Here is a 72,089-nt window from a genome sequence, read left to right on the forward strand (position 1 = left end):
ACCTAACAGAGATGGATCTACTTTATATTTAGTTTTTTGGAAGGTGCTCGTCTTCACGAGAGTACTTGGCCCCTCAATCTAAGGTTTGGGAGAAGCTCTAAAGTAACCATAACTGTAAATTTGGCCAAACTTTTATGTTACTCATTGAGATACTAGGTTTCATCTCCAGTGATCGGTGCTTATCAGACAGGGTCATTTCCCTCTGTTTGTTGATTGATCAACTTAGCATATTTTTTATATTTTTTAGGCACCCGCGTGTTATCATTTAAGACTTTAACAAATATCACGATAAAATTTATTGATAAAAATTAATGGTCACCATGGCTACATCCGGCCCTTGTCATCAATCTAGATGATTGTTGGGACTTCCTCCACTCATTGTGGAAGATCCACTAAGATCCAGTGAACTATATTCCCCATCCTCGGGGAATCAGTCTCCCAGATCTCACACAAAATCTATTTGGACAACTGATGATTCAAGTTTGCCAGAGGATTTCTTCACAGAAGGATTTCTTCCTCACTTTAGCCCTCCGCTCATGAATCCATTGGACCCACTCTTGATTCCAGCGGCACTTGTACTCCCTATTTCTATAGGTGGAACATTTCCATAGATCCCGTCGATGACTAACGAGTCCTGGAACTTTGTGGACACTTTTGGTCCTCCACTACTTCTCCAGTCAACAATCACCACAACATCATCGATGGTGAACCCTATTGTCCCATTTGTCCTAGGTACAACCACTCACATGATACCCTCTTTGAGTGGAACCTAGCCGATGCTGGGTTCCACCCCTTTAGTGTCAAACTGCATACCTTTGACAAGTACTACATACAGTGCTCCCTATAACGCTCAATATAGTAGTATGGGTACAGTTCCCATCCACCAACAATATGGTCGGTTGCCATTATATAGTTCAAACCCCCAGATTCAAGTATCTGGGGGTATTCCCAATATGCACATGCTGATAGGGAACGTAACAATTCCCCCTCCATTCTCAGGCATGCATGGTCAGTCGCTAATTGACATGAGCGTTCCTTATGTTAATCAAGGACAAATGGTTAGTTCTGTGATGGGCGAGAATCCTCAAGGAGGTCCCAACCAATCCATGGGGGCACCCTACTCACAAATTCAAATGAGTCAAGGGGGCATCGCTTCTCCTGGGGCAATTCTATACCCCAGTATCAAAATCACCATGAAAATCCACACTACAGCACCATACCTCAAGGCATGCTATACCAAGCAGCCCATGTATAATATTGGGACTCAAACGATGGGAGGAGAGTAAGGCTCCTTAAGTCAAATGTCATCACCTTGGTCCAAGTTAGAGGCACCACACTCTCTACCTTTCTTAGCAATGTTGGATATACTTGACATGTACAAACTTACAAATGACCCCATCTATCATAACTTACAATGGTCGCTGATCCCACAAAAGATACCAATGGACATCCTGAAGCTCGAAGGAAATCAAGGGGAGGATCTGGGCACCCATATCACCACCTACCATATTTGGTGTGTTTCAAACTCTATGGTGGATGATAGTGTTTGGTTATGTCTTCTTCCCCGCACCCTCACTGGCAACGCAGCTAAATGGCACATTGAGTTACCATGCGCGTCAGTAAACACCTTCAATGCTTTAGCGATGGAATTCATAAAGAACTTCCAGCTACCCATCCACTATGACACTGGGACAGAGCTCCTCACTTCATTACATCAGGATACTGCCACCCACATCTTCAATCATATAAATGAATGGAGACGTAAGGAGAGGTTAGTCAAAGCTCCCCTCCTAGACTATCTCTTAGCGGACTGGTTCTGCAAGTCCTTACTCTCGCAAATCGCTAAAGATGTTGCTTTAGGAGGTGCAGTCAAAGAAGATCAATCCATACGTCGTGCCCAACACTTAGATCTGATATATTTGCAGTCTAGCACACTTTACGATGTAATCCCCAATGCCCCTCATAACTCCAATGTCTCCGCTACTCAGCACCTCGGAGCGCACGCCAACGAGATTGTTGGCACAACCTCTGGGGCCGTTGTAAAACAACTCAGTGGTCACATTGCCCAGATGCAAGTGGACCCCTCTACCAAATCTACTCTTCTTCCTACCACCATGATAAACTCTATGCAGTCTACACAAAAACCTGGTGGTAAGAACAAGAAGAATAATAAAAATATCGCTCCTTCTAAGGATTAGTAAACAAAGAAGCCAAACCTAAAACAAAAGGTCGTTGCACCTCCTAACAATGAAAAGGATAAGCTTGCCAGATTTCCCTGCAAAATCTATGCTAAAGATCACATGACCTATCACTGTCTGTGTCTTCAGGAATGCATAGAATACATTGCTTAAAAGGATACTAGCCAGACCCCCGCTGTCCTCAAAAATCCTTTTCCCACTCAGAAATAGTAAAACCTTATTGCAAACCAACCCTAACACCCGCAAGGGGGCAATGATGGTTCGTAACATCCTTCAGCTCGTGAAGGATCTTCTACCGTTTACACATTTGAAATGGTAGATCTACAAACACGAGCCAAATCTTATGGAGCTCCTGTTGCTTATGCAAAGGAACCTTCCTCAAGTCAAAACCCACTGTTGCCCAATGATTTTCATATCGAAAGGCCGGTTGCTAACCTTGTAATTCACCCACCAAAAGGGGCACTTTGACGCACAACACACAATACATCTACACATGCCACCCAAAACTACAACATTGTAGAAGACTTGGCACAAGCGCCATCGGCTATGTCAGAGCTCAAAGTATTACAAGCATGCCCAGCACAAAGGAAAGCTTTGCTTTCAGCTATTAGTGGTATCGACCCATAGGATTCTATGCTTGCAATTTTTGACATGGAAAAGTGTAAACCTCCCCTTTCTCAATAGCTTGCATTTCAAAAATTTTTCGAAAGGTAAAAGTATACAGAGAACTGTCATTGATGAACGTGCTTCTATCTGCATCATGTCAACTTCATGTTGGCTCACCCTGGGTTCTCCAACCCTATCCCCACCATCAAACTCCCTTAAAGCTTTCGACAGCCACAATTTCATCCCAAAAGGTTACCTAGCTAGCTACCCCATCACTTTGTATGGGAAAACAATAACAGTGGACATAGAAGTCATAGATAAAAAACTGGACTATAATCTCTTGCTGGGTCACAGTTTGACATATGCCATGATGGCCATCGTATCTACTATCTTTCGCATCATCCTATTTCGATTGGATGGAAAGGTAGTTACAGTAGATCAGTTATCTTTCTACATCCCTAATTATTGCCCATTACGAAGTGGCTCCGTACCCTTAGTAGGTGGTGTACCTCACTCTTACGTCAGTCTCAGTATCGGTCTATTGAAGGCTTCTTCCCTCATGGGTTGTTTTCCTCTTCAGCTACCCAATGTTTCATAGACATTCAACATGCTTTCATCTATTCCTCATGAACAGTCTGATCCATGGATCCTACCGGCTCCTTTAGACCTTGACACGTATAGAGAAAAAATGTCATTGTCACCAGCTGAATTGGCCTACCAATCCATTCAATTTTCATCCGCATCTTCGGTCACGTTGGTCACGGCCAACAGTACCACTGCCCCTCCCATAAACACTCATTCTTTCGATCTACTCGATCAATTCCTACCTATGGACAAAGCTATTCGAGAAATCATGAGTTTAGAAGAGCGACCTTGGGTGGATTGGCACCATCATGTTTCGATATCTTATTTGGACATAATACCTCTTCAAATCCTGTCCGCTGACATACTAGAAATTGTTTCCTCACCCTATTCAACCATCCAAACTTTGGAGCCAGAAGGAAACATGGGTGATAATTCAAAGGCATTTCACATCGATTTTTTGGTTAAGGCAAGCATCGTGGAAAACAACCAGATTGGAGTTAATTGCAATATTGAGGAAATTGCAAGCTTCACCTTCCTATTTAAGCAATTATGTGATGTATTTTCCTGGTCCTATGAGGAAATCCTTGACATAGATCCATCTATCATCAAGCATGAGATCAAGCTTTATGACAATGCAAAACCCATCGGGTATCAGATCCCTTCCATACAAATAGCCGTTGAACTCTTGCTCGGCACTAATGCCGAAGAAGAATGCTTACTATACCTTAATCAGCTGGACGAAACCTGTCGAGATGCCGAATTGGCACTCGAGGCTCACAAGAGCCTGGTAAAATCCCAATATGACAAAAAGGTTAAGCTTCGTTCTTACCAAGAGGGAGACCTTGTTTTGATATATGATAAAAAACATGACCTCTTGGGGGCAGGCACACTTCAACCGTTATGGCTAGGTCCCTATGTCTTCAAGAAAGTCCTCTCAAAAGGGGCATATGAACTGTAGGACTGGGAAGAAGTCCCACTTATGGAGCCCAGAAATGGGCTCTATCTGAAAAGTATTATGCCTAGTATTGCACTAGGCATGTGCTTTGTAATTTTATGTATTCATAAGTTTTGCTTCCCTTTTTGGTGTGATTAGATTGTTTTGATATTTATTGGAGTACTTGTCTCATACATTCTTCTTGTAATGCAGATGTCTTCGTTACCCTTAGCATACGTATGACATGTGAATGGTGCTTGTCATCACACACGACATATTTCATCAGCTGCTTGGGTCATATACACACTTGAGTCGGAACTATTTTGTTCCGGGGGAGTCTTTCTTGGTACCACTACCAACAATATTGCTGATTACATGTTCGTAATTTTACTTCTCACAGAAGTATCATCAAGGGACATCTCCAATCTGGTGGTCAGGTTAAACTCCTAGCTAGTCGTTATGCCATTGACAAATTTTTATCACATTCGTAATCCAACCTTGTTACGTCATTATGTAAGGGTATGACTCCTGGAACGTCAATTTGAAATAATCACATATGAACACATTCTTTGAGAATTTAATGTGGTTTCTGATTCATTAGCTAAATATGTATTAGATTAGCATCTATCTCATTCTTTATAGAAGCATGCACGAAAAGTAAAAATTTACTGAGTTAAAATTTTTACAAAAACATTTAAAAAAAAAATTACACCATCAAAATACCAAAATGTATGTATATATATATATATCAAAATCCAGTCTTTTACATCGAAATATTCCAAAACTTGGATGATTTAAGTACAAAATGGCTACTAAGCCTAGCTACAAACACACATTAGCTACACCAAAACACCTACAAAAAAGGGCCTATTGCTCGTGAAATGCTAAAATTTCTCTAGCTATCCTCCAAAGAGGAACAAGAAACCACTCAGGTACACCGATTGTGTGCCACTGCATATGAGCAGGAATCTCCCTCACAGGAAGGGGGGGAGGACACCCATGGTCAAGCCTTCGAGATTCCTTAGAACCTCACAAAGACTGTCGGAATTGCCCCCTCCAGTAGGTAGTTGGCCTCCTCGTCGCATATGGCAGGGTTCGCCTGTAGGTCGTAATGGTGCCACATCTGTGTTAAGCATAAAACATCATGTCAGTTCTTATTTCACGTATAAAAACATTACATAAACATTCAAAGCTAAAAAATACTTGAAGTACTGTCAAAAATCATTCTCACCTTGAGGGACCTAGTTGGCCTCGGGCGGTAACATCAAGTCCAGGTCACCGGTAAAATCCATGCCCTCATAAGCATAGTCATCAATCATCACAATTTGACCACGAAGCCACTGGAAGAAATCTTCCTCAAAGAAATGTCGGATCGATCCTCCTCCTGTGCGAGGATCAAGTGATGACCAATGACCCTGCCTCGGTTCCCTCGGATCAAGGGGACCTAAGCTCATCCGTGGGCGCATAACAGGTACCCTCTCAAGAAAGAATGAAACTATGATAGTACCATACCCAAAACTGTGTTGGGTATGAGTCTTGCATGCCATTAACTCTGCCTTCAACTGGCGAATCACTACTTCACACCAGTTGAACATCTATGGTTGGACACAGTCAACTGCAAGCAACAGTTGGGCCTTTGTCGCAACATGGGGACACTTTGACCCCGCCAACCACACAATCAACCATAAAATTACCCTCACAGACCTGGACGTTATCCTCTCTATGGGGACTCTGTTGCTGACTAGTCCACTCTCAGGGATATAGTAGGATTGCACCAGCTCTAGGGTAGATCGTGGATCTAGCCTACCACCAGTGAGGTTTACCTGTGCCCCATGGCACAACAAGCTAGTCAAAAAATATATGTCTTCACGGCCAATCACCAGCACCTGATCTCTAATCTTGAACACTTACTCGTGTTCATCCCAGCGCTGGATAATCCATCTCAATAAATCCTCCTGCCCTTTCATCAGATCCAGCTTTGCATACTTCAGTAAATTGCAGCGGTACAATTCAAGTATGCATGCTAGATCATTTTGCATCAGCAATTCCTGGCTATCATGGGCCCATTCTCTCCATAGGCTAGTCATTATGGTCTGAAACCTGCACAAAATAACCCTAAAAATAGTCAAAATGGGGCAAAACAGCTTCAGGAATCTTTGCATGAGGTTTTTAATCGTGCCCTTCAGCTCTAACGCTAACCCTAGTGATACACAAGGAGCATTAATGCCCTCCAGTATCTCGTACAGAGCATTTAACACTCCCTACATCCCATCTGGAGGGCATTAGGGCGCAAATAGGGCTTTAGGGCACCTCAGATCTACAAAATTCCACCCCTAAAACTGTCAAGAAAGGTTAAGAAACGCATAGAGCAAGGTTTTAACCACTACCTGGGACTAACGGCACGTCGAATGGCCGCCCAGATCTCCTGCAATGGTTCGTAGAAAATCTACTCCTCTTTAGCTCCAAAATGCTTTCATAAATCTCAAATAGTGAAAATGGTGAATGTAAAAACTCAAAAATTTCCTTATATTTATTTTTGGAGACATGATTTTTGAAATCATTAGAGAGGAAGTAGTCCATTCTCCATGATTTTTTTATCATGCATGAACCCATATGATAGGAATTGCTACCTTTTATACTTTTTCCGCTTTTGATGAAAGTACCTTCAGGAATGAAAAGCAGTAAAAGATGCATGCAATACTCAAAGAGCACTTTTTTTATGGGATATTTTCTTTCTCTTAAAAAATTGAAAATCCCCATGTTTGTCATCGTTGGGCTCATTAAACATATGCAAAAATGGTCTGAGAAACTCTTTTTTGCTCTTTTTCTAGCTCATTAAACTGAAAAATACCATTAGAGCATTCTTTTTAGGCACTTTTTTCTCACTCATTAAATTGAAAAAATCCTGAGTTTTGTCTTTAGGCTTGTTAAAAAATTATAAAGATGACCCGAGCATTCTTTTAGGTACTTTTCTCACTCGTTAAACTGAAAATTCCCGCGTTTTTTTCACCAAGATCATTAAAAATATACGGCAACAACAAGAGCACTTGCTTTTTTGGGACCATTTCTTGCTCTTAAAATCAAAAAATCCCTGAGTTTTTCCCCTCCTTTGGGCTCATTAAATCTACAAAGAAGGAAGGAGCAATTCATTTACCTCTTTTTCCTCACTCACTAAACTGAAAAAGATACTTCAAGTTTTCTCCATTTGACTCATTAAAATTTGATGAAGGTATTGAGTTTGTTGTCACGTGACTCATTAAAAATTCACGACGAAAATTTAGTTTAGTCTGTCTCCTCGTACTCGTAACAAAATGAGGTCAACATCTATTGAACATAGGTTTCTCTTTATCCAGATTCAATAGATTAACTCACGGAAAAGTAACTGATCCAGGTATATTATTAACCTTTTGCCGCACCTAGTTAACCACTATCACAAAAGGACCACCAAGGAGTCATTCTTTACAATCTTTTCAGACTCTCTAAATATGAAAAGACCATCGAGTTGTCTAGTCTGGACTCATTAAACTACACAAACAAGGTATAGAGTCACTCATTTTTACAATCCTTTTCAGACTCTCAAATCATGAAAAGATCGATGAGTTTGCCTATCCAGACTCATTAAACTAATCAGATAGGGTGTAGAGTCACTCTTTTTGTGGTCCTTTTCAGAATCTTAAAATATGAAAAGATTGACGAGTCTACCCATCTGTGTTGGCTGGATAAATCGTTCTTGTGGATAAGACCGATCTCCCTAGTATCACAAGATAATCTAGCAATAAATAGACAAACAAATCTATCTTTCTCTAGACATATGAAATTTACAAATAAAAACTATAGAGGTGTTACGATCCTACCTTAGATCCAACGCTTGTTCGTTGTAGTCATCCCTCGATTGTCTGAAAGAGTTATCTTCAAAGACCTACAATCACAAAAAAAACAAACATCAGATAACACCTGCATAGCAAATATAGTAAATCATGTCTATTATGGTGATCAAGGAATCCATAAAACAAACCATTAATGAACAACTTATTGAGAAAAACAAACTTATTTGTATTAACTTTGAAGTAGAAGAACCTTACAACCTTTTTAGCCTTGATGAACAAGCTCCTCCTGGGGTCCGAAACAAGAATTTCCTTTACTTTGACAAGCCTTGCACCCCTCCAAATGAGATCTTAGAGGTATGTAATCTCTCCTCATAAAAACTCAACTAAGAAGACTAAGTTCCAGTAGCATTTCACCTCAAAAATATTCAGTTTTCAACCTCCCAAGTAACCAGCCCAATGCTTCATTTTATAGTGCAAAGGAGGAGGTTACAGGTCCACCTATGAAGGGGTAGATTCCTCTTTCAAAGGGATAAGCTCCTCACATCAAGGGGTTAGCTCCTTAAGGTATGGGATGCATGAACCTTAAGAGAGCGAACTTGCCACCTCAAGATTCCTTCCAAAAGCTTCTAAAAATGACTGAAAGTGATTTTTTTAGAATATAATCACGCCTTTTAACTTTTATAGGGGTCCACACCCATAACACAGAGACAGAGCGGTCAGGTACGCAAGGGACATGACCATTAGGTGCGGGACCGCAGGTAAGACTAAGAGAAAGTGTGGAACCAGAATTTTAGAGACTTTTAGGGATTTTCTCTTAGTTTCAATGCTTGATATGAGGAACTAAGGCTTAAGACTTGCAAAGGAGGAAAGTATGAGTGATAATGGACTCACACAGATTGCATAATGCCAAGGTGACAATTTTTAGTGCAACAAATTGCCCCCTAAAGTGCGAAGTCTATAATAGATGAAGATGAAGTCTTTGATGTATGAAGAGTGAAGTACTTTATCATTTCAAGGATCATCCTATAGACACCCCAGTCGGAACCTGTAAAAATATTCAATGCAAAATATATAAATGTAGACATATCATCGTTGAGGTAGGCATTCCCATACTCAGATCAAAACTGACTAGAAAACTAATTAAAATGTTCTAATACAAGAATGATTTTGTAGTACATCAAGAGTATAGACATGTGTAGACACAGTATGGATGCAACCATCTGTTTATGAATAGTCCACTGTATAATGAATAACAAAATTCCTTGCAACCTAGATGGTAGAAAGTAGATCCAGGGTCTTCACTTCCGCTTCTCGAACTAGTACGATTCTATCCATGTGAATGAATGTGTCGAAGTCGAACATGGTAGAAACCACTTGATTGCCAGTCAATGATGTGAACTGTTAACGAGTGTGAGAGAAACCACTAGTAATGTTAATGGCTCTCAAAGTACCCAGTATAATCCATGAAATGTGAATAAAAGAGCTGAGGTCGAACATGTCATGGAATCATTCGATCGAAGGTCAATGATTCAACCTATTGTCGAAGGCGAGAGAACTGCCATTAGGGCATGTAGCTTTCAAGGTACTAATGACTTCTAGAACAACTTCCTAGATAATGAGCTGAAGTTGATAGAAAGTGATCCGTCGTAGGGAAGCCCACAACGTGAAATCATAGATCAAGTTTTGAAGAAATATATTTGCAAGGACTGACTCAGGGATGGTAAAAAATGGATGACAGATATTTTGCAAATGAATGGTTTATTTGAACTGACCTCTTGAACACATAACGACACTGCAGATGGTTTGGTGACAATTTACCCAAAGCTAATACCTATAAACCGGCTAAAGACTTTCAATATGGTTTGATTAACTATTTTGCAAAGGATTTCCCAACCCAGGTGAACGAAAGTGTCATGTTCAAGAGTGGTTAATTGCTTTTCTAAAACACAAAGTGTAACAAACAGGTTCATTTTTCTCTCTTTTCCCCCACCATTTCTAGCAAGTACCTCTTTACTTTTGACAAGCTTGAGGAGGATAACATTTGCTTGTTTATAAGCTCATCCTTCAGATGAGTTCAACTTAGTTTAAAATTCGAACCCTAAGAAGGAGTGGTTCATTCCTGTTTAAAATTGAACACGTACTTTATTGTTAAATTTTAACGAGTCCAGTATAGGAAAAACTCGGTGTTTTTCAATTTTAGGGAGTTAGAAGAAAAACTTAGGAAAACTCCATGGGGGTACTTTTTCATAAAATAATCCCTCAAGTCCAAAAAAGGATAAAATAATACAAGAGGGATGACATTTCCAATACTTTAATGAGTTGGAAAGGACAAGCGCTCGACAATATTTTCATATTTAATGAGTCTGAAAAGGGTTTAAAGAGGACTCTAGTCTCGTCATGGTGACAAGTCCATTGTTGTCGGGGTTTAATGAGTCCGACATAGGTAAAACTCGAAGTCTTTTTCATGTTTAGAGAGTTTGAAAAAGACACGGAAAAGAAAACTCTAGAGGGGTCCTTTTTCGTAAATTTGTGTCCCTCGAGCCCAAAAAAATATAAAATAATACTTGAGAGAATTGCTTGACCATTACGATCAAGGAATAATTCTCATAATTAGTGGCTCCGAGCTAAAAAAGTAAAAAATTGATCGAAGACACGTTGTTTCATAACCAGTATTGAACTTGAAACAACAAAATTCTGGCAATCATTTCATGTTTATACGGTTAGAAAAGAGTTGTAAGTGGACTGCCTTTTTATTCTATTTAATGAGTTAAAATAGGAAAAACTCGGAAATTTTTTCATATTTTACGAGTCATAAAAGAGCTTAAATAAGACTCGTCCTGGAGGAACGAGTGGTATAAAGGGTAGCAACTAGTTCCAACAATGGTGGAACTGCTCAAAACATGTAATGGTTAAGAGGCTGGCTAACAAAACCACCCATCGCTAGGGTCCCTCAGGAAAGGAAAAACAACCAAGTGAAAGCATATGATCAGCCAAAGAGATGGTGGCAATGGAATGAAACAACCAAGGCTCATCTAACAGAATTTAGCGGATAAAAGCAACAATCATGAGATGTAAATCGAGTATGGGTTCATTTTTACGCAAGCTTGAATCACAGAGAACTCTGCTTGGATTCAGTTTCAGGTTTACACAAGCTTGAAACGAAAAACTATGCTTGCTATAAGTCGCATGCCCCCAGCATAATGACTCAAATCAAGGTACATGCCCCCCAAGTTTCATTGCATTCAACGAGGTGGATGGAATGGAAATTCACTTTCAAGATCTTGGAAAGACTCGACTTGGATTTTACGAGATCTAAATCAAAGACTCGATTTGGAAAAGGGATTTGTTTCATTTTTTAATGAGGTTGACACAGGAAAAGAACTTTCCTCATAACCCTTGTTTCATTTTTTAAACGAGCTTGACACAAGACAAGGAACTATGCTCCTAACTCCTTGTTTCATTTTTTAATGAGCTTGACACAAGGCAAGGAACTATGCTCCACAATCCCAGTTTCATTTTTTTACGAGGTTGACAAAGGAACAAACTATCCTCGAGATGGGTCAAGAATCAGAAAATGACTGTAAAGCCTGATATGCAATTTCAAAGGGATTCAAAGGCATCGCGCCATCAAATGAATCCACCTTAGAATCAAAATGTACGGTCCAAGGATCATCAAAAGCAATAGTGTTCGATGAAATCATATGAATAGTTGCAATAGAAGGCGATACGTTAGGAGGAGGGAAGGAAAATGTTCCCAGTAAACTAGAATCTTTAATCAAACCTACAACAACATCCTTATAAGGGATAGTTGTTTTACCAATGTGCTGAACACTATCTGTAGAGGCTAGGTAAGATGAGAAATAAGTCAGCTGGTCTATTGTAACAATCTTTCTGTGATAAGGAAACTTTATAAGCTGAAAGATCGATGAAACAATAGCAGCCATAGCATAAGACCAATTGTGACCCAGGAGAAGGTTGTAATCTAGAAGGGCATCAACCACTTCCACATCTAGATTTATGGTTTTTCCTTCAACCCCTATAGGTAAATCCTGCAAAATACCAAAAGGATGGAACCTTCGGCCATCAAAAGCCTTTAGAATTGTCAGAGACTGATTGAGTGTAGGAGAACCAAGCAATCTCCAACACTGGATCGACATAATACATGTAGAAGCTCCTTCATCAATCACAGTCCGAAAGCAAGGCCTGTTTTTGACTAACATTGGAATCTGGAAAGCCATTTGATGAGGAAGGAAAGGTGTACTATTCTCTAAATCGAGGATTATTAGGTTTGAATCCTGTATATTGATAGCTCCTATAGTAGACAATAGTAATTTACGTTGTGCTGGGCATGATTGCAACACTTCCAAAGCTGACATTGCTGAAGGGGCAATGGCTAAATCTTCAACAATGTTATAATTCTGAGCAGCTCTCGCATGTGGATTGAAAGCTGATTTCCGAAATATACCTTTAGCAGATGGTTTGATTACTAAGTCAGGGTTGGGTTTCTCTGTATGTAGTGGATCAAAACCAGGAGGAGGTGTCATTGATGTATTTGAACTAGAAGGTTCTACTTCTTTACCATCAACAGGATTTTTACTACCATAATCTTGCAATTGCGTTGCAATCCTGACATGAGACATCATCATAATGGGTTCTTCTGAGGTATTCGAGGAAGAAGCAACCACCTTACTACCTTGAGTAGGAAAAGCATCCTTCAAGATAGCAGGTGTTTGAGAACCTTTAACGAATTAAAAAAATTCTGCTCGATGTGGGCATTCTTTAGTAAAATGATCCTTGTCACAAATGAAACAAGGATAGCGAGGTTTTTGTTTTTCATCAGTAGATTCATTTTTATTTGTTTTATCTTTTGAATTTTGATTGTTTTTGTTCTTCCCCTTCTCTTTACTACTAGATTTGGTCATAGATGAATCTACGACATGGAATTTGACAGAAACTTCAGTGGAAGAATATCCTTTTGGGGAATCAGGTAAAGTTATTGTAGGAGAAGAATTCTTTGAAGAATTCTTCTTGCTTTTAATACTAACTGAACCAATCATACTCTTAGCAGCATGAGACCCTGAAGGAGCTGTAGTTTTTGGAAGTTCAAGGATTTTTTTGTGTAAATTACCTGACTCCGTATAAACGAGGTCAAGGTACTGAGCCTAAGAAATGACTTTCTCTTCAGTGACAACTCCTGCCTTAGCTACATCTTCAGTGATTTTAGGTAACAATGATTTAACAAAGCATTCTGCTAAAAATTGATCCAGAATGAAAACTTTCACTAAACACTTTCTACGTCACCATTCATGAATATGATCAGAAATATATGTGGACGTGGATTGTTTTAGTGAAGTTAACAGTTCCGTGCCATTTTCATATCTGACAGGCAATTGAAAATGAGTTAAGAAAGAAGTGGCTAGTTGACCAAAATTATAAAAAGAGCCTCGTGGTAACTCAATGTACCATTTGGTGGCAAGACCAATGAGAGTTCTTTGAAAAAGACGCAAACGAATTGAATCATCAATGATTGAATTAGATGCACACCAGAGGTGATAATTCATGACTTGAATTAACGGATCCTCCCCTGACTTACCCTCAAATTTCAGGATATCACTGGGCAACTTATTAGGCATTGGCGGCTAATACGGAAGATAGTAAATTAGATCATTCTTAAGGCGCAACAAATTAGGTAAATCCAAAGTTGCAATAAATGGCAACTGACGGTTAGGGTCGTGAAAACCTTGAGTAACAAGACCAACCCCAGGAGGAGGATATCCAGGATAACTTGGAATCAGATTTGCATTAGGAATGTTGTAACATCCTGGAAAACCAGGATTCACCAGACCAAACTGGGGTTGTTGAGGCTATTGATAAGTATAGCTAGGATACAGTTGATTTTGATAAACTGGGTTTTGTACAGTAGAACTGAATTGATACTATCCCTGGTACGGTTGATAAGTTAATACAGTAGTTGCAGCAGCAGTTTCAGGCAGAGTCTGAGGTGGTGGGAGTCAGTTGTATTTTGAGGTGGTGGGAGTCAGTTGTTTGCATGGCATTTTGGAAAACAACTTAATGCATAACTAAATTATTTTTGGTAGTTGGGATGTTTTCAAGCATCTCATTATCATTCAATAATTATTCAATTATCCTAATTCCTTGGTTTCTCAATGGTTGTTGCTAGATACTAGTTGATAAGTTAGTTTAAATAGCTTCTAAACCCATAACATAATAAACTTGTGTTAAATACGAGGTGGGATTTCTATTGCCATTGCTCCATGCTTTCCTTGAGCAGGTATGTATTTTGAAAAGGGATATGGTTGGTTAGAATTTCAAGTGTTAGGCCTTAGGGGTTTGTGGAAGAATCTTAATGGTAGTTTCAATAGTTAAAGCTACAATAGTTTCGGAATTCCTAGCTGTTTTTTCTAAAATCTCAAGAAGGGTAGTGGCATAAGTCAATGCACTATAGATGTAGATAATGGGAACAATACCTTAGGTTGTATAGGTTCTGGGATGCAAGAGAATAGTTAGGGAGGATGATGGATATTGTATTCATCCTAGTACTTATTTCAAACAATTATGTGATCGTAATTAGTTGTACATGAGATTTTAACTTGGTGGAGTTGTACCCCCATCTTAGGGGTGTACCATCCTTTAAATATTTAGAGTAATTATATTTATGGCTAGATGAAACATTTCAGTTCAACAACTAATTAGTGAGTTACATAACACAAGAAATAGTACTATGTGTCTAAATCCTTATTGATGTGTTATTTCTTATTTATTCATGGTGTTTTTATGTTGTACATATTCTTCCATTTTTTAACTTGTTCATAGCATGGTTTCATGAATATTATAATTGCAACAAGCCCAAGTTATAATACAAGGGTACTATAAATAAACGAATTTAGTATGGTGATGTTCATAGAAACCTGGTACTATTAACCTATTCATTTATGCATAGCATGGTTTCGTGCATAATATATTTGCAACAAGCCCAAGTTATAATACAAGGGTACCATAAATAAAGGAATTTAGTATGGTGATTTTCTCTGAAAGAATATTACCCCCAGTATTAAATTTTTTTTTAGTGTCATTTGATAATAGTGGGCATAACTATTATATAACAAACCCATGTATTAATTTGTTAAGAAATCAACATACATAAAATCCATTATACTTTCAATGGGAAGTGAAGATACAATATTTCTATTTCCACCATTGATGGATAAACTATTCATGTAGAAAGTCAATGTGCTGTATTAGTCCATTCATGTATTCAGTTGTCGGATTTTGATGGATAACAAGCCAACTTTTTAGTTGATGGGTAGTCAATGGGAAGTTTAGAAAGTGCAATAATTCTAAGTGAGTTGACTAATGGAAAAAGTGTGGTAACCATCGTAGAGATGATTGGTGATATCCCCAAGCTAGATGGTGGAGAGATGTTAAACTTTACATTTTGAACAACCACATGCAATACAAGTGTCATGAAATAGATCTAGCCCTCAATGATCTACCATTAGCCATAGATGGTTCCTTGAAGATGACACATTACAAGTGATGGGTTAAAGTGGCTCTCCACTCCCCTTTTTTGTTTAGCATCTATTTGTAGGATCTTTCACCTTATATGAGCTTGTCATATTTTTGGACTAATGGAATGTCCTAGCCATCCATACTCAATCTTGAATTATCATCTAAGTAATTCAATTCCTAATTATTAAAATAAACATTCAAAAGGATCCTAAGTTCAATCAGATAATCATAATATAAATAAAATGTATATATACTACAAATATAAAGGGTTAACTTGAAAAACTTCAAATAATGTGAAATGAGCTAGAATATGAAAAATTGATCATTCAATATGTTCACATTTTTTTCCCCTAAATAATCCAAAAGCACAATGAATGTATGTTTACATTTTTAAAAAGAATTTTTGGAATCATGTAACATTCTAACTTCAAGAAGAACTTCAGATGTACTTTCTAGAAACTATTTCACAAAATTTATTTATACTACACAAGTGCACCAAATTATGATAAACAAAGGCTAACATCTACAAGAAACTTTGTAATGGAGAACCTCAAAAAAATTAATTATAAAGATTTACATTTTTGTTTTCTTTAAATGTTTTTTAAAGGAGCATATTTATGTCAAAATATCACATTATTACACTTATGTCTACACGTGACACTATGAAAAACTCGGAAAAAGAAATTTTCACACACGTAATCCTTCATTATGTAAAAGTTAGTTTATAAAGTAAAAATCCTATCACATATTCCATTCTTCCATACCAAGCTGCATAGGAGACTTGTGCAAGAGAGACTTAAGAACGAAGACTTTGGGGTGGAAGAATTTTTTAAAGAACTAAATTCAAAAAAGATTTTTGTAAGTCACATACGAATACGTAGATATTAAATTTAAAATGTATGACTTTATAACTTACCGAGTTCAACTATTTCAATATATAATAAATAAATTTGTAGATATTAAATTCAAAAAATAATGAATGATAATTGGGAAAACAAAATCTTATAATTTAATTCAACAATTATTTGGTGACAGACTTTTTTATTATTTAATTTTATATAATGATTTTTTTTTTATTTATACATAATGAATTTCATAATTTATTATTTTATTTATTATTATTAAATATTAAATGTTAGGTTGTTTATTAAATATATAAATTAATAATAAATATATTAATATATTTCTTTCAATTTTACAACATATTAATTAATTAATTAATTATATATATATATATATATATATATATATATATATTATAAAAATAAATACTAATATAAAAATATTGAATGGTATAAAAATTAATTAAAATTTCTACCTAAAAAAAATTCATTTACATAGCCACCAGAATGGACACTCCAACATCACTCCATTATTATATTCATTTGAACATGTAATGTGTATATATATACAAGTACACTCGTGTGTAAAACCTGTAATAAAAGCATGGTAACAGCAAGCAAGTCACACCTTTCACTTATCATTACACTAACCTAAGGTGCACACATAGTTATACCGACCAATGGTTTATGTAGAAATATGCATTGGTGATTTCATGACATAAAATATACACAATGGTTCCATACATATATGTAAGCATAGGTGTATTTCATAAATAGAATGCAATGTTGTGTATTTTTAATATGAATTTCATGGGGCTTTTAACATATAAAATATGTACAAGGGGTAATTAAACTAGGTCATATGTAATGATACTTAATGTTGGTATTTTTAGGCACCAGTACATTGTGTATGAGTGTGTCACAAATATTATATTTATAGGTAATATTTATTTAAGTATATTTAGCAAGGAAAAAATTTAGTTATAATGAGGATCAACATTAAAATACGTGATTAATATGAGAAATATGAACATCTTTAAAATGATATTAAATATAAAAAATACTAATGGTAAAAAAAAAACGATTTAATTAAAAAATAGTAAAAAATAATAAATAATAAATTTATTTAATTCAATTTTTAATATTGAAATTTTTATATTTATTATAAAATTACAAATAATGTTGTTAATAAGGGAATTTTTTTTTTTTAATAAAAAGAATTATTATCAACATATATATTATATGAACATCATATTTTTTAAACAAATATTTATACATGATTTTTCAATATTTTAAATATTTAATTGATTGGAATTAGGAAGAGAGGATGGAACATCTCAATATTTATTTATTTTTCAACTGTTTTTGGATGTGGGTCTTATTATTTTTTAGATAGATCGTAACTACAACAATCTAGTGGAGACTTTCGAGAAATGGAGAACTGACATATTCAACAACCTTGTAGTGAATCGAGAATGGATTCTTATTCTTGACTGTCTTGTGGGTGGCTTGAAAATGGAGAAACATGAGGATCTTTAAACAAAATAAATATGACGAAGGCATGATCTAACAAACTCAAGAAAAATATTCATGAGATCCCCTCTCCCAACAACTCTTCGCCTTCAATATAGACTCCCCACCACAAGGTTTTATGAATTTGAGTTTTCATGGTGCTTCAAAAGGAAATCTTGGTCAAGTCAATTATGGAGAATTTTTTCGTGAATGCGAAGGATGAACCTTGAAGTCATATGTTGCAAATTGTGGCTCCAAAATCAATAATGTTGCAGAGTCCCTAGCCTTAGAAAGAGGCATGACAATAGTGGTCAATGAAGGCTATTCAAAACTAGAGGTGGAAGGTGACTCCCAATCAGTCATCCCAACTATAAATAGCATCATCAATGAGACACCTATAGAAAAACTATCCAAGAGCTAACGAACCAAAAATATCATCTCCCACATTCTCAAGTTTCTCCATTTAATTCATTATGTTACAGCTTCACATTCTCATCGAATGGGTAACAAAGAGGTTGAGCTTTTGGCCAACTTGGGGTGTGAGTATTGTGACATATTTTTTAGGGAAACATGGTTTGAAGGGGTGTTAACTAGCTAGAAGTAACCTTTAGAACTCTTTCTAATTGTTGATAATAGGCCGCCAATTAGGTTGTTGGTCGATGGGGACATCGGAGGTTAGGGAGGAGCCAACCAATTTTCCACCTCCCACATCATTTAAGAGGGAGAGGTGACATGGTCAACCCTCCCCACGGAACACACATGTGAACTATATACCTTATCCCCATTCCAATGTCAAGCTTTCCTTCATTCCAGTATTCTGCAAGGGGATATCTTACTCCCTGGTTTTTATGGTATGCCCAAACCTTTCTCTCACTGCAGGTGGGAAAAATCCCTTAGGTGTCTACTAAATGAAGGATTGTATGTGGTGGAATATTTTTAGAGTCATTACATAATTGGTGAGATTTCAACTAGGCATGGATGTTGGCCTCCTATGATGGATTAGATTTCACCTTCACTTGCATGCAAGTTACATCGGTATTTGGGCTTAGAGGCCTATATCACATATTTTGGCACTCAAGTAATGGATAGGAGATAGGATTTGGGTAAGATGATATTTCAAATTATGGGTGCAGAGTTGGAGGTTATAGGAGCCTATGACATCCACCCTCCTTGATAGTGCATCACTACATCGGGCTAGGATTGGTGGGTTGAAAAATTCATGGTATTTTCCTATCCCTCTCGCTCATAATATTATTCTCTCATTTTGCTTCTTGTTGGTGGATACTTGTTTGCCTGGCTTCAAGTTCATCTGGGTTGGGCCATGGTCAGAATTTTGGTGTCTCGTGGCATGTTCCAAGCCTTGCTAGAAGAATTTCATTTGTTTTTTCTTTTTACCGTCTCTTCTTTCTATATTGGTCTTGCATGCCCAGGTTTCACAAAATGGTTTCACAAAATTTCTTGCCCTTTACAACTTGTTTTTTTACTTAGTCTTATTCTTCTAAATCTTGGGTTTATGTGGGAAAGATATCTTGCGTATATTTTTCTTTTCTCGTGCATTATGCCCTGACAACAAATGTGTAGTGTCACAGGGCTGCAGCAAAGGCCCTGACAAAGGCCTTGTGCCCAAACCAGATCCATCTTCCATTCTGCCACACCCCATTAAATTTGTGAAACATTCTATCAACTCAAAGCCTTCACAACCAATGGTCAACATGCTTATTCATATTCAAAAATGTTATAATTTTGATACAATACAATGTTAATTTAAAAATAAAAAATAAAATACCTAATAAAATAAAAATCAAATAAATTTATAATCATACATATTTTTCAAATACATATTACAAAACTTTTTTTTATTAATTTCAATTATAAATTACTTTCTACAAATCCATTTTATTAAATCATTGAATAGTATCCAAACAAACTAATATTAACCCTGTCATATCTTTAAAAATCTATATTAAAAATGCTAGTTTTATAAGAATATCCCAATATAAAAAAGTGTATATCCTTAATTACATATAAAATAGAATAATTTAATTTAACCTTACAAAAAAAATAGAAAATAAAATAAAATAAAATAACAAATTTATTTAAAATTATAAGAATAAGTTAATACTAAATTTTCATCTTAGCTTATTTCTCTTAAACCTTATCCTCCTAACATGTTTAAGATACAGTCTATTCGTGAATCTTCCCTAATATATACTCCTTTTCTCTCTTTCCTAAAGTAATATTCGAGCATGGCTAGAATAAAAGTTCAAGTTTTGGACCATGCTGTCCCTCGCTACATTTTCTACAATAAAAAATGTCCAATGATTCATAATATGACGCGTTGGGATGTATAAACTTTAAATAAAACTACTCAAATAATTTAAATGTAAATATGAGAATAGATTATTATGCAAATGGGTGGGGCTTAAGATTCTTGTACATGAAAGACATTTCTATGTATATTTTTTTATCATTAAGAAATATCATTCAATATATATTGGCGTAGAGTATGTATTTAGGTTATAGAGTTCAAGTAAACTATGAATTTATATTATCTTATATGAAAAGTCAAAAAGTATGCGCCGGAGATGCTTGGTATTATCAAAAAGTAAAAAAAAAAAAAAGCAGAATGGCGGGTTTGCATGGGTGACTGGCAACTTGAAAAACTGTAATCCAAAGAAAAGGAATAAGAACAACTCAGAAATTGACCATTAATGTTAATTGACACCTCCTTTGCTTCCAGAAAGTCGGGCGTAGGCGGGCGAAAGCAATTATCCAGAATGGGTTATTATCAGAATTAGCATCGAAGTCATAATTTTCAGCGTATCCCTGCAGCCTGCCATTTTGCACTAGTAGCGACAGACAGCGATAAGCAGGAAGAACGCTGCCCAAGAGCAAGCACGGCCTTCTGTAATTAAATATAACAATCACTGTCAAAAGCATGCAAGATTCTTGTTCTCAGATCCATTGAAATACATTACTATAATCGCATTGTATTTCTGATGTTCAAGTTCGATCAAAGACTTTTCTGATTTATTTTCTGTAACGAATGGTACATAATTCTTAATCATTGCGTATTTATTGCTCTCAACCCAACAACAAACTGTGAATAAAAAACAACACATCACGTAGGGCAGCGAGCTTGGGAAAATCCAAAAACGAAGACCAGATATTACAGACTGAACAGTGTTTATCAATGCGCTGGGCATTCGTCAATAGTGGGGAATGGCGTGTGTAAACGTGAAACCCTTGTCGTTTGCTGTTGTCCTTCAATTCTATCTCGTTGGACTAAGCAGCAAAACCAAGTCTGTACCACAGACAGAAACACGACAGATTTCTCTACTAACTGTATATACATGGCGTTTTCATTCGTTGGAAACGATGTCATTATGTGGGAAGCGAGGGGCGCGCTGAGGGCAGCAGCGTAGTCAGTAGTAGAGTATGACTTTTTTTTGTGCGGTAAATAATTGAAAATTTGGCTGATTTTGTTGAAATATTGAGGAAGTTTTTGAAAATATGAGTTAGGTTTTGGATGTTTTAAGGGTTTTTCATAGGGTTGAATTTATTTATATCTAAAATTGATAGTGGGGAATCTATTTATATAGAAAATTGATGAGGTGGAATCTATTTACATCAAAAATTTACACCATCCTTTAATGCTAAATCCATTTGCATCAAAAACTTTCCCAATAAAATTCTTGAAAAAAAAAAATCACTAAATTCGTTGTCCGGGCAAAATCGTGGCCAACGCCATGCAGAATGGAAAGAGAAAAAAAGGAAGGCGCTGTCTCGTACTGGCTGACTAGGGTTTGACCTGCATAAAGAGCTCGTGAGTGGTATGGGAATGCAATGGTCTTTTTGTCGGCACCAGACGCGAAAGGATGGGACGATGAGCGTCTCGTGATCTGTGTGGGTGGACGAGGGTCCCATTCCCAACTCCCTTCCAGTTCCTGCCCTGTTGCTGGAACAAAAAAAAATCTTTCTTCCCGGACAAACCCTGCAGCTCACCCGTGACTCCAAGAGAATGGTTAGTACCAGGGCCGGTGGGATCGAATCTTTTCTTATTATTTTACTGATGTCATTCGTTTCGGTGACATCAAGGCATACTTCCTCTCAGGGCGATGGCGTTTTCGATTTTAATTTTTAATGTACAACGTAATGGTAATAAGTTGTATCTTTATAAATAAAACAAAATATTATGTGGCGCCATAATTTGGCTGTCAACTTGACTGTAATATTACTTCTGAAGCCGATTCTTTTTCCCTTTACTGGGTTTTTCTTAATGAATGGTACTCTTTTGTATAGGTTACTTGTTCACATTATGGGTAAGCCAACCCAAAAAAAACCCCAAAAAAACCGATCATATAAAGTCAAAAAATCCCCCGTGAAAAAGACACTTTTTTTTTTTCTTTTATCTAACTTTTTATAACCCTATCCACACTGTTGAACAAAATTATGCACCATAGAGAGGGCTAATGAACAGACTTGCAATACCAAGACAATACATTACAATTCTGTGCAGAACAAAGAGTATTTGTAGTATACGCTGAGATGATAGTAGGTGTATAAGGTTCTCACCAAAATAACTAGGGATCTATGGATTTTTATGAAAACAAATTAGTAAAAAAAAATAATTAAAAAAAAAAATATTTTTCTAGATATGTTAATATTTATATTTGGTTAATATTCATAAAAAAATGTTTTGAATTTTATTCTATTGAAATTAATAAATTATATTCAATTTTATCTTATTGAAGCCAAGTGAATATACAATTTTTTCATCTTTTAGTTTTCAAATTTCTATGAATTAGCTATCTGATGATGATGATGATGGTGGTGGTGGTTAATGTCCACTAAGACCAAATTGGTCTATTGGACCTATAATTTTCTTAGTTTTTAATTACTCCTCGTCTTTCTTCGCGAGATTGGTGCTGTAGCTTTCCTTTTTTTTGTCTTCCAACTTCCTTCTTGCATCTCCTTCATCTCTTCTCGTTCTTGGGACATTGGTGTCTTAGCTTCGCGATCTATTGTGTTCGTCCTTTTGAAGATAGTCGGAGAAGAATTTTGATTTAGGAGATTTGTTTCACTGTTAAATGAAGATTTATTTTGTGCGGTATTCGAATCCTCATAACTATTGATTTGATGGGCAGGACTTTCTCCCTGCTTGTCTTCAGAGTTGTTTCTTTCTTGCCCGATTTCTTGTGATTCAAAGTTTTCTCTAGAGTATTCTTCTTTGATGACAGTGTAGTGTTCTTTTTGTGCTCTTTCCCACCATGTAGATCTGTGGTGGTTTTTTCTAGCAGAATTTTTCTCGGAGGCTTTTGGGCAATTTTTGGCTAGATGGCCTATTTCAAAGCAGGATCCACATCTGAAGAGGACACTTTCATAATCGAGTTTCTGGTTCCACACATAATATTTACTTGTTAGGTTTATTTCTGCTGGGAATCCGGCGCTAAAGTCTATTTCCATACAAATGCGTGCATAGGTGGTTCTGGCATACTCCTCTATTTCTGGGCACCTGCAGTAAAATTTCCCAATTGCATTTCCAATGGCTTTCAGTGAGGAGAGATTTGAGAGATGCAAGGGTAGGCTTGGCAATCTCACCCAAACTGGTGCGGAAGTTATGAGTGCTGTAGAAGAACTCACTCAAAAAAAATTGGGAAAATTAGAAGATTATGTTCTATTCGCTTATTAGTTCATGATTTCTAATATTGTAGGGAATAATGAGTTAAAGATATATTTTCTATTAAAAATTATTTAAAAACTGAAAGTTCTATGGTGAAGAAATTGTAAAAAGAAATATACTCTATATTTAAAAATTTGCAAAACATTTTAAAATGCATTTCTTGCATTTTGATAGTTTAGATGAAGGTAACTATTAATTTACACCATGGCCATTAATAAGTTGTGATGTAAAATTTAATTAGAGAGATTCATTTTCTATTTTCCACCACAAATAAGTTAGTCTTTTGATACTACTTTTTATTATTGAAAAATAAATTTGGATCCTAGAAATTTTAATTCACAAATAAGTTAGTCTTTTGATGCTACTCTTTGTTATTGCTCAATAAATTTGGACCCTAGAAGTTTAAAGTAACTCAAAAATCTGTTAACTTTAATATTCAACCTTCTTACAATTATTTAAACTATGAATTTAATAATTTGATGGGTACGTCAATTCAAGTCTTGATTTATTAATTCAAGTCTTAATACATTAATAAATGATTCAACCTTCACCTATTTAAAACAGGTCTACTTGAAATAGTAAATTTGGTTTGTAATCCATCACCAATGTTTACAATTGTGGCTTTAAATGAAATCCCTAGTATATACGGTTGTGGTGTATATGTTATTTGTGTAAAAATCTTTTGTATTCTTTTTCAATCAAAAAATAAATAGTAATTTGCTTATAACTACAGAATTACCACTGTGTAATAATTTTGAAACCTATAATAAGGTTATTTCTACATTTTTTTTTATGAGATTTTTATAGGATGCTTTCTTTTGACACCAAAAATACAATGATTTTGGTCCAATGATAATTAACGATATAATTAGGTTTTTTTTGCATTATCCTTCTTTGTAATTTGACAAATTTTGTTTTTCAAAGTATGTAGAAATATGGTTCATCGAATCTGACTGGATATTTGACTAGATATTTATTTCATATTTTTAAAATAAAAATAAAAGAATAATAGATTTTATTTGTAAAATGTATAGTCTTAAATTTTAGGCGGTTTAATTTTTTCGCATGGTATAAAAACGAATTAGAATTCAAATTCGATAACTATAATCTGGCTAGCATTTCAGTCAAATCTGCCAAATTTGTCTTATTGTCCATTTATCTCTGGAATAAAGTAAAAATCACGTTCTCTATTTCAAATTCCCTCGAGATTTGCATATCTTCTTTTCGACATCAAAGCTCCAGAAGGGAGTCACTCCTGGAATAAAGTAGAACTCGCCTTCTTTCTTACAAATTCGAGAGAGATGTCATGCTTGACATCAAATATCGGTAGGTGACATCAATGGAATCGATATCAAAGAGACGTTATCTTTGACATTAAATATCGATCAGTAACATCAGTGGCGTCAATGGTGTGGAGGTCACTGAGTGGTTGATGTGTGATCGCCGTGGAGTGGTTATTATGTCTTCTTCACACTTTAACAAACCTATAATCAGAGTGCATTCTATGCATATATTTGGAAAAATTCCTTTAATTACTCTTATTTAGTTTTACCTGATTGGTTTCTTTTAATTAATTCATTTTAATTGTAATTGGTTTCTTTTAATTAATTCATTTTAACGATGCATGGATGGATATTTATGATTTATGAAAAGCCATTGGAATTGATTTAAATAAATTTATACGGCCATTCGCAAGTAAAACTATGTATTAAGTCTTTTTTAATTTATACTGTAACAAGAAGAGTATATATATATTTAAAATAATTTATATTTAATCTAAATAAATTTAATTTAATTTATATTTTAAAATAACTATTTTTTTTTTCTCGGTAAAAAACTAAACTATTAAATTATGTACAGAGGTCGAAAATACATCATGGTGAAACCAGTGAGAATCAGGCTCTGGGTATGACACCCGAGAGCCGATGATGCACCAAACACAAAAGCAAGAGCACGCCCACGCAGGGGCACCAGACTAAAACCGAAACTGACCACAGGAGCAAGCCCACGCATGGGCACCAGACTAAAAACCGAGACTGACCAAAGGAGCAAGCCCACGCAGGGGCATCAGACAAAAAGGAGATTGACCACCAGAGCAAGCCCACGCAGGGGCACCAGCCATTTCATCCCTCGCAGGGGAGACTGTCCTTACCCGATCCATTAACAAAAATTCCGATACAGAGATGACAAAACAGAAAGCGAAAGAGACCATAAGCTTTGAGGTTAAAACTGAACCAAAGACAAACAGCAAATAAGACCAGTAGACCAGGCGAAAAGCCAAAAGAACCTTGTGTGCGGGCGTCTTCATTCGTCCATTTGCTCTTCCTCAATCCGGCACCAGCCATAGGCTTCTCTTTCAGCATCGGTGGGAAATGTCGCTACCTCTTCCCCAGTTTCCGTCCTTTGAACGTTCTGAGTTTGCTTAGCATTTTCCGGGTCTGAAGCCGGTCCCTTTACCTCCTGCTCCTTATCAGCTTCAGGAGCCTGCGCTACTTGCCCCGGGTTGACATTCGTCCGCTGCCTTTGTTCATCCAGGGAGTCATCATCTTCTTGGGCATTTTCGATGAACAGGATAGAGACATGCGCGCTGATCCGTGGATTATTTGTGGAGCTGGTGAAATTGAAGATGGCGGAGCCGAAGGCTGGCAAGGTAGCCGAGCTCGAAGCCCCTGCATCCAAGAATTGACTGGAATGGAGGGGGTTAGCTCCAGTAGAGCGAGCAATATTGCAGTGGCAGCAATGGCCAACATTGTCCCCGTCATGCCTGCGAGAGACTCCCCCTCTGGAAGTGCCTCGACGGCTAAGCATACGCTGTCGAGGTCTCACCATTGAGGGAAAAGAATTCCAACAAACCGCGGGATAAACCAGACTCTCTGCTACCAGAGTCGAACGAGTGATGAGCCCGTCAGACGGAGAAGATATCCCTACGAAGACAGAGAGGCCAGTCGTCTGCATAACCACCAACATTCCCTGTTCATACCCTGTTTTATCCCTATCGTCCTCACCTACCCTGCTCGGGATCACATCCGCCATAACTGTTGCCATCATCTGGGCCGAATTACCTCTCCAGGCATTTACTGTCCCATGCCTCTTTACCTTAAACCGTCTGCGTCCTTTCCTGGTGTTTACCGCGGGTGCCACGTGATGGCCGAAGGTCGGCATGTGTCCAGCCACCCACGCCTGTCCCATCTCATATATCACCCGCATCCGGGGTATTTTAAAATAACTATTATAAATATCAAATTAAATATTTAATTTTTAAATTAAAAATTTTAATTTAAAAAAAAATGATAAAAAAAAAAAATATTATATTTTATTAATTTAAATTTATGAATATAATTAACTTTTGAATGGTTTCCAGAGGTAACTCGATTAGCCCTCGCCTCTTCATTGGCTATTCCATGTTATGAAATCATTGTGAAGTTTGAAATTTCCAAATAAGGATGTATAGCTTGTAGGCTATATGTGTGTTTCTCTAGATTTGTCTAAGATCATATCATAAGGTATTGTTTAAAAAAGAATATGTGATTTGCTATGAGGGAGATTGGTGACTAATTGGAATAAGCAGTATCAATAAACAATTACTTGAGACAATAATAGAATGTCATTGTAAGATATCAAACTCATTTAAAAAATTGTGTGAACTATGTTATCTTTTGAGGAAGCTTTAGCTAAAGTTATTTTTTCATGAAAATAAAACTATAGTTAATAGTTGCCTATATGAATGTGTTGATGGTGCTCGACCCACCAACATTCAGGGGATCTCCCCGATATGGAGTCCCAACTAATCTCTCACCGTTTGGTGTAGGAGTCTCATCTGGTATGATGGCCCAGTTTCCATTATCTTAAAGATATGCTTTACCTCTTGCTTGTCATCACATCAGTGTGGTCTTCTTTGTCTTTGAATAGTGAGGTTCACGTGCTTGGTGAGTGCTAGTGTTACTTGTGTCAATGTTCTTTCACCGCAGAGGGAGACGATGGAGGTGAGTCTCCAATCGAAAGGGAAGAAGTCCCAACAATATGAGAGACACACAACACAACAAGACATGGACATCTTCCGAAGGACAAGTTCATGAGAAAGGTTATGTCTGATGTCCGGTGAGGCAACCCATGCAGGCAAGACATCGTTAACAAGTCTACAACACAATTTCATAAATATATGTGTTAGAACAACCGAAAGAGTTCAATTGTTTAACACAGTTTAAAGCAACATGCATTACAAGTGTTCAAGATTAGTCTTACAAATAATTAAAATACACGCGTGAAAACATGCTGACATGTTATCAAGCTTCTGAATTAAGTGAAAGTTCCAAGACACATCGGTACACGATACCTCACTAACCCCATGAAAGGGGCATTGGAGCCACTGCTCGCTCCTCAAAGAAAAGACTACAGACTCTCAAGGCTATGTGGGAGGAGCCAAGGTGAAATGTCTTTTGCATGTACAAATGAGGGGTATTTATAGCCAAGGGTAAAATCGGCCCTTGTGACTGTTCAACTTCCCTCATGATTGTTTAACTTTCATGACTTTTCAGATTACATGACTCTTCATATTACATGTGGGCCTCTTGGACTTCCACGTTACATTACATTGATTCACAACAGTATCGCCCACAGTAGTGATCTAGCTGTCATGACTCATGACACGACTCGGCATGACAGTGTTGGTACGTTGATGTTGCTGGTGGTGTCCATGTCAAGCTACAGTGCTATTGAGTGATGGATGTCCTCTTGGTGTATCATAGCTTCACCTCCACATGGAAAGGTGTGTAGATTCTTCGATGGCATTAGTGTTTGCTTGATGTTGCATGTGCACTTCTCTCCTTTGCTTGTTCTTTGGCGTGCTTCACATGTTCGTCGGTTTGTGAACAAATATCCTCCCATGCATCGCTCGTTCGTCCGTTCATGAACAAATCTCCTTGCATGTGCTCTCGTTGTTCATCCCGTTCATCGTCCAGTCATGTCTTATCCATGTAACTGTATCTGAAATTGTTCATGATGAGACAACATCAAATCCATAAACCCCCTAGTATACCATGATGCATTGTCGCTCGTTTTCGAATGTAGGTGACTAGGAGAGAGAACAAGGCTACGAAATTGCGCAAGCCAAGCTGAGATGTGGTCTCCAGGCACTGCTGGTGAAAATTACACAAAAGTCACTGGGAGACCGAGATGGACAATTTGGATTAGTAGCAACTGTCCGTGGGATTTGGCTTGGTTGGCAGGAAGATTTGCACAATTGTTTTGGAGGAAGCAGTGCAAGTAGCATATGGGCTTGGTAGCAAAAACTGTACAATTCCTTCGGGGTGTTGGCAGTGGGCTGCAGGAGGCTCGTTGGGAAAAATGGCATTTTTTTAAGGGGATAACAATGGGCTGCAAGAGTGTTGCTCGTGAAAAATGCACAAATGCTGGGAGGCTGGCCTGCTGAACACCTCTTTGCAGTTTCTGAGCTAAGCAGGATGCTGGGTAACTGAGGGACTCCTTGTGAAATCTACATAGTTTTCTAGGTGAGCAGTCGGTTGGCTGACTGGGTGGCTGGTTGGACAAAATGTGCAATTATTTTAGGGAGGTAGGGATGGACACTACGTGTCTATCTAGCCTTTTCGCACAGTTTCCTCAATCAGCGAAGCGGGCAAGGTCTGCAACTTTTACACAATTTTTTAGGGGAGTGAGTCTCGGGGTCACTGCTCGGTCAAACTCTCTGGTTGACCAGAAGTAGGGTTTGGTTGATTAGCTTGCAGGCAATGCAAATTAAAATGGCTTGTTGGACACTTCTGTGTTGTTCTGGGTGAGAGTCGGTCGGGTCGATTCTAGGGTGGAGGTCCGGCTGTTAGAGGGTGATCTGGTCGTCAGAACTTTAGCAAAATGACTAAGTGTGTGAGTGAGTGAATTTGTGCATATGTGACTTTGTGAGCACACACTAAACCTGACTTGATGACAAGACACCTCAAACTATGAAGACAACATATATTCAACATGACTGACTGATGGTGTGAGTGACCAGCGCAACGCTTGTGATAGTTTGTTGGATGACCATGACAACACTTATGCAACTGTGCATACAACTTCGTGTGTGAGTGCGACAGATGCTTACATAGAGAATACAACTTGTACACATGAAGCGGGACCTTGTGCATGACCATAGCATGGTTGCAAGCATGACATTGTAACCAACATGTGAAAATATGTTTGTTGAACGGTCAAGCAAGGAGGGTGGAAAGATTCAACACGAGCTCATAGGGTGAGTCCAAGTGCTTGAAAAACTGAAGTAAAAACCAAAGGGAGGCTCTAAAATTGGATGCAAGCCAAAATTTTGGAGGGTGTTGCAGCCGCTACAACACTTGGTGATACACTAGTTGAAATCTAGCTTATCTGTTTTGGTCCATTGATAGCACAGGGCCTTGGTCTTTCAAAGAGTATTGAATCGATGTGAGGGTTACTTCAGCCTCCCCATTTACCCCATGGACATACATGGATCACCTTTTGCCAACTCAGTCAAAGACAACAACAAGTTTTAGCTTGATCGCAGTGTTTCAAAATCGTGAAGAGTAGTTTGGCTTGCGAGTTAAAAAAAAATATAGTATATGTTTTGATTTATGGTGTTGCTCCACTACTAGCAAGCCTGGATAGTACCTTGGAGGAGTCACACAAGAACACATGCATTTCTCCATTGCTAGTGAGCCTGGCCAGTACCCCCGTGGAGTTGCATGCTTCTCTTCTCTACATAGGAAGCCTTTCTCTTCTTTTGCCTTTGTAATTATTTTTTTAAGAGGATTGTGCACATGCACTTATTTATTTTTGGGGCAGAAGAGGGATCCCGACTTATTGATAGCAAAAGAGGTTGTTCCTTTAGAGAAGCATGTAAGACCTTTGACATAGATTTTCTCATTTAGATTTCCCCTTCTCCATTTATACTAGTTGGATGAGCTTGAACAAAAAGAGCAGAAGGTTGAGTACAGGCATGGGGTTTCCCAGTGTGGACATAGGTTCATGGTTGGAACCAAACTTCCCTTACAGACGACTCGTATTTTTCGTCAAGACTTCATTGACTGAAGATTATAACCAAGCAAAGAGAAGACAGACACATGACTCACCAAGTGCTACAGTGTCACAAGACTCTTTGGATCTCAACCACATACTCATTCAAAAGCTAGAACTCAGTAGAGGGAAACACTTATTTACAAAATTAAAAATAGCATGATAATAAGCAAACAGAACAAAACGAAACAAAAATAGTAAGCAAAGAGAGAAATAAAACAAACCAAACCAAGGCTGCAAGAAAACAAACATGCAAACTAGAAAGCAAAGACAAGTAAGAAAGAAAAAACTATGCCTACTCCTATGCTAAACGGTTGGGGTTACATGAAATGAAATTCCCAGTGAAGCCACCGCAGGCGTAACCGACCTGAAACCACAAAGATACAAGATATTAAAATAAATAAAAAACAGTGTGCAACAGAAAATGCAAAAAATTGACAAACTTGCACACGAGAGAGAAGGTATCACCTATGGGCGAAAATATGTGTCACAACCACCCAACACACATGCTTACCTCTTCAGTGACTACCGTTTTTCAACAAACCTCGAAGGCCTCTTATGAATGTGTGTTATTCTGCACCAAGCTTCTTAGTGAGTGCAAGGAAGGATTGAAGTTTGTTACTTGCAACACGACTCGACAAGTAAGATTGTTCCATTCATTCAACAATTGGATCAATAAATTCATGATGGTTGTTTTGAAAGACTTGTGATTTTTGAGAAGATGGATTCCTGTTTTGAGAGAGGGGATCACAATGAGGATATGGTACAGATAGATAGATATGATCATTCTTGTTGGTCATGTCAACATAGTGAGGACCTTCCATGGCCATCAAAGTAGGCCGAAGTGCCTCACCTGCTTGACAAAAGTCTGAGGAGAAAGATGTTACAAGGTGAAGATCATGGTGATTGAAGTGACTATCATTGGATGCACTATTGGGAAAATGATAAACTGCATGACAACCACCTAAGATAGAAGAAAAATTAGACTAGTTGGCTGAGATGCTAGATTCCAAGCATGACACGATCAAAGAAATTTTTTGAACAATCTTGCAAATGATTTGAATGAGGGAACCAAGTTCAATGTGTACTAGATATGATAGAAAAACCACCTATAACTGGTGAAAAATTTTACAGGCATCATGGTCATCACAAAAATGTAGAAGGGATGTGAGCATTGAGAATGTGTGAAGCTAGTTGGGGTGCAGTGAAATGAGAGTAACTTGATTCGCGTGATAGTTTGTGCACTCATCATCACACAAGGAGATTGTTGGTGTGATGAGTGGGCAAATTTGATGTGCAAGATTTGCAAGAAGACCAAGGAGCTAATTTTGAGAGAAAACACCCAATAAATATGATTTCGGACAAAGATAGTCTTTGAGATGATCAACTTCATTGTTCCATGATTGCATGAGGGACAAGCACTCCCAACCTGAATTGAATGTAAGAGAGGTGCATGAAGACGGACATACTGTAACAGACTCGTGGATTCAGTCATTAGTGAAAATTTGAAATTTTGAAATATCACAGCTGGAATAGTAAATATTTTCTACACGGTGATCCACATCGAATGCAACCATGCAGATAGACGGATTATGCAAGAGCAATGAGATCTGATTTGGTTTGGGGGACTTACGATAATCATGAGGTCTTGACATAACCATTGATGGATGTTGAAGTGCTTCGACTCACTAGCACGTCCTCAAACTTTCCATAATTGAAAAATTGCATTTTAATATGTGAACCAAATCATGCATGGCTTGAGGATGGTTGTTGTTGCTAATTTCAAAAATGCTCTTAGTATAACCACGGGGGCCTCACCCACTAAACCTCTAACATAGCACGTGCATTCATGGCATACTAAACAATACCATTAATTTGACTACATATTGGAAAATACCTATAAAGTCACATTATTTAACCCCCTACCATTATAAATCCAATACACCTTCCCAATTTATAAAACCCATATTTTCACTAAATATTGTATGTATCCATTTTTTATTCACATTTTTTATACCCTTATATTTTTATATCCCTAGTACAGTGACATGATGCCTCTCTTATGACCCCACATGCATTCTACAATGCACCTTTCTTCTTTTGATATACATTGTAAATGTATATTAGTTCTCCCACAATGCAATTACTTAACCCACACTCAAGCACATCTCACTATGATTTGTGGAATTTAATGGTCTAAGGCACACAAAGATCAACCATGTTTTATGAATATTGATTATGTGCATGTATATAAATAACATATAAATTAATCTATGTGATGATGAAAAATAAATTGATGAATCTTTATGAATATGTTTGCACCAAATAAGGTGTTCAAGCACAAGTCTAGACCCTATAGATGCAAGACAACTATCTACAACCAAGGTTGGCGTCCCAAATCTCAAATTAGGGGTGCAATCCCAACCTAGAAATGCTTAGAAGAAGAGGATGGACAAGTACCAACACATGCGCTCTTAAGGGAATAACACGAAAACATGAAATCACCTCTTGATTCATTGTGATCTCACCAATAAGATATGGGCTATCACTCATAGACTATGTAAAATGCAATAATGGATTGGAGATAACACAGAGGCATTAAATGAATGGACTACAACTAGAACATAAGACAAAATTTTGGTTGTAGAGGTGATCTGCTCCATTTGGCTAGCTGAAAACAATGGTGTATTATAAAATAAACCTCCAAACATCTACAAGATTTTCTACATGTTGAAGGCAAGCATTACCTTATCATGCACCTCACTAAAGACAAGGCTTCCTTGCACTCTCATACCTATGAAATACAATTCTAAAATTTCTAGAAGATATTTTGATTATCCAATTTTAAGGTCACAACCAAGCCACACACAACATTGGTGTATGAGAGTCCCTTACTTGTGGGACAAGGGACCTTTTGTAACATATTTCCGTACACCAAAAATTAATTTTCAATGCAATTTATCGGTTGTTCATGGCCCATCCTTTTGAAACAATTATAAAATTGTTGTCTGTAAATGATGATATTTTAATAAAAGTTTTAATGAATGTAAAATATATAGAAATATTATATATATTTTTATAAATTTTATTTATTTATTATTAAAACCTTTTGTTAAAATTATTAGACCAAACATTCAATCTCCAAGTTATATAAACTTACCTAACAATTCAGGGAGTCGATCTTATGTATGAGTTATAACAAATGCATGAGAGACCTGGATTCGTTAGTTTTTATTATGCCCATCTTATAAGGGATAGTGGGGCAAGTGATGAATAATACACCTACCGAGACGGAAGCCAAAGGTTTGTTTTCTCATAGGTGGACGTAATGCTTCTTCCCCTCTTCGATACCAAAAGTAGTCGGGTTACGTACGCGATGCATAGGTGGGATAATAGTGATTTGTTCAGTTTCAACTCACTTGTGACTCTTTCATGATCTTTACATACCTTGGTCAGCGCATTAAATAATATTCTACGTACATGGGATAAATATCGAACAATTTTCAATGGTAAAAATTTAACGCATAACTATCAAAGGTTGTCATTTCATTTCAGACCCCCCAACGTCATCCGAGCTTTAACAACTGGGGGAGGTCCGAAATATTTTTTTTCCAAAACCATTTTGATACTACATGGCAACACTGGGAGGAGTTTGGAATCCCTAGGTCCATAACCATTTACTGTTTGGGACCCCCTCCGAAATCTGTTGGTGGTTTCAATAACAACTCAGGGAAAATAGACCCTATGTGACGATGATTCAGATGTGCAACATCTATCTTCACCATGAGAATGACCGACACACAAAATAATGGAGCTTGGAAACCTCTCAATTCTTGGAGGCACTGGCCCTCTACTGCCCATCCTTGCAATCCAACATGATACATCGCTGTAGGGAAATGATGTAAAGGAATTTAACACATCATGATTTGGTGTGGGAATTGAAAAAGCCGCAGAGTCACATTCATGATGTTTGAAATTACTCCAAGATATTACTCAGGAGGCAGATATTATTGTTTCTATCGTAGGTATGGCCGATTTGGTTCATGGTGACTGCCTGAAGCCTGGAGCTATGGTGATTGATGATGGCATAAATCCAGTAGAGGATCACAATAGCAAAAGAGGTTACCGATTATATTTTGAGAAGAACAAGATGGAGGTGGAGGCATTGAAGCAGATAAAGGATGAAGAATCAAAACTTTTTGTGAGAAATAAGTTTTTTTTTTTTTTTTTCAATGTACTTGTTTGCATCAAGGAATAAATGGTTGATGTTTCATCTTGTGATATAGCTTTGGTTGTAGAGGAAGATCTAGAACATAGTTATGAGAGTCGTCATGCCTTCTTGAGGGATTCGAAACTTGTTATAGCCCAGATAGCAGAGAAGGTTTCGTCCCAAGTAGATTTCGAATGTGTTGCTATGAAGGTTCATATCCTTCGCTCGAATTTGGTTTCTGTTGTTAAAGCAGGATGCATTTATTTGCGGGGCACAGGTCTTGAGCTTGTAGCTCTAGATGAATCTACATCAAACGATAATTTTCAAAAGTGGCTTTGCAACAACACTGCAGAAATTTGTGGCAATAATGATATACAAAAGTTGCAACTAGAGGCAATTTTAGCCCTAGGAGAATTGAAGTAGGGGCTCTCTATGTGTGGTTGTAAATGTTAGACATAAGTCAGCATTTTACGTAGACAACATCAACAAGAAATCTTTTCCTAGTTTCTAAAAATGATTGTAATTAAATTCATTATTAAGGAGAACTAAAGGATAAAAAACAAAAAAACACTCACTTGTTATTAAAGATACAGTCACTTATTAGTTGTAACATAACGAAAAAGCATTAACAAGTTAATAGATATGAAATACACCCATATCCATTATTTCTCATTACATATCGCAAACTGACCTCAGTTGTTAGGTCCCTATACTACTAGTGTAACCCCTTATTGTTATTAGTACAACCCCCTTATTATATTGTTGTGCCCATGTAGTACCCATATTGTTATTATTGTGCCCCATATAATCCCACTATTGTTATTATTATGCCCTTACATTATTATTGTTATGTCAGATCTGATTATATTATGACCCCTTAGACTCATATATATAGAAAGAAGATATTCTATCATCGATGCATTGTTCGTTAGTGTAATGTAAGGGAGGTTGCCCCCTCAAAGAGGCTAGTTTCTAAGGCGTTGATTTGTCTTTTCTATCTTTTTGTGAGCTGGTTTCATAATATCTGGTATCAGAGCTTTGGATTCTAGGTTTTCTCTGCTCCAAATAGGTCATCGTGGAATTTTTGCTATAACTTTTTCACTATGAAGTTTCAGAAGCTAAAGAAAACACCCATTTGAGAAGAAATAGTTCTAAACATCAAGCCCAAATTTCAGATCTTATCTCGCTATATTTTCGGTGATATGATCTTAGGAAGTTAGGGATTTTGCAAGCTCCAGAATTCCATCTCAAACAGGTCATCATGGACTTTTTGCTTCGAAGTTTCAAAAGCTTAAACCAAAACCCATTTGAGAATAAATTGTTCTAAACCTGAGGTCCGAATTTCAGATCTTGTTTCACTATATTTTAGGAGATATCATCTGAGGAAATTAGGGTTTTTGTAGACTCCCGAATTACATTCCAAATAGGTGACCTTGTGAAAAACGTCATAACTTTCTCTGTGAGCATCAGACTAAAGTTTCGTAAGAAGTTACAGAAAGAATATGGAATTTAGTTTTCTGTGTATTGGTTTCAGGTCCTAAGGTTGAGATAGTGATACATGGCACTTAGTACAAGTTCACTCTACTGAACCAGTCTATACTCAGGGAATTGTGGGAGATTTGACATAATGTTTCCTTGCAGAATCCAATCTTGATCAGAGTTGTGGGGTTAGAAAGAGGACTCAGAGGGCTACAGCAAGATGAAATTTCAGAACTTTGAGATCTGAAAGTACATAGTGGTAGTCATTTCCATATCTAGCTCCTAAAATCAAGAAAAGGTGATATGAGGAAGTTTGATGGCAAGGATATGTTAAATTGGATACTACAGATGGAGAAATATTTTGATATACATGAGGTGCAACTATTACAAAAGGTACATATTGCATCTTCATATTTAGAACCGGATCAATTTTTATGGTATAAAGGTCTTTGTTCTTGTAAACCACTTGTTACCTGGTCAATTTGCACGGAGGAAATGATAGAACATTATGAGGATAGAAAGAGAAACACCTTCTTCAGCCAATTGATAAATCTAAAAAAAAGGTTTTCAATGGAAGAGAACATTGAGGACTTTCAAAAATTGAATATAAGGGAAAATGATATTCCAGAGAAGAAGAGGATTGATGTCTCCATAGGGACTTTAAAGGATAACATTCAACATGAGGTTCATCTTTGGGAACCTGATTCATTGGAGAAGGCATTCAGGTTGGAAAGAAAAGTGGAAAGCAAAATTATGGAAATAAGGAAGTCTACCCCTCACAACTATAAAGATGGAAGTGTTGTTTCTCCTAGCCTTACCCAACCTATAAGTTTGACACCACAACAATTGGAAGAACAAAGAGCAAAAGGGCTTTGTTACAATTGTGATAGCAAATACATTAAAGGTCATAAGTGTTCTGAGAAGAAATTATTTTACATTGATTATGGAGAGGAGGAAGAAAAGGATCAAGAAATGTCAAAAGAAGAGGATATATACCAGGAACCAACCCGAGAGAAAGAAGAAATGAATCTGACCATATCTTGTAAAGCATTGGAAAGAATTACCACTCCTCAAACTCTTAGGATAGAAGGACATATCAAGAAGAAAAAGGTTCAAGAAGTGAAAGATCACATCAAGAAAGAAGAAATGAATCTGACCATATCTTGTAATGCATTGGCTAGAATTACCACTCCTCAAACTATCAAGATAGAAGGACATATCAAGAAGAAAAATGTTCAAGAAGTGAAAGATCACATCGAGCATCAATAAATGAATCTGACCATATCTTGTAATGCATTGGAAGAAATTACCACTCTTCAAACTCTCAAGATAGAAGGACATATCAAGAAGAAAAATATTTAAGCAGTGAAAGATCATATTGAGCATCAACAACAAGTTCTCCAACTTTTACAGGATAACGCCACTTTGGTGCAGAATCGATTGAAACAACATGCAGATCAACATCACAATGAAAAAAGTTTTGATGTATGCGATTGGGTATTTTTATGGTTACATCCATACAAACAAATGTCCCTCAAGAAAGCTATTTATGAAAAGGAAATGTTGGCAATACTACATGCAATTAAGAAATGGCAACCTTACCTAATGGGAAGACACTTCAAGGTAAAAATAGATCATGATAGTCTTACATACTTTTTAGAACAAAGATTATCTATAGAAGAACAGAAAAAATGGGTCACAAATATGTTGGGTGATGACTTTGAAATCATCTACAAAAAAGGGAAGAAAAATGTTGTTGCAGATGCACTCTCAAGAAAGGATGAGGATGTGGAAGCATTGTTTTGTGCTATTTCCACTATCCAACCAGATTCGATAAACGAGGCAAGGGATTAATGGAAGAAGGATGAAGAAGTGTGGCCAGTCATTCAAAAGTTGCATAAGATCCCAGTTCAAACAATATTGCCAGAACTTGACGAGGAAGGAAAAATCATATTGGAACCCGGAGTAGTCACAGAAACAAGAACCTGACAACTACAAAATCGATCAATTTCATAGTATCTCATCAAGTGGAAGAACTTGCCTGCTGAAGATTCCACATGGGAGTACAAGAATTTTATACAGAAGCATAAAGAACTACTTAAGCATTGAGGACAACACTTTTTGAGGTAGAGGAGCATGTTAGGTCCCTATATTACTAGTGTAACCCCTTATTGTTATTAGTACTACCCCCTTATTATATTTTTGTGCCCATGTAGTCCCTATATTGTTATTATTGTTCCCCATAGAAGCCCACTATTGTTATTATTATGCCCTTACATTATTATTGTTATGTCAGTTCTGATTATATTATGACCCCTTAGACTCATATATATAGAAAGGAGGTATTGTCATTTGTATCATCAAAGAATTGTTCATTTGTGTAATGTAAAGGAGGTTTCCCCCTCAAAGAGGCTGGTTTCTAAGGCATTGATCTATATTTTCTATATTTTTGTGAGATGGTTTCTAAAAATGACTGTAATTAAATTCATTACTAAGGAGAACTAAACGATAAAAAACAAAAAAAACACTCACTTGTTATTAAAGATACAGTCACTTATTAGTTGTAACATAAGGAAAAAGCATTAAAAAGCTAACTGTTACACAAAAATATCGTCACCATGATTATTTGCAGTTAGTATGGGTCTATCATCAATTGTACTGTCCTCCTAAGCAAGTCTCAGACCTCAGCTCTTCAAGTCAAGCTTTGAAAATGAGAGGAAGACATTGAAAATCAACAAAGCTTTGGTTTCGCACTTTCTCTCACTGTTGCCTGTGGTCCCGCACTCCTTGTTCACAAAAACTGCGGACCTGCCCACTCTGTCCCTAAAGGAGTGGCTGTGGACCCATGTGAAAGTAAAAAAGGCACAAGTTTATTCTAAAAACAACTCACTTTCGATTAATTCTAGATGATTCTAGAAGGAATTTTGACGTGGATTGGTCGCTCTTAGGTGGTTCATGCATCCCAAAAGAGAAGGAGCTAATCCCTTGGTGAGAGGAGCTATCCCTTTGAAGGAAGGCTTTATCCCTTTGAAGGAGGACCTAGTAACTTCCCTCCATTGCACTATAAATTAAGGCATTGGGTTGGTTGCTAGGGAGGTTAAAAGCTGAAGATTTTTTAGGGTAAATGCTGGTGGAATTGAGACTTCCTAGTTAAGCTTGAGAGGAGAGATCACATATCTTTTTGGCTTCATTGGGAAGAGAGTGAAACTTGTCAAAGTAGAGGAGACTTCTTGTTGGACCCTAGGAGGAGCTTGTACAACATCAAGGCACAGGTTGTAAAGTTCTTCTTTGATTTGAATTAATACAATCAGATTCATTTTTCTCAACAAATTGTCTTATGTCATTTGTTTCATGAATTCCTTGATCATCATGTTAAGTATGCTTTATGATATTGGCTTTTCAGGTGCTATTTAATTTTTTTGCTTGTTTGTGTTTGTAGATTCGCAACAAGGGAGCTCATTTGGATCAAAGGAGCGAGGCTTCCACAAACTTGCATTGGACCTAAGGTAGGCCTAAAACACTTGTTTGCCTTTGTTTATAAATGCATATTTAGAGAAAGATAGTTTTTGATTGGCTTGCTTGTCACTAGATATCGTTAGATTCTAGGAAGGTCTATCTTGTCAGCAAGATCGACTCATTTCGTGTGACAAAATGGCGACTCTGCTGGGGACTTGATTTTTTCCTTGTTTTTACTTTGACCTGAGAAACAATGTTTTTGTTTTTGTTTTTGGCTTGTTGTGTGTGGAATTGGGTAGATTTAGTAGATCCTGGATTATTTTTTGTTTTTCATAACTTTGGGATAGGATCGCACCCTCGGCTTGAGACACAGTTCAGACCTATCCGCACTTTTTCTTTTAGCACAGAGCGGTACCGCACCTATGTTAACTGTGGGCCTGCGGACCCTGTCAAAATTTTGGAAAACCTAAGATTTTCTTTGTTAGTCAGCTTAGTTTTTGTTTAGATGTTATTATCCCTTGCCCAGACCTGCATATAACCTGTCAGAAGCTTTCCGTAGGTTAATTTCATTGGTGTTAGGGTTTTAGGTGAAATTCCTAGAAGTTTTGGTTGTTGGGTTTGGTTTTCAGTTTGGTCTTGTAGTAGCTCTGAGCTTAGAAACTGTAGAAGCCTCAGATCACATTGGTTTTTACCAGCCTTCTTATGCGTCTGACCATTTGCAAAATTTACCTTTGTTGAGGAATCCACCTTGTGTTTTCTCTTTACAAAACTTTGAAAAAGCTTGTGTTAAAAGTTTGGATTTCATTTTTAGAAAAGAAAACGAAATTGGTTGTTTCTTGACTGATTTGTGATTCTGCATAAATTGGTCCTTAGTTTACATCTAGCTAAGTAAAACATCCTTGAAAAAGACATCTTGTAAGCTTTGACTTCAAATAGGTTTTTATAGTTTATAGATCTCAAGATTAGTCATTTCCATAGCTTTCAGTGTTTTATAAAAAATAAAAAAATCTCTTTTGGAAAAAGTTTGTTTTTGTAGTGATTGAGTGTTTTGAAAGAAAAGGGAAATTTTTGTGAAAATAACTAGTTGTCTCATTTTGAGTGCATTGGAAAAGACAAAAAGCTCTTCTTTTAATTTGTTTGTTAAGAAATATTTGTGTTTACAAGTATTTTCATTCTGAAACTCTTTCCTAGCTAGAAGTTCATTCAAGGGAAAAGATTGCTTAATCATCTTAAGTGCATTTTTTAGTGATTTCGAGTCGAGTCTTCACATCACGAGTTTCATCTCCGCACCTCTTGACTTAAACAAAAACCAATAGAAATAACGCTTAAAGTATAATCTATCTAGTAATATTTTTATTTCTAGGGCTCTGATACACCAACATAGCTTAGGCTAGTGTCTTGGAGTAGGGAGTAATTAACTCTCCAAGACAGTAAAACAAACAAGTAGTTGTATCTTGCGGTAGGAGAGAAATCCAATTGTTGCATTTATGCTCTGGGAAAGCTCCTCTTAAAGGAAAAGCACGAGATCGTGTCCGAACCAGTGTGGGAATCAATCCTTCCTCATTGGGAACGATTCCAGATATTCACGTATTAAAAACGGTAAACCTCGGATTAACCATTGTCGAGGAGCCTGGGGTCACTTGTTGGTAAACCTTGGATTATGTCAAGGAGCCTTCAAGGGGATTGAGCTTGTTACTCTGCCCTTGCGGGCATATCGGATTGTAGACTGTTCCCCCTGGTGTATTTGTTTCCATTGGTAACCTTAGTGACCATATTCTATAGGATTCTTCCTAAGGTGACAGTGGTGGGAAGATCCCACTGTACCTGGAGCAAACGTCAGCTAGACTCACTTGGATTTTCTAGGGGGTTCTCTTCGCTCGAGACGATTTAGCGGAGAAACTTGTGCCAGTATATTCATTAAGCAGGTTGCCGAGGTAACTGTTCCAACTGCCATTTCTGTATTGAACTTTGCGATGTTGGGCTTCATCACCAACTAGTGTTTTCATTACGGAAAGTTACTATTTGTGTGTGTTTGATCTCCTAGATTATTTAGGCATGTGATTCAAATTTGTTTGGTTCTTTAGAGGCTTTAGGTGGTTTTCATTGAGATTTTACTTTGTTTTCGTGTGAAGTAGTTAGAATTTTTTAATCGTGGCTGAATTACCGAGGAAGTCTCGTAGACTTCGGGGCCAACCTCCTGAGTTTTCACCGAGCCAGCCTGAAGGGTTAAGAGCCCTCGTAACTCCTAGAGACAGTAGAGTTGGGCCACCTGAAGAAGGAGAGTCTTCTTTGGTGGTACATCCTGATTTTCAAGCTTTAGTAGTAGATTATAATCCACAATCGGTGTCTGTTTCTGAAGTTACTGGTAACTTTTCATCTACTAGTGATATAGGTGAGGAACCTGAAATATCCGAGCCTGAAAGTGAATTTGCTGCTACTCCAACATCGGGGTTTACTTCTCCAGCTTCTAGTGGTCCTGGTTCACCTAGGGTAGAAAGAATAATTACCCAAAATCTTCCTTCTGGATTTATAGCTATCAAAGAAAATGCTACTCCGAAAGAAGAAGTAGGCATCCCTATCCCTGAAAATCAACCTGCTATTGAACTAAGGGAGTGTGAATCATTTTTTTACAGTCCACCTAGGAGCAATGCTTGGTATCTTTCTTTGACTCATTTCTTGGAAAACCCAGGGCTAAGTTTTTCACCACCTCGAGTTCCTTATCACCCAACACCTAGAGGTTACTATCCTCCGTTAAATATATCAAGACAGTCGTCCATGCTTACTCAATCGCCTGAATCCTTTTTGTACGGCGGTCCTTCTGTTCCCTCTGGGTATCAGTCACTTTCTGGTACTTTTGTGGGAGCATCTCCTCAACCCATTGAACAAGGGTTATTAACTAGAAACAATGGTACTAAGCCGTTAAGTGTAGAAGATATTCTCATGATGTCAGGTACTATTCCTAATCTTCAACCTCAAGGTGGTCAGTTACCGCCTAGGGGGCAGCCTCAAAATCCTATATTATCGCCTGGGGGGCAACCTCAAGGTACCCAATTTGCACTTGGGGGGCAACCTCAAGGACAGTACATACCTATGGGACAGTACGTTCCTCAAGGTCAACCCCAGACTCAATATGTACCTCAAGGTCAACCCCAGTATAAATATGTACCTCAAGGTCAACCCCAGTATCAGTACATGCCTCAAGGGTATCAACCCCAAGGTCAATACTCGAACCAAGGTTTCCAACCACCCTTCGGTCAATCATATCTTCAAGGAACGGAAATGTACCTTTGAATTATCAACCCTACGCTCAACCCGGTTATGGTCCTCAATATTCTCAACCTTTTATGGGTCCGTACCCCGGAATGAATTTAGTGTGGGATCCATCGCAAACTCAACAGGTCTTGCAACCGAATGTACAGTTTTCATCTCAAACTGTACAACCCTTAATTTCTAGTTCACCCCAACAACCTGTCCAGTCTACTATTCAAACTTCTGTACCTTTGGTAGTTTCTCAGCCTGGGCCTAGTACTCCTCAAACGGCTGCTGCAACTGCTGCAACATCTGTTCAATCTACCCCACCTACTTCTGGAGTATCAACAGCTCCGGTTTCTACTATTCCTGTATCTACTCCTCAGACATCTTTACCTCAATCTGGACCCACAATTCAAACTTTGGTTCAAATGCCTGTAGGACAACCTAGTTCAAGTACGATTGTCACAAATCAACCGCAATTTACTTATCAACCGTACCAGGGATAGTACCAATTTGGTCCTGCTGTATAGCAGCCAGTCTATCAGTATCAACCATACCCTGGGTACACATATCAACAACCTCAACAACCCCAGTACGATCCGGTTAATCCTGGTTTTCCGGGAGGATACTATATCCCAAATGCAATCCCTATTCCTAGTTATCCTAGATATCCTCCTCCTGGGGCTGGCCTCATGACCTAGAGTTTTAGGGACCTTAATCGTCAGTTACCGTTTATCGTAACTTTGGACTTTCCTGACTTGTGGCGCCTAATGAATGATCCCATTAATTATCTTCCGTTTTGGCCCCCAATGCCGAATAAGTTGCCTAGTGATATTACTAAGTTTGAAGGCAAATTAGGAGAGGACCCGTCGAACCATGTGATGACTTATCACCTCTGGTGTGCGTCTAACTCCATTTCAGATGATTCAATCCGTCTAAGGTTTTTCCAGTGCACTCTAATTGGTCTCGCCACCAAGTGGTACATTGAGTTACCGCGAGGAACTTTTTATAACTTTAGTCAGTTAGCTACCTCGTTTTTAACTCATTTTCAGTTGCCAGTCAGATATGACAATGGCATGGAATTACTAACTTCATTAAAGCAGTCGACATCTACTTACATTTCAGATCACATTCATGAATGGAGACGTTGACGGTGTTTAGTGAAGGTTTTTATTCCGGATCAGATCTTAGCTGAATGGTTTGTAAAATCTTTGTTGCCAAAGATCACTGAGGATGTAGCTAAGGCCGGAGTCGTTACTGAGGAGCAAGTAATTGCTCAAGCACAGTACCTTGACTTGGTTTATACTCAGTCAGGTACGTTACATGAGAAAATCCCCGATCTTCCTAAGCAAAATCAAATCGCTGCAGCTCCTTCAGGGTCTCATGCCGCTGATGGTATGATTGGTACGGTTAACACCGAAAGTAAGAAGAAGTCTTCCAAGAATTCTACTCCTATCATAAGCTTGCCAGATTCCCCGACAGGAGATTCTTCCGCGGAGATTTCCTCCAATATTCACGTTGTAGAGTCATCTACAGCCAAATCAAAATCCGGCGGTAAGAAGAAAGGGAAGAAGAAAAATAAAAAGGATAAAAATTCAAAAGAGGAACCTGAAAAAGAGGAATCCAATGATGAAAAACACAAACCTCGTTATCCTTGTCTCATTTTTTACGAAGAGCATTTTACAAGAGACTGCCCTCATCGTGCAGAGGTTGCGAAGATTATCAAAGGTTCCCAAACGCTTGCTGTTTTGAAGGATCCTTTTCCAAGTCAAGACAGTAAGATGATAGGTTCTTCCTCGAGTGCCAATGAAGAACCCATACTGATGATGTCCCATGTTAGGATTGCGACTCGATCGCATGATTATGGTAGTAAAAGTCCTGTTGATGGTAAAGGAGCATAATATTCTCATTCTAACGCATCAACCTCGGCTCCCGGTTCCGATCCACTACAAATCGAGAAACCTAATCCAGACTTGGTAATCAAACCGCCCTCCAAGGGTATACTTCGAAAGTCAGCTTTCAATCCACATGTGAGAGCGGCTCAGAACTATAACATTGTTGAGGATTTAGCTATTTCACCTTTAGCAATGTCGGCTTTGGAAGTCCTGCAATCATGTCCAACACAGCGTAAATTACTTTTGTCGGCTATAGGAGCTATTGACTTTCAGGACTCGAACCTAATAATTTTCGATCTAGAAAATAGTACACCGCGCTTACCTCATAAAATGGCTTTCCAGATCCCAGTGATAGTAAAAAATAGGCCTATTCACAGGACTGTGATTGATGAGGGAGACTCAACGTGTATTATGTCAATACAGTGTTGGAGATCGCTTGGTTCTCCTTCACTAAATCAATCCCCGACAAGTATAAAGGCCTTTGATGGCCGTGGGTTTCATCCTTTTGGCATTCTACAGGATATACCTATAGGGGTTGAAGGAAAAACTGTTAATCTAGACGTGGAGGTGGTTGATGCCCCTCTAGATTACAACCTTATCTTGGGTCATAGTTGGTATTACGCTATGACAGATGTCGTTTCATCGGTCTTTCGGGTTATAAAGTTTCCTCATAATGGAAAGATCGTAATAATAGACCAGCTGGCTTACTTTTCATCCGACCCAGCCTCTTCTGAAAGCATTCAGCATGTCGGTAAAACGACGATCCCGTATAAGGATGTTGGAGTAGGACTAGTTAAAGATGTCAGTTTACTGGGAACTTTTTCTTTTCCTCCGATCAACAGATCGTCTTCTTTTGCAACCATTCATATGATTTCGTTAGACACCATTGTTTATGATGATCCTTGGATCATACCTTCTGAATCTGAGATAGACTCATTTGGTGATGTTATGCCTTTGAGTCCATATGAAATTTCATATGAGGCCGTGCAATCGTTTACCGACCCATTTTCAACCAAAATTGACTTAATGAATGTGGTTCGTGAGGAATCACTTTTCACATCAAGCTCGGATTCAACAACGTTTTCCGAACTTGTTCGCTCTGATGAGAAAATTCGTGAAATCCTATGTGTAGATGATTTACCATGGGAAGATCTCCATCATAGATCTTCGTTTTTACCCGAGAATGATGGTTTTGAAAATGATTTTTCATCAATTTTTACAACTGAATATGTCAAGGAACCTCAGAATCCAATGAAAAATCCTAATTCAGAGTTAAATTTGGGAAACATTTCTCGAACTATTCCTATTGACATTTCGGTTAAGCATGGAATTGTTGAAAACATTCATATAGGTGCCTCGTGTACAGAAGATGAAATTCAAATATATAAGGCCCTATTTCAAGAATTCCGCGACGTGTTTGCCTGGTCCTATGAGGAAATTCCAGGAATTGACCCCGCAATTGTTGTTCATGAAATCAAGACTTACTCGGATGCTAAACCCGTCTGGCAACGTCTACGTCAGATTCACCCAAGAAAAGCTGCTGCTATTAAAGCAGAAGTTGAAAAATTACTCAAAGCAGGTTTCATTTATCCGATCCCATTAACAGATTGGGTATTGAATATTGTTCCGGCTAACAAAAAGCAAGGGACAATAAGAATATGTATCGATTATAGGGATATTAATCGAGCCTGTCCAAAGGACAATTACCCAACTCCCTATATCGATCAAATCATTGATGATTGTGCTGGTAGCGAAATATTCTCCTTCATGGATGGTTTTTCCGGATACAATCAAATCAATATTCTACCTGCCAATCAACCAAAAACGGCTTTCATTTGTCTGTGGGGGACATTTGCTTATTGCAAATTACCTTTTGGGCTCAAGAATGCCAGGGAAACTTTTCAAAGGGCCATGTCTTATGCGTTTCATGACATCAAGCACATTATGCAACCCTATCTCGATGATTTTCCTGCTCATTCATTACATCGAGCTGATCATCTCATCCATTTACGAGCAATTTTTATGAGGTGTAGGCATTATCGGATTAGGTTGAATCCACACAAGTGTGTTTTCTGTATAGAAATGGGTCGATTGCTAGGGTTTGTTGTTTCGAAAGCTGGCATTCACGTCGATCCCTCGAAAGTTGAAGCTATTGTCAAATTGCCTCCTCCTTCGAGTCTTTGCCAACTCCAAAGTTTGCAAGGGAAAGAAAACTTTTTACGACGATTCATTCCTAACTACGCAGAGGTTACAAAGGGTTTTACCCAGTTGTTGAAACAGAATACTCCATTCTATTGGGATGAGATAGCTCAGAAATCTTTTGATGCACTAAAACACACGTTGACCCATGCACCGTTATTGCATCCTCCCAACTACAACCAGAACTACTTCTTGTACCTCGCCGCCTCTCATTCCACCATTGGAATAATCTTAGTTCAAGAAGATGAATTCGGTACTGAACATGTGATATATTACCTTAGTCAAACTTTAAATCCAACTGAGCTAAATACTCACATGTGGAGAAATTCACATTGGCAGCTGTTCAAGCTATCCAACGTTTTCGTCACTACATTTTACTACGTAAAACTATAGAAATTTCTGATTGCAACCCTATGATCTACATTTTGACCAAGCAATTGCTAGGATGAAAGTACTCTAAATGGATTGTGATCCTGTAGGAGTTCGACTTGGAATTTGAAAAATCTAAGTCCAAGAAATCTTTAGTTTTTGCGGAGTTAATGTGTGACTTCCCGCGTGCTGACATGGAAACTGTGGCGGAGGAGCCCATTGCGGACGAATCCTTGTTTCTAATCAACACTTTAGATCCATGGTATGGGGATATCATCATTTATCTCCAAACCCAATCCTTTCGGCTAGAAATTTCAAGGTCAGAACGTCGAAAAATACGATTCCAGTCCCAACAATTGAGAATTATTGAAGATACTCTTTATCACTGTGGGGCAGACTCTATTTTTCGACGTTGTTTAACTCACGAGGAAGCTGAAGGGATTCTAAATGACTGTCACTCTGGAGCATGTGGTGGTCATATGTCTGGGTATGCCACAACCCAAAAAATATTGCGCATTGGATACTTCTGGCCGTCTTTGTTTAAAGATTATATTAACGCGGTACGAAAATACCACAACTGCCAAATTTTTGATCGAAAGATGCGCGCTTCACCTACTCCTCTCCACCCTATAATTGTCGTTGGTCCTTTTGCCAAATGGGGTATCGATTTTATTACATGTAATCCTCACTCGGCCAGGGGGCATGCATATATCATCCTTCTCTAGATTATTTTACCAAGTGGGCCGAGGCGATGCCTACATTTGAGGCAGACGGCAAAACAACTGCAATTTTCATGTTCAATCATATAATTGCTAACTTTGGTGTTCCACAATCGATCATCACTGATCATGGGAGTCATTTTCAAAACGTTATGATGACCGAACTTACAGGCCAGCTTGGCTTGCGTCACGATAGTTCAACTCCTTATTATCCACAAGCTAATGGTCTGGTTGAATCCATCAACAAAGTTTTAGTCATCATGATCCGACGAATCATTGGGATTCATTGGTCGAATTGGCATAACATGCTATTTTCAGTGCTTTGGGCATATCGAACCTCAGTAAAAACGTCAACAAGTTTCACTCCTTTCCAACTAGTTTATGGTCTGGAAGCTGTGTTACCCATTTAATGAGAAATCCCATCATTGCAAATGGCCATCAAGTTACTTCTAGCCACTTCCGAAGAGGAAAAACGTTTATTATACTTGGCTCAAGTAGATGAGAATCGACGTGATGCTGCATTGGCGATCGAAACTCACGCAAAACGTATGAAAGCTCAGTATGATCGAAATGTGACCCCTCGAAATTTTTCGGAAGGAGATCTAGTCTTATTGTACGATCAAGCTAATGATAAATTAGGCGCTGGAAAATTCGTTCCTATGTGGCATGGTCCTTATGTTGTCAAGCGAAAGCTAGCAAAAGGGGCCTATGAATTGGTAAACTTTGACAGGGACTCTTTAGGTAAACCCAGAAATGGTCTTTACCTGAAGAGGTATTATGCTTAAAGAATGGGTATGGAGAATTTTAGTTAGGATAGTTTTCTTTCTAGCTGGTGTGTTTTAGTTTAAAAAGTGTGCTTAGCTTAGAGAGTGTTTTTCGTTATTATTCATGCTTATCTTGGTTTTACTCTTGATATTGCAGATGTCGATGTCTCTCCAAACATACATTGGTTTTGCTGATGGTGCTTGTCGTAATACACGGAACATTTCTTCCGCAGCTTGGGTTATGTATTCGCCCTATGACGAGTTGGTATCTATGCATGGGATAAGCCTCGGTCAAACAACGAAAAACATTGCCGAGTATAGTGCAGTGATTGAGTTATTATCTGAATCTATTTCATTTGGGATTCAGAGTTTGATAGTGAGGTTAGATTCTGAACTCGTTGTATTACAGCTTAATAGAGTGTATGCCATTAGAAATCCAGTGTTATTAAGATTATTTTTGAGAGTGCGTCTCTTGGAACGTGAATTTGATTATATTGAATAGCAGCATATTCCAAGATCTTTAAATACATTAGCAGATGCAATTGCTTCTCGAATATTAAGTAGACATTTGCAATAATCATACATGTAAATTTAAAAGCATTCCATAATGTGATTTACAAGATAAGCCCGTAATAGTGATATATATATAGGACTGTGTCAAAAAATACATCGTCCTCGATCATAGGTTGAAAAACACCTTATGATCGGCAAAAAGGATAAGTACAAAAAGCAAAAATGTCACATGTGCCTACAATAGGCGACCATCCTATCACTGGTGACGATCTCGATAAGAAACCATTGCACGGGCCACTTTGCAAAGGAACCTCCTAAAAGGTCCTGGGACCCCAATCACATAGCGCTGAAGTCGAAAAGGAATGTCATCTATGTTGGTCTCGGGAATGTCTCCTGTCAAGCGCTCTAGATGACTCTCCAACTCGGCCAAAGTCTCTGCTGATTCGTCCTGTGGGGCTAGCACGACTACAGCTAGTTGTTTCCTCTCGTAAGGCCGGAGAGCGGCTGGTCATTGTGGACCCACATCTGCATTTGAAAATTTTACTATCAGTTTTGGGACGAGATAAAAAAAATAAAAATTTAAATAGGAAAATGTTGAAAATGATTTTACCTGAGTCATCCCATTTCTCTCCTGGTGGAAGAGCCATGTCTGGGTCACCACGAAAATCTACCCCAGCATAAGGGAAGTCCTGAATAGAAAACACCTGGTTTTCCAACCATTGGAAATACTCAGGTTTGAATCGAACAACCTTTGTCCCCTCATCCGGATGACGAGCCATAACTGCAACCCATCGCATCAGTTTGGTCTCTCGAGGAAGCCCAGCTCCAACAGTAAGGTGCTGCGGGACCAACATTGGGACCCTCTCCAGACCAAAGCTCACAACCAAAGCCCCATAACCAAAGGTCTTCAGTTGTCCGTTCTTGGCTCTGGTCAGTTGGCCTTTTACATTGGCCAACACAACATCGCACCAGTTGAAGATGGTGCCTCGAAAGCAGTCAACTGCCATCCACATCTGGGATTCGGTGGCAATATGTAGTGTGGCACTCCCGCAAAGTCTGGTGACAGTAAATGCGATCACCATGAGTTCAGGATAGGATATGGTTTTAATGCCTATCCCTTTGTCTCTAGCTTGGTTGTTGCAGAACTCTAGCCGGAGGCTATCGACAGACCGGCCACCTGGCCTAGTCCCGAATAGAGTCAAGTCTTCACCTCTCTTAGGAAAACCGGTCAAAAATTATATGTCTGCCAGCTCAATTTTGAACTGGTGGCCACCAATGAAGAAGCACTGGTCCTGTATGCTCCACTTGTCTACTAGTCGCTGCAAGAAGTCCACCTGGGCCCTCATGCCAGGTATGGCCCAGAATTTGTACAAGCCGCATGCCTTCAATGCATCAATCGAAGTTCGGTGATTCAATGCGGCAAGATCCATGTCCTCATGCTCCCGTTCTCGCCAATCTAGCATGATGTACGCTCTACATCCAACAAAAAGGCAAATTAGAATGCAAGAAATTAAATCGTTTGGGTCAATTTTGAGAATTTTTGGATTAAAAACCCTTGCTGCGGGGACCGCACCCTCTATATTAGAGACAGTGCGTGGGTCCACACCTTGCCTTCATGGAAGGTGCGGACCCCTGACTTTTTCCCCACTGAGAAAAAGTCGGGGTCCGCGGGCTACCAATGTTATGCCTGCGTGCCCCCGCGCACGGGTTTTTAGCCTAAAAACCCTCTAAAAAATGAAATAAAACCCTAAAACAAAAATTGAAACAGTTGAAATTGAAGAGTAGGATGATGTGGATTACCTGGAGAAGACGACATTCGATTCCGACAGTTGGATTTTCCTCAATCTTCACGGGAAGTTTCTGAACAAAAGCACAGTTTTCTCACCCAAATTTCAAATGGTAAAAATGAAGTGACGAAAGCCCTTCTTATAAGTTTCTTGAATAAATGAATTGCAAATTTGTTTATGTTTCACTTTAGAAAGGTAATTTTTGCAGCATTTTTATCCATTTCAAACAAGTATGAGTAATGTTTGCAATTGTTGTTCAGGATAATGGATTATTCAGGCGAAATCTATCATTTTCGACGAAAAAAACATTTAGCGTCACCTTTAAGCTCTTTTCTGACTCCTAAAACATGAAAAGATCGCCGAGTTTTTCTTTTTAAACTCGTTGAAATGGAACTAGAAAGACGGTCCACTTACAGCTCTTTTCTGACCATAAAAACATGAAAAGGTTGCCGAATTTTTGTCGTTTCAAATTAGATATTGGTTATAAAACGACGTGTTGTTGATCGCTTTTTTACTTTTTTGGATCAGGGGCACTAATTACGAAACGCACTCCTTGGTCGTAAAGGTCAAACAGTTCTCTCAAGTATTATTTTATACTTTTTCGGGCTTGGGAGACAAATCTACGAAAAAGGTCAACCCTAGAGTCTTCTTAAGTTTTTTCAGACTCTCTAAAATTGAAAAACGCCGAGTTTCTCCTATACTGGACTCGTTAAAATTCCATAGTGAAGGACCTGTTCAATTTCAAATAGGAACGAACCACTCCTTCTTAAGGTTCGAATTTAAACTAAGTTGGACTCATCCGAAGGATGAGCTTATAATCAAGCAAATGTTATCCTCCTCAAGCTTGTCAAAAATAAAGAGGTACTTGCCAGAAATGGTGGGGGAAAAGAGAGAAAAATGAGCCTGTTTGTCATACTTTGTAACCACTCTTGAACATGACACTTTTATTCACCTGGCTTGGGAAATCCTTGGCCTAACAGTTGATCAAACCACATTGAAAGTCTTTAGCCGGTTTCTGGGTATTAACTTTGGGTCAATTGTCACCAAACCATCTGTTGTGTCGTTATGTGTTCAAGAGGTCACTGCCAATAAAGCCATTCATCTGCAAAATATCTGTCATCCATCTTGACCATCCCTGAGTCAGTCCTTGCAACAAAATTTATTCAACTTGATCTATGATTTCATGTTGTGGGCTTGCCTGCGACAGATCGCTTTCTATCGACTTCAGCTTATTATCTAGAAAGATGATCTAGAAATCGTTAATACCTTGGGATCTGCATGCCTCAATGGCAGGTTTCTCCCCTTTGACAATAGGTTGCATCATTGACCTTCGATTAAAGGATTCCGTGACATGTTCGACATCAACACATCTATTCACATCTCATGGATTGTACTGGGTACTTTGAGAGCCATTGACATCACTGGTGGTTTCTCTCACACTTGTTAACAGTTTACATCATTGACTGGTAATCAAGTGGTTTCTACCATGTTCGACTTCAACACATTCATTCGCATGGATAGAATTGTACTGTTTCGGGAAGTAGAAATGAAGACCCTGGATCTAGTTTCCGCAATCCAGGCTGCGAGGAATTTTGTATTCATTATATGGTGGACTATTCATAAACAGATGGCTGCGTCCATACTGTGTCCACATGAGTCTATACTTGTGATGTATTACAAGATCATTCCTATATCAGAGCAGTAGTTAGTTTTCTAAGTCAGTTTTGATCTGAGTATGGGAATGCCTACGTCAGCGATGATATGATCTCATATATATATCTTGCATTGAATGTTTTTACAGGTTTTGACCAGGCTCTCCACAAGATGATCCTCGAAATGATAAAGTACCTCACTCTTCCTAAATGATAAATGAAATCCTCATCTACTACAGACTTCGCACTTTAGGGGGCAATCTGTTACACAAAAATATCGTCACCATGATTATTTGCAGTCAATATGGTTCTATCATCACTTGTACTATCCTCCTAAGCAAGTCTCCGACCTCAGCTCTTCAAGTCAAGCTTTGAAAATGAGAGGAAGACATTGAAAATAAAAAAAGCTCTAGTTCCGCACTTTCTCTCACTGTTGCCTGCGGTCCTGCACTCCCTGTTCACAAAAACTGCGGACCTGCCCGCTCTGTCCCTAAAGGAGTGGGTGCGGACCCCTATGAAAGTCGAAAAGGCGCAAGTTTATTCTAAAAAAACCTCACTTTGGGTTAATTCTGGATGATTCTAGAAGGAATTTTGACGTGGATTGGTTGCTCTTAGGTGGTTCATGCATCCCAGAAGAGAAGGAGCTAATCCCTTGATGAGAGGAGCTATCCCTTTGAAGGAGGGCTTTATCCCTTTGAAGGAGGACCTAGTAACTTCCCTCCATTGCACTATAAATTAAGGCATTGGGCTGGTTGCTAGGGAGGTTAAAAGCTGAAGATTTTTTAGGGTAAATGTTGGTGGAATTGAGACTTCCTAGTTAAGCTTGAGAGGAGAGATCACATACCTTTTTGGCTTCATTGGGAAGAGAGTGAAACTTGTCAAAGTAGAGGAGACTTCTTGTTGGACCCTAGGAGGAGCTTGTACAACATCAAGGCACAGGTTGTAAAGTTCTTCTTTGATTTGAATTAATAAAATCAGATTCATTTTTCTCAACAAATTGTCTTATGTCATTTGTTTCATGAATTCCTTGATCATCATGTTAAGTATGCTTTATGATATTGGCTTTTCAGGTGCTATTTAATTTGTTTGCTTGTTTGTGTTTGCAGATTCGCAACAAGGGAGCTCATTTGGATCAAAGGAGTGAGGCTTCCACAAACTTGAATTGGACCTAAGCTATGCCTAAAACACTTGTTTGCCTTTGTTTATAAATGCATATTTAGAGAAAGATAGTTTTTGATTGGCTTGCTTGTCACTAGATATCGTTAGATTCTAGGAAGGTCTATCTTGTCCGCAAGATCGACTCATTCCGTGTGACACTAACAGATGTCAAATACATCCATATCCATTATTTTTCATTACATATCGCAGACTGAACTCAACAAAACACAGTTGAATGTAGATTATGAAGAAAATCATGTCTTGGAAGCCTTCACAAGAAAAAACTTTCAGAAAGCTTTGGATTTTTTTTTTTTGTTGCACTGGTAAGTTGTACCTAGACAAATATAAATATACATAAAAGGTATAATAAAGTATAAAACTATGATATTCTCATAGTTAACAGAAAATGCAAGTGGGTGACCTTCCAGTATAATTCAATCACTGTTGTAGCAACACAATGAATAGTCATACAATGATTTTTCATAAAAATTGTGCCACCTACAATGTCTGCTCTAGTGTAAGAACCTAAAAAGAATCAAGCCCTTGGACCAGCCAAACAAAATTACTTTAAACATTATGGTGTAAACAAAAATCATACTTTTAAGACTCAAAACACAAACTAAATACATAACAACATGAAATAACATGAAAAAACATAATCTGCACTATAAAAAGACTATATTTGTATATCTACCCCCTAATGAAGAAAAAATTTCTTTATATAAACATATTGCACTTGAAAGTTCCCAGCTATATAGCATTAATTCAAAACATCTAGGTTGTGCACCATTAAAAACCAAATTCCAAATTGCTAGCTATTCCATAGTTTAAATCTAAACAACAAATATATGCCAAGGCCTGCATACCTTATGATATATTTTTTAAAAAAACATCTCCATCAAACAATTGTTTATGTGATGATGATACAACTAACAGTATATTTGTACATCCAACTCTATAAATGTACTCTTCTACAAACACAAAGCTTGCATGTTTAGGTACGTGCTTCATGTTAGAATACATTGAATCTATGAAATAACTCCACAGACCTAGAGCCAAGTCAGCTTGTTAAGCACTGGTCATAAAAAGATTTATAAAAGCACTAAAGAAAACCTATGACTACTGGGAACAACCTATGACCATTGTGAAGACACATTACAAAGCTTGGTGTTAGAATATTCATCTATTAGTTGAAAAGTACATATCATCCAATTCATAGTCTACGATGCCCTCCTAAATTGAATCGAGCTTTTTCTTATCAATGTGAACTATGGTAGAAGCTAGATCCTTCTTCTTATGAAATTTTTATGCACCAACTCCTATAGCTTTTGTTGAGGTGAAATTTGCGGTTGAATATTGAATATTATTATCATATTTGTTTGGCATGGTAGGAGTGGGGTAGGATAGGTCACAAGGGTATTTCTTGGGCCTTCACTTAAAGCAATAGACTTTGCAATTTATTATCATATTTGTTTGGGATGGTAGGAGTGGGGTAGGACAGGTCACAAGGGCATTTCTTGGGCCTTCATTTAAAGCAATAGACTCTGAAATTTCCACTTTACTCTTCAATTTGGGCTTCAAAGCATTAATTCTTGTATAGATCCTGCAAAATAAACCCATATCAATATATTTTGTTTATAACATAAGCATATCGTACCTCTTGTAACATAATCACATCGTATCCATAAATAAGCTAAATTGATAAGTGCCTAAACACATACAAGAAGAATGTGTCATAGTCCAAGGGTTAGATTCCAATCCTTCTTCAAAGCATTAACACATATCTCTCCATTTCTTGCAATATTAGCATGGAAGATTTTTGTGAAAAAATACCCTACAGTCCAAGCCAATCATTACTATTGAAAGACGCCAAAGTTTATTTCTTGGTTTTTACAAATCATGCATCCCACTTATATACTTGATGATTTAGATAAGCAGTAAGTAGAAAAACAAAAATAATGTCTTATAGGCAACTAAACATATAAAGCAAACACAATATCCATTTAAGAGAATGAAAATTATATGAAGCATCATTATAAGGATCAACAATTACCTCTTGAAGGAGAGTTTGGAAAATTATGAGTTAGAACTAGTTTCATTCAAAAAACACCAAATTCATATGGAGTGCCGCTGCAAGAAAAAGCATCAATAAATGTAAATATATCTCAGGTTCCAAAAATCTAGTAATAACCATGCAAAAGAAATGAATTCAGATGCTTTAGTAAATGAAATATGAAAAAATAATCCCTTTCTCAAGCATAAAACATCCAAAATATGTTACAATGTTCTAGATTATTCTTTTAGAATGTGCATGGTCCTTCAATGTCCGCAACTATGATTGAAAAAGTTGTCATCATTCACCACCACTTTTATACCTCCATGAGGTGATTCATTAAGACTCTTCAGCTCCTTTGAAATTTCATTTATCACCACGGGTGGGAGGTTCTCATTTTCATCCTGTAACACAAGATATATATTTATTTATGTATGAAGATCCACTTCAAAATGGAAAGCATCACAAAAATTTATGCCTGACAAAAACCATATTAACTGATCGTGAGAAACACGAAATATAACAACGTACATGGAAATAACAAAAATTTTCTAGTGCTCTATCTTCACGTAAAAATAATCAACCTTCTCTAGTGCTCTATCTCTACATGAATATAATCAAACTCTTCTAGTGCTCTATCTCCAAATGAAAATTTTATACGAATCAAGTTAAAAAATTCTCAAATGGGAATAATAAATTCTCAAAATGGTAGTCGAATTGGACTTGAATTCCAATGGTTATACTACTATATCCTCCATGGAAAGGGGACTTTATGTGAGTGGTTTTGGGTGAATTACATGAGCATTGTATATCAACGTAGCTTAGAATTTGGTACATATGAGCAACCTGTAATTGCATTAATGAATGAGATTCAAATCCAATGGTCATTGCATTATGGCTTTGTACATTGTTGCGAGATGAGAGATGCTATTCTCAGAAGGAAATGGACCATAGAGAACCCTTACTATCGAGCACATAATGACTTATGAAATTAACCTCGTAGATGAGCTCAACATTGAAATTTCCCAGCAAAATTGTGAGACTAGTGACAACTTTAAACAAAACAACATCCTTCTCTTCTCAAGTCTTCTTCAATGACCATGCAATAAGCTTCAGTACAAAGGAAGATATTCTTCTATGCAAGATCTGGAAATTTTGTTGCTTTATCCCCTTCTGAAGTGTCACACTTATTTTTGTATGCAGTATTAATCTGAAGCCTTCAAGCAGATCTAAGAAAAAAATGATATAGGTGCTTAATTCGGAACATGAAATATTTTTTATTAGAACTTTCAAGTTGAGTAAACGGCTCTCTATTGATCTGAATATCTTACGCCTAGAACACATTGTAACTTGTGACAATATTGCCCTTATTTATGCTTTAAGGTAAAAATAATATAAATTCTCAAAATGGCAGCCAAATTGGACTTGAATTCCAATGGTTATACCACTATATCCTCCATGGAAAGGGGACTTGATGTGAGTGGTTTTGGGTGAATTAGATGAGCATTGTATATCAACGTAGCTTAGAATTTCGTACATATGAGAAAGCTGTAATTGCATTAATGAATGAGATTCAAAGCCAATGGCCATTGCATTATGGATTTGTACATTGTTGGGAGATGAGAGACGCTATCTTCTTTTCGACTTAATTTTCAACCTTTATCAAGTCCTTTTTAGCGTACCAATAGGATAAGAACCATTCTATAGATGTATGATCATGTAAATAACACAAATATATACAACCATATACTTTGGAAATTATTTTTCTTCGATTGTTCTTTGTATCACTGAGTTGCGTCAAGACTACTTTTAACATTGAAAATTTCATATAAATTACACTACATGCCTCAGAGGATTGGTTTGCTCCATCTTCCAAAAAATAAAATTCATGTTAGCATGAAAAAATTTATGTATCCACTAACTAACATTGCATTTGTAAAGAATCTCCTGTATTTTTTTTAATCATGTGTTGCTGAAACTCAATATTAAAATTCCCCTTAAACAAATATTCTAGTTTAGCATGGGCATACACACAGGTCTCGCTCCCTAGTATTTACCCAAAAATAAAGAGGTTGAAGTAAGCTAATGAAAATATTGATTCAATAATGGAAGGAATTGTGTGTACTTAACACGGGAAAGTTGTTTCCTATTTAATCATAGCTTATTATTAATCTATGTCTGCAGAGTCACTATAAAATGGTTGACCAACAGATAACAAAAAGTTCTCAAGTTTGAGTTTGTGAAGCTAAGGGTTAAAAAATTTACTTCATGCTTATTAGACACTCACTCAATGGTTATTACACACCCACATTCTCCTTTAAGTCTGCATTGGAAACTTAGGACATTTATAGGAACACTGTTGTCAATGTCAATGATCACGGTATGAGAGAAGTTTGCAGGGTTAACATAAATATTCATCACAAACGTATATTATTGACATGTAAGCACAAAGGAGATAGAAGAATTTTCAAACTAAGAAAACATCACTTTATAGGGTGAAAGAAACTATTAACAAATGGATTATGTACTTCCAATTCCATATAAGCAATGGTGGAATTTCATCAAAAGGGTTTTACAAATTGTATTCATATATTTCTTCTTTAGTAAAGTGTCCTTCCTTCCAGTAAGAATGTTTGCATTATGTCATGTCAAATCTACCTAGGTATTGTCATCAATCACATTTTGAGATACATATTGCTATATTCGACAAAACTAGTTTGAAAAACATATAACACCACAACCCAAACAAGGAGGAGGCCTTGAAATGCCCAGGTTACAGAAGAAAATCAGTTTAAACAACACCGTTAGGATTTGACAAAGTCTCCAAGGTGTTTTTGTAAAAAAGGGTTTTCAATTCTGTTAGGACTGAGGAGAGTCACAACTATGTGCTTTAGTTTATTTCTGTTAGAGACTATGCCTCAGGTTTATGGTCCCTAGACCATTTTAGCCTCTCCAAATGATGTTTTATTTTCTAATACTAACGATGCAATAAGAGAGGGAATATCTAGCTAAAATTATTTTTTTGTATCTCAGCACATTGCAGATCATATAGTCCCTATGGATGCAGATGGAGGTACAAAGAAGGTCATGCAAACTGCTAGAGTTAAGGGCTATAATTCCCATCTTGGCTTTCATTCATTGTACATGACTCTGCTATGCTATAGAGAAGTATGAACTTAAAATGTCACGTTGATTGTGTGCCTCTCTTTTCAGCAGGTCCATAGACACTTATAACTTTGTATGGAAGCACAGAGAAAGTTTTTGCAGTGAGTTCTAGAGAAATCAGGGAAACTCTCGCAAGTTAAAACTTGGGGTCAATTGGATTGGAAGTTTCTTGTTCAAAAATATTCATGAAGGCATCAAGACTGAAAAGTGAATGTTTTTAAATCTACAATTTCTAATTTGACTTTCCATACTTTGACTAAAATATTAGGTCTATTTCCAGAATCTGAAATTTTTGGTCAATAATTCTAGGTTGTAGATTCATTTGGATATATTTACCTCACTTCGAATGAGATTTTAGTGAATATTTCTAAAAAAAAGGTCAAGATATGCATATGGCATACAATAGTGCAGTTTTTGTAGAAAGAAATGAAAAAAGGTACGAGGTTGCAAGAATTTTCAGGAGAGGAAAGTAAAGTATTTCTTCTCCTGTTTTAAGGATCAAGGACTCTTTGACCAGTTTGAATGAGAAGGCTACTAGTGACATAGTACAAGCATAAGAAAATGACAACTGTTTATCTGGGAAGAAAAGGAAGCATGTGAATGAATGGAGTGCTTGTTCTTCAATCCATGCCAACAACATTAGCCTTTTCTAGTGCTCTGTCTCTGCATAAAAATGGTTAGCCTTTTCTAATGCTCTATTTGTGCATGAAAATAGTCAAATGCCTAAGGCAACCAAATTTTATATGAATTAAGATAAAACATGTTCCAACGAGAGTAATATATTGTCAAACTGGTTGCAGAATTGGACTTGAATTCCAATGGTTATACCATTGTATCCTCCAAGGAATGGGGGCTTGATATGAATGGTTTTGGGTGGAGCATATGAGTCTTTGGAACATATGAGCACGCAATGGTTGCATTCATGAATGAGGATTAGAGCCAATAGCCATTGTATTATGGCTTTATACATTGCTTAGATATGAGAAATCCTTTCATCTTTTTCCCTTGAGTTTTAACCTCGATCAAGACCTCTGCTAGGGTATCAATAAGATACATGGCATTCTACATTATATATGCGATGATGTAGATAATGCACTTATACAACTACATGTTCTATAAATTCTTTGGCTTCAATTGTTCTTTGTGCCACTAAGTTGGGTCAGTTCCACTTTTAACATTGCAAAGTTCATATAAATTATAATGCATGCCTAAGATGTTTTGTTTGGTCCATTTTTCAAGAAACCATTCATGTTATCATGCCAAAATTTATCTATGCACTAAGTAATATTGTATTTGTAAAGAAGCTCTTGTATTTTCTTTTAATCTTGTGGTGGTGAAACTCAAGCTTCAAATTCTCTGTGTTGGTGAGACTCAAGAGTCAAATTTGCAATAAGCAAATATTTTGGTTTAGCATAGGCATACACACTAGTCTCTCTCCCCTAGATTTTACCTAAAGAGAAAGAGGTGAAGGTGACGTAATGACAATTTTGATTCGATAATGTAAGGCATTATGAGTACTTAACATGGGTGGACTGTTGACTTGCGTATTCCTATTTAATTAAATTATAGCTCATTATTAGTCTATGGCTGTAGAGTCATTATAAAAAAGGTTGACCAATAGATAAGATGAATTTCTCAAATTTGATTTGGTGAAACATGGGGCTCAAAACCTCACTTCATGCTTATTAAGCACCCAGTCCCTATTTATTAGGCACCCACATTCTCCTCTATGTTTGCACCTGCATTTCCAACTTATGTCATTTATGTGAACACTCTTGACAATGACACCAATCATTTTACAAGAGAGGTGTGTAGGGTTAGTAGGAATACTCATCATGGATGGATATGACTGACATGTAAGGAAAGGAGATAGGTGGAAGAATATACACCACTGAGAAAAAAAATATTTTATATGGTGGAATAAACTATTAAAAATTGCATTCTATAGTTCATGTCGCATATAAGTGATGGTGGAAGCACAAAAATATTATGGAAAATGTCTTGCAGTAAGCACAAAAATATCACTTGTTGAAAATCACCTTAAAAAGGAGGCTTGATATCTGACTCAAGGTGGGCATTACACTGTCATCTCCAATGTACTCTTCAACTAATGATGAAACATCTGCATGCATTTCCTTTTTCACCAAAAATATTTGATACACCACTTCCTCCATTTGTTTTGAAATGATAAATGTGTATGATTCTTTCTGGAGTCAACAGTGATAAACTCACCTCCAAGAAAATACTTATCTAAAGAATCCTGTGAAGAACATATCTCTATCAATACAAAGTTCAAACCAATAATAAATTTAAATTTAAAACCTTAAATAAAATTACAATGTCCCAACAACACTTTTTCATACCTTGGAATTGTTCAATGAAGAGATAAATTTATCAACAAAGACTTGTAATTTGTTCACTTTCCCACCAAGAATTGTAAAAGGACAATTATGGATTCTTCCTACCATTTTCAAGAGCAAAGAAGTTTGCACAGATACAATGCATAAACAATCAACAAGGTGCTGCAAAGGAAAAAGAAAATAGGTGTAGTTATTGTATTCAATGGTAAGTTATTCTTAGTAATGCTCCAAACATCTAACCAAAAGATGACCATGTACAACACATCTACCTTATGCTGCCACATTCACCTATAGATAACATGTTGTTGGGATGGAAGTCCCATACTTTTTGTTGCACCAAAATTTACTGTGTAAAAATAGTTAAGCAATATGTAAAATAACATTTACTACAAGATAACTTTGAAATAGTCAAACATTGTGGATAACAAAAATATTTAATTCATGGAAGGAAATAGAAAGTAATCAAAATTGTACATAATACACTTTATAATATAATAATCATTAATGAAAAACATAAAATCAAATTTAAATTTAAGAAAATACACCAATACCAACAGTAATGAGAGATTTTCTCTCAAGATGGCCAATAATAGACTTCTTGTAACTGTTTCAGAAGCAAGGCATGATTTGATTATGGTTGTCATTTCCTTATAGAATTCTATCATTTCTTTGAATAAGCCCTTGATCAATCCTACATGCAACTCCAAAGAGGTCTAGATATAGCTCAGCAAACCCTTCAAATTTGCCAGAAATGATAAATCTTACAGAAGGTGAGGATAAGGCTACAAATAATCTGCCTTGGAGGTATATTGAATATATATAGATTGCTTTCAAAAGAGCCCAGAACAGAGGCTTAAATTAGCATCATATTATTCTAGAAGCCATAGAGAGATACCACAATAATGTTCTCCAAATTACCTCATAATAATCCCAAATTTTTTCCACAGAGATTCCATTGAGAACACTTAGGTCAAATACTATTGAGGTCTACCAAGAAGAGGGCCCAAATCGGTCCCAAAACAAGCCTAAAATTAATACAAAAATGCCTCAAATATGGGGGTTCTTAGAAAGGTCAAGAAGGGCCTCAAGAAAGGGTTAGTTTGTGCCTTAAACGAGCCAAAAGGAAATGCACGATAGATACGAATTAGCCTCATAAAATAAGTCATTTCATAATGACCCAAGATCCTTTCAAATTGAATCAGAAGTGCCTAGTAACAAGGGTATGAACTACATGATATTCAAAGTGTGATATTCAGATTGATTCAGAAGTGCCCTTTCAAAGTGCTTATGTAGTTCATATAATTTATTGCAAGAATTCAAGATTTCTAAAACCTTACCAGCCATCTTGGAGATTCTGGGAAAGCAAAGTTCCATCACCATTCCAATCTACCAAAAGAACATATCTCAATAAATTTGTAAACACTTTAAAAACAAACTACCATCACATGTCCAAAAGCATTTACAGATAATAATTAATGTTAATGTCGTTTAGTGAAAGAACTGAAAGGAAATGCCCAAAATATGGTTGAGGACTCAATTGTCAATAATAACCAAGTGCAATTTAACTTTCGTAGATCCCATGCGTTGTTACAGGGAAAAGTGTCTATATAGAACTGCTCTATCCCACTAAGGTGTGACAGCTGCCTTAGAAACAAACATAGAAAAGCAACTTTCATTTTTCCTTTATGAATTATAGATAGAGAGGAACAGAAATACCAACCTCTGTCTTGCGTTAATCTCCTGATTTGATTCCTCTCTTCCTTGATAGTATTTCGCTACTTATTCCCTTGCACGCCCAGCTTCACAAAGTACCTGTAAGATCACAGTAGCATAGAACTATACAAAGACATGGATCTATAATCATAAACAATCTAGGATCAGATGTAAATTGACCATACAAATGCAGAAAACATCAATGACACAAGAGCATGGAGGAAAACTTGAATAGCTTTTATTGATAAACAAGAAAAAGCCAAAAGGAGTTACAACCAGTTGTTCTCACCCAGCATCAACCTCTCAGCAAGGAAGCCCCTCTTCACCTCATACAAAGCTTAGATCACCCAACAATCTGATGTTTGTCTCAAGAAACCAACAACAATTCCTTACAATATGCAAAATTCCAGCCTCTGGATCTCTAGGATGAGGGATCCATATATAGATATCTGTAATGGAGATGAGTCAGCTTATGATTTGATTAGTGTCTTCCCTCTGATAGTTCTTGCTTCCACTTGGAGATTGATGATCTCTTACTCATCCTTGGTCGAATTCAGAGAGGCAAGTGTCACAGGAGAAGTTTCTGGAAGCTTCCATTGCCTCTCCACCTCGCGGAATGACACTGCCATTTGTCATTTCTCGCCCATCGCACCCCATAGAAGGGATTTTTGAAATGAAACGTACCCAAACAGTGTATTTAGGTGATATGCAACGCACTTGGCCAGTGGAGCAGCTGAAATGATCCTGTTTTGACCAATTCTGAGCAGTTTTTCATGGAGAACTTCTGGGAGAAGTTGTAAACTGTTGACCTTGTTCCTTTAGGGGTTAGAACAACACTTTTAGGGACTTAGGAGCCCTTGATTTATGGACATTTCATGCTTGGGGTTGTAGTGCCCAAAAATGTCTATAACAGTTGCCCCCTAAAGCATGAGGTCGTTAATCTTTTGATGTTGGGTGAAATTCTTTATCATGAGGATCCGAAGTTTTTTCAAGCTGGGAGGAGACCTGTAATAAGATACAATAAAATACATTATCTTCATAATATTTTCATGATCTAGCTGAGGTGGGCATTCCCATGCTCAGCTTTATAAATTCATTTTCATGTACATAGGATAGACAATCGTCTGAGTGTAGACTAATGATTCTGATAGAGCTATCATCCCTTTGATTGGATGATTATCTGTGCAGCAATGATGTACATTTGATGTCTTTATTTCCCTGAATATATATCGCATCCCGGATGGATGAAACTAGATCTGGGGTCTTCAATCTCATTCGATCTTCACTCGAAGTACAAGTCGATCCATGTGAAAGATGTTATGGAGTCGAACATGGAAAGACATCGCCTAATTACCAGCCAATGATGTAAGCAGTTAACAGGCGCGAGAGGAATCACCGATAATGATAATGACCCTCAAGGTACTGCAGTACAATTCACGTGGTGTGAATAAAGGACTTGGCGTCGAACACCACACAAAATCTTTCAGTCGAAGGCCATTGATGTAAACCTGTCACCAGAAGTGAGAAACTTGCCATTGAGGCATGCAAGCTTCAAAGTACTGAATGGGGTGTTCCTAGATCAACTTCTTGGATAATGAGCTGATGTCGACAAGAAGCAATCCGTCACAGGAGGGCATTAATGAATCCCGCATCAATGACACGGAATGGAGCAAATGATTTTAATGGAGGTGAAAACGATCTGGTGATATAAGGTTCAGGGTGGCGGTCATGAAAGAATGGAGTATAAATGTATGGTAGTGGGTGAGACACAGGTGAATTCTCTGAATGACTTCTCTTGAACATATCGGCGACACTGATGTGATGGATTGGTAGCATTAACCCCAAATGTGGATGGTATGATGGGACCATGGTGATGTGGCTGGTGAATGAAACAACCCAACCTGACTCGGACGCGGAGTGGAAGTGTCATGTTCAAGAGCGACTTGCTACCAACAAAGTTTCTTCAAGTTTTCTTCCCAATTTTCCCCAGTCATTGCTGACTAGTACCTCTTTATTTTTGTCAAGCTTGAGGAGGATAACATATGCTTGTTCTATAATTTGCCCTTCGGGCAAACCCATCGCTATGTTTTAACGAGCCTAGCGATAGTGAAACTCGTTCTCGTCTATAGACAAGTTTGTCGCTATTAAAATTTTAACGAGTTTAACGACAATGATAACTCGGTCCTTTTCAATTTTAGAGTGTCTAAAAAGGAATGTAAAGGAAACTCCAAAATTCCTTTTTCGTCATCTAATCCCTTAAGTCCGAAAAAGTATAAAACAATACAGAAGGGATGAATTTTCAATACTTTTAACGAGCCGAACAAAACAAGCGCTCAATCTTTTTGTGTAATAATCTCTCTGGTCCAAAAAGATTAAAATTTAGAGGAGAGATAGCACTTCCGGTCCCTTTAACGAGCTGGAGAGGCCAATGGCTCGGCAATCTTTTCATATTTTACGAGTGAGTTGAAAAGAGCTTAAAGAAGACTCGTCTTTTGAGGAACGAGTGATAAAATGGGTAGCAACTGATTCCAGGTAAGGTTTGGAATTTTCCAATCACGACAGTGTTACAAGGATGGCAAGTGAGATCACTCTTCACAGCTGTTCCTCAAAATGGGTAAACAATCAAATGGAGGTGAATGATCGGCCAATGCAAAAGTGGAGGTGATGGTGCAAACACGACCAAGGATTTAATGGCTGAAGTACTACATTCATGATGGTTATTTACCGGGGAATAGTTCATTTTTTAATGAGCTTAAATGCGGGGGGAAACATTGGCTCATGTCTTATGTTTATTTTTTAACGAGCTTGAACTATGCGCTAAAACTGCTCAAAGCGGGTTTATTTTTTAACGAGCTTGAACCCTGCAGTAACACTGCTCATGGCGGGTTTATTTTTTAATGAGCTTGAACCCTGCAGTAACATTGCTCGTGATAAGTTTGCATGCCCCCAGCATAATAACGCAAATCGAGGTGCATGCCCCCCAAGCTTCATTATATTCATCTTGGTGGTTGGAATGAAGGTTTACCTTCGAGATCTTCGAAAGACTCGACTTTGATTTTACGTGATCGTAATCAAAGACTCGATTTGGAAAGGGAGTCGTTTCATTTTTTAATTAGGTTGACACAGTAGAAGAACTATCCTCATGACTCCTTGTTTCATTTTTTAACGAGGTCAACACGAGATAAGAACTGTCCTCGAAATCCACCGTATTTACAGTATTTGATAGAAAATCAAAAACTGATGGATGATTAAGGTTGATGGAATAATCTTCGTGGTAATCCGGAAGATGGGAGCGATGGTGGCAATCTTCCCATGGTGCCTCTCCTATCATCATTGATTGAATGTGTTGGGTCCCTATAATACTAGTGATTACCCCATTACTATTGTAGTTATACCCCTTATTAATACTGTTGTGCCCCTATTGCCCCCATATTGTTATTACTGTGCCCCATAGAATCCCTCTATTATTATTTTTGTGGCTTTATATTATTATTGTTAGGACGGCTGGATTATATTATGACTCCTTAGACTCCTATATATAGAAAGGAGGTTTTGTCATTTGTATCATCCAAGAATTGTTCATTTATGTAATGTAAAGGAGGTTGCCCCCTCGAAGAGGCTGAATTCTAAGGCGTGGATCTCTCTTTTCTATCTTTTTGTGAACTGGTTTCATAACATTTGGTATCAGAGCTTTGGATTCTAGGGTTTCGCTGCTCCAAACAGGTCATCGTGGCATTTTCGCTATAACTTTTTTTCTGTGACGTTTCAGAAGTCGCAAAAAAAAACCCATTTGAGAAGAAATCGCGATGAACCTTGGGTCCAAATTTCAGAGCTTTTCGCGCGATATTTGCGGAGATATGATCTGAGGAAGTTGGTCTTTTTGCAGACTCCTGAATTACATTCAAAACAGGTGACCTGGGGAAAATTGTCATAATTTTCTCTCTGGGGATCGGATTGAAGTTTCATAAGATGGTATAGAAAGAGGACGGACTGTAGCTTCTTGTGGGTGTATTTTAGATCCAAAGGTCGAAACAGTGACTCGTGGCACATCGTACAAGTTCGCTCTACTGAACTAGTCTATAACCAAGTCACTGTGGGAGATTTCGCATAACTCTTCCTTGGAGAATCCAATTTGGGTCAGACTTGTGGCATTAGAAAGAGGACACAGAGGGCTACTACAGGTCACAAATTCAGAACTAGATAATCAGAAAGTACAGAGATACATCAGAGGCAATATCGATCTCCTACAAAGTGAAAAAAGGTGTGTAGATTTTCTTTAATTTTTGCTTAAGCTTGGTTTGAAAATTTATTTTGAAGGAATTCAAAGGGCATATTAGTGAATTATTATCGGTAACTGATGCCCCGAGGAAAGAAAATGCAAACACCTAGTAAGGAACCTGAAAGCTCTAGCATGACTCATGAAGAAGAAGAAGAAATGCTATATGATATATCAAAATTACAAGAACAAGTGCAACAAGTGTCACTTGCACAAAAAGCAACAGAATCTAAGATGGATGGTTTAAGGAAAGATGTAGAAGCTAAGATGGATGGTTTAAAGAAGGGTGTAGAAACTAAGATGGATTGTTTAAAGAAAGACGTAGAAGCTAAGATGGATGGCATGGAAGCTAAGGTGAACGGCATGGACGCTAAAATTGATGGCATGGATGATCAGATGGAAGAATTGAAGATAAATATGAATAAGTTGCTACAAGAAATGGTCACTAAGGATGAAAAGGTACTAAAGGAAACTCATGATGAGAACAAAAGAAATGTTAATCATGATTCCATAGACTCTAATGTTGGATCGAAGACTCACCATATTCCAAAAATCGATATGAGGAAGTTTGATGGCAAGGATCCCGCCACATGGATATTACAGATGGAGCAATTCTTCGATCTCAATAATGTGCAAAACACACAAAAGGTACGTATGGCAACTTTATATTTGGAACCAAATCAGTTTGTATGGTATCAATGGCTTTGCTCTCGTAAACAATTTATCACTTGGGAAATTTTTACGGAAGAATTGATAGCACATTATGAGGATACAAAAAGCAACACTTTTTTTAGCCAATTGATAAGTCTCAAACAAAAGGGTTCAATAATGGAGCACATTGAGGAGTTCCAAAAATTGAACATAAGGGTAAAAGATATTCCAGAGGAGCATAGGATTGATGTGTTCATAGGGTCTTTAAAGGATAATATCCAACATGATGTTCGCCTTTGGGAACCTGATTCATTAGAGAAGGCATTCAGGTTAGCAAGAAAAATGGAAAGCAAAATTATGGCAACCAGGAAGCATACCACTCACAACTATAAAGACGGAAGTGTTGTTGCTGCTAGTCTTCCACAACCTATAAGGTTGACACCACAACAATTGGAAGAAAAAAGAGCAAAAGGGCTTTGTTACAGTTGTGATAGCAAATACACTAAAGGTCATAAGTGTGCTGAGAAGAAATTATTCTACATAGATTGTGAAGAGGAAGAAGAAAAGGAGCAAGAAAGGTCAAAAGAAGAGGATATACTCCAGGAACAAAGCCTAGATAAAGAACAAATGAATCCGACCATATCTTGTAATGCATTGGCGGGAATTACCACTCCTCAAACCATCAAGATAGAAGGACAAATCAAGAAGAAAAAGGTAATAGTGTTGATTGATTCAGGAAGTACCCACAATTTTATTCATTGTAAGGTAGCAAAAGAATTGAATTGCTTCTTATATCCAGCACCAGAGTGTCAAGTGATGATTGCAAATGGAGGAACAATAAATTGCTCTGGAAAGTGCCATAATATCAAGCTATCCATGGGAGAATATGTATTGACTAGCCCAATGCTTTCCATTCCAATGGGAGGTGCTGATGTTGTACTAGGAGTGCAATGGCTACAATAGCTTTTAATTTTCAAGAACTTTTCATGAAATTTTTTGTGGAAGGAAAGGAAGTTGAATTAAGGGGTATTGCAGGGAAACCGGGAAAGATAATCAGCTCTAATGGTATGAAAAAGCTTCTAAAAAAGGAACAAAGAGGTGTAATTGCACAATTATGTTTGCTAGATGTTTCCACATTGGAATCATCTATTTCTCCAGATCTCCAAAAAGTCTTGGACAATCATTCCAAGGTATTTGAGACTCCCAAAGGTCTCCCACCTATTCGTGATCATGATCATGCTATTCATCTGATTCCAGGAAGTGTTCCTCCAAACATCAGGCCGTACAGATATCCCTATGCCCAAAAGAGTGAAATTGAATGTATGGTTGCAAAAATGCTAGAGGCTGGTATAATTCAACCAAGTCAAAGTTCTTTCTCTGCTCCAGTAGTATTGGTGCACAAGAAGGATGGATCATGGCGCATGTGTCCGGATTATAGGGAGCTCAACAAGCTCACTATTAAAGATAAGTTTCCCATTCCTGTCATTGATGAATTACTGGATGAATTGCATGGATCAATTTACTTCACCAAGTTGGATCTTCGTTCGGGATATCATCAAATCAGAATGAAGATTGAAGACATTCCGAAAACAGCATTTAGAACTCATGAGGGTCATTATGAATTTTTGGTCATGCCTTTTGGCCTTACCAATGCACCTTCAACATTTCAAGGTTTGATGAATTCAATTTTCAAACCATTCCTTAGAAAATTTGTGTTAGTATTTTTTGATGATATACTAATCTACAGCAAGTCTTGGAAGGATCATGTTGAACATGTTGACAGGGTGCTACAACTATTGGAGGAGAAACAATTATATGCAAAAAGATCCAAATGTTTCTTTGGAGTACAAGAGGTGGAATATCTGGGTCATATTGTATCTCATGAAGGAGTTAAGGTAGACCCTAGCAAAATTAAAGCCATTAAGGAATGGAAAATCCCCACATCCATAAAGCATCTGCGAGGATTTCTCAGGTTGACAGGGTATTATCGCAAGTTTGTTAAGAATTATGGGAGAATAGCAGCACCTCTAACAACATTATTGAAGAAAGATGCATTTTCATGGACCCCAGAAGCAACAAAGGCCTTCGAACATCTTAAAGAGGCAATGTGCCAAGCACCCGTCTTAGCTACACCGGACTTCACAAAAACCTTTATTGTGGAATGTGATGCTTCAGGAAATGGAATTGGTGTTGTTTTAATGCAAGATGAAAGACCGCTTTTGAAAGTCGTCCAATCAAGGGAAAGTTTTTACACAAAGCTATTTATGAGAAGGAAATGTTGGCAATACTCCATGCACTTAAGAAATGGCGACCCTACCTAATGGGAAGACACTTCAAGGTAAAAACGGATCATGATAGCCTTAAATACTTTTTAGAACAAAGATTATCCTCTGAAGAGCAACAAAAGTGGGTCACAAAGATGTTGGGTTATGACTTTGAAATCATCTACAAAAAAGGGAAGCAAAATGTGGTGGCAGATGCACTCTCAAGAAAGGATGAGGATGTGGAAGCATTTTTGTGCGCCATTTCTATTATCCAACCAGATTGGATAAACGAAGCAAGGGAGGAATGGAAGAATGACGAAGAAGTGTGGGCACTTATTCGAAAGTTACAACAAGATTCCAGTATGTCTGATACATTTAGCTGGCAAAATGATTCGTTATGGTACAAAGATCGCTTATACCTCTGTAAGAATTCCCAGCTAAAACAAAAGATTCTTATGGAATTGCACACTTCTCCCTTAGGAGGGCACTCAGGATTTTTAAAAACTTACCACAGGGTTAAGAAGGAATTTTTTGGGATGGCCTTAAATCAGATATTCAAAAGTTTGTGGTGGAATGTTTGGTTTGCCAACAAAATAAAGTTGAAACAATTAAGACACCAGGTCTATTACAACCTTTATCCATTCCAAGCCAACGTTGGGAGGAGGTTTCAATGGATTTTATCACAGGTTTACCAAAGTCTGAGGGAAAGAGTGTCATCATGGTGGTAGTTGACAGACTTACCAAGTATGCACACTTTTGTGCATTATCACATCCATTTAAAGCCAGTACAGTTTCTACTGCATTTATGGAAACAATTCAAAAGCTACATGGAAACCCAAAGATTATTGTAAGTGACAGAGATCCCATTTTCACTGGAAATTTTTGGACAAAATTATTTTCTTGTCTTGGTACTCAGTTAGCTCATAGCTCATCTTATCATCCTCAATCTGATGGGCAAACTGAGATAGTAAACAAATGTTTGGAAGGATATCTTCGTTGCTTTGTATCTGATAAACAGACACAATGGGTCAAATGGTTGCCTTTGGCTGAATGGTGGTATAACACTTCCTTCCATACAGCAACAAAAATGACCCCATTTATGGCACTTTATGGGTATCAACCACCATCCATCACATCATATTTAAGAGAAAATTCTAAGGTTTAGGCAGTGGAACATCACATCGAACATCAACAACAAGTCCTCCAACTCTTAAAGGATAACCTTGTGTTGGCACAGAATAGAATGAAACAACAGGCAAATCAACATCGCAGTGAAAGAAGTTTTGATGTAGGTAATTGGGTATTCCTACGGCTACAACCATATAAGCAAATGTCCCTCAAGCAATCTAAGAAGGATAATAAATTATCACCAAAGTATTATGGTCCATACAAGGTGTTG

Source organism: Pinus tabuliformis, chromosome 5_2 (genome assembly GCF_031772625.1).
Source record: "Pinus tabuliformis cultivar Carrire ecotype Pingquan chromosome 5_2, CPIR1, whole genome shotgun sequence".
NCBI lineage: Eukaryota > Viridiplantae > Streptophyta > Pinopsida > Pinales > Pinaceae > Pinus > Pinus tabuliformis.